Source organism: Theropithecus gelada, chromosome 10 (assembly GCF_003255815.1).
Source record: "Theropithecus gelada isolate Dixy chromosome 10, Tgel_1.0, whole genome shotgun sequence".
Classification (NCBI taxonomy): domain Eukaryota; kingdom Metazoa; phylum Chordata; class Mammalia; order Primates; family Cercopithecidae; genus Theropithecus; species Theropithecus gelada.
The window spans coordinates 35,029,478-35,101,566 of record NC_037678.1 but is presented as its reverse complement, the minus strand read 5'-3'; the positions used below and the strand labels follow the sequence as shown (position 1 = coordinate 35,101,566).

The following is a 72,089-nucleotide window of genomic DNA, read 5'->3' as shown; positions in this document are numbered from 1 at the left end:
TTGGTCTTTGATGATTGTGATGTAAGATGCGGTTTTACATGTGGTGTGGATATCCTTTCTGCTTGTTAGTTTTCCTTCTAACAGTCAGGACCCTGAGCTGCAGGTCTGTTGGCATTTGCTGAATGTCCACTCCAGAACCTGTTTGCCTGGGTATCAGTAGTGGATGCTGCAGAACAGCCAAAATTGCTGAACAGCAGATGTTGCTGCCTGATCACTCCTCTGGAAGCTTCATCTCAGAGGGGTACCTGGCCCTGTGAGGTGTCAGTCTTCCCCTACTGGGGGGTGCCTCCCAGTTAGGCTACTCGGGCATCAAGGACCCACTTGAGGAGGCAGTCTGTCCGTTCTCAGATCTCAAACTCCATGCTGGGAGAACTGCTACTCTCTTCAAAGCTGTCAGACAGGGACATTTAAGTCTGCAAAGGTTTCTGCTGCCTTTTGTTCAGCTATGCCCTGCTCCCAGAGGTGGGGTCTAGAGAGGCAGGCAGGCCTCATTGAGCTGTGGTGGGCTCCACCCAGTTCGAGAGCTGCCAGAGCTTCCGAGCTGCTTTGTTTGCCTACTCAAACCTCAGCAATGGTGGGCGCCCCTCCCTCAGCGTCGCTGTCACCTTGCAGTTTGATCTCAGATTGCTGTGCTAGCAATGAGCCAGGCTCTGAGGGCATGGGACCCTCTGAGCCAGGCGTTGGATATAATCTCATGGTGTGCCATTTGCTAAGACCGTTGGAAAAGCGCAGTATTAGGGTGGGAGTGATCCAATTTTCCAGGTGCCATCTGTCACAGCTTCCCTTGGCTAGGAAAGGGAATTCCCTGACCCATTGCACTTCCTGGGTGAGGCGATGCCTCACCCTGCTTTGGCTTCTGCTCGGTGGGCTGCACCCACTGTCCTGCACCCACTGTCTGACAAGCCCCAGTGAGATGAACCCGGTACTTCAGTTGGAAATGCAGAAGTCACCCGTCTTCTGTGTTGCTCAGGCTGGGAGCTGTAGACTGGAGCTTTTCCTATTCGGCCATCTTGGAACTGCTCTTATGTGTTTTTTTTTTTTTTTTTTTTTTTGAGACGGAGTCTTGCTCTGTGCCCCAGGCTGGAGTGCAGTGGCGCGATCTCGGCTCACTGCAAGCTCCGCCCCCCCGGGTTCACGCCATTCTCCTGCCTCAGCCTCCCAAGTAGCTGGGACTACAGGCGCCCACCACCTCGCCCGGCTAATTTTCTTGTATTTTTAGTAGAGACGGGGTTTCACCGTGTTAGCCAGTATGGTCTCGATCTCCTGACCTCGTGATCCGCCCGTCTCGGCCTCCCAAAGTGCTGGGATTACAGGCTTGAGCCACCGCGCCCGGCTCTTATGTGTTTTAAAGGATAAACTTTTTTTTTTTTTTTTTTTTTTTTTGAGATGGAATTCGCTCTGTCATCTAGGCTGGAGTGCACAAATGTGATCTTGGCTCACCACAAGCTCTGCCTCCTGGGTTCACACCATTCTCCTGCCTCAGCCTCCTGAGTAGCTGGGACTACAAGCACCTGCCACCATGCCCAGCAAATTTTTTGTAGTTTTAGTAGAGACTGGGTTTCACCATGTTAACCAGCATGATCTAGATCTCCTGACCTCATGATCCACCTGCCTTTGCCTCCCAAAGTGCTGGGATTACAGGCATGAGCCACTGCACCTGACCAACGACAAACCATTTTCTAACCTTTGTGATAAAAACCTAAAATTCCCACAACCCAAATATTAATAATACTGTCCACTCCAATTGTTATTGCTTATTAATTTTCTGCTGTGGTCTGAATACTTGTGTTCCTCACCTTCCATATTCATATGTAAAAATTTAATCCACATATGTATTCAGTGTGATACTATTAGTTATGGGACCTTTGAGAAAGTTAAGTCAGGAGGCCTGCATGCTAATGAACAAAATGAGTGCCTCTGTGAAGGAAGTTGAAAGGAATATTCTTGCCCCTTCTGCCATGTGGGAACATAGCTAGACGGTGCCACCTGTAGGAAACAGAACCCTCACCAGACACTGAATTTGTGATGCCTTGATTTTTAACTTTCTAGTCGATAGAACTGTGAGCAATATGTCTCTGTTTTTACATTATCCAGTCTAAGGTATTTTGTCATAACATCCTGAGAAGACTAAGATGCTTTCTTCCGCACTTGGTAGTGTTTTTATTTGTTTATGTCTACAATTGTATATTTCAGGTACTTTTTATGGTATTTATTATGTGCTATACACAGTTTTGTTAGATTCATTCCTAAGTAGTTTATTTTATTTTATCCTCTTAAAAAGTAAACTAAGGCACAAAGAAGTTTGAGTTTATTTAAGAAGCAATTCATAATTTAGAAAACACAAGACAGAAAGAGGTTTATTGTTTGGATGGCAAAGTGTCAGAGGAAAGTGTTTATTGGGTATATGCAAAAGCAGAAAAAAGATTTGATTGGTTGCTGTTACAACATTTCCTGTTTATTACCTTGTTGGAAAATTCCCAGTTGTATAAGTTGGTTGACAACTTCTGATTCATTGAGATTAAGTTCTGCTCTTCTTTAATATAGGCCTCTGTAAGAAATAACTCAAGTTTTGCTTATGTTAGCAAATAACTTTGTTACATAAGGTTGAGGTCACTTATGAGGTCTAACTGGTTTTGTCTACTCAAGATTTTTCAGGTCTCATCTCCATTTTAATTTACTTTACCAATTCTTCTGTAATTTCATCTACTATGTCAAGCGTATGTTGTAAATTATTGTTTTTGTACATATGTAAGTGCTTATTATGTATGCTTCAAATACATGTCCTTGTTTTAAACTAGTTTGTAGTATATGTCCATTCCTCAAAAAGACATTGATGTTCAAATTTCCAGATACTGAGAACATCTTACAATTCATGACAAACAGAATAAAAGGTTTCAGGTAAGGTCAATATTACTAACCTCCTAGTGAAATATAGAGAGATTATAAAATATCACAATGGGTTCAATATAATCTCAAGGGTTCAAAAATGTGGAAGATACATAAAGAATAAAATACATCCAAGTGTTGGGATGTAAGTTTTCAAATGGATTTTTATAAAAATTGTTTACTTGAGTGATCCTTCCACATTAACATACACTTGTATTCATTAACTGAACAAATAACATTAATTCTAAATGATTGTCACTATTTTGGGACTGAATATAAAGTGAGAGAATGCAGGGCAATGAGAATGTGGTTTCTAAAACAGGGGTCCCAGGTGCATGAGGAATATAGACAGTCTGCCCCCTATGGAGGCATAATTTTAAATATGCTGGTCTTGCACTTTTTTGTAGAAAGTAATATAAAGGCTGAATTATCAAAAATTAATGTGATAGATTTTATCAATAACAAGTAGGCAAAATAAAAATAAAAAGAACTATTTTGACAACTTTAGAATCTCACTGATAATGTGAGATTTATTATTCTTTTCCCCCTCCCCCTCTGAGATGGAGTCTTGCTCTGTCACCCAGGCTGTAGTGCAGTGGTGAGATCTCGGCTCGCTGCCACCTCCACCTCCTGAGGTCAAGCAATTCTCCTGCCACAGCCTAGTACCTGGGATTACCAACGCCCACCACCACACCCAGCTAATTTTTGTATTTTTTCTTTTAGTAGAAACGAGGTTTCATCATATTGCCCGGGCTGGTTTTCAACTCCTGACCTCATGATCTACCCACCTTGGCCTCCCAAAGAGCTGGAATTACAGGCATGAACCATGGTGCCTGGCTGAGATCTATTATTATTTTTCAGATATACAAAATATGTTTCTCCATGTTATTAATTTAAATATACTTTTTACATATGCTATTATTAAAAATGTTGTTTTCTCTTCAGCTGGCATTGTAATCTTAGCCAACAGCTTTTTTCTGTTCTTTCCCATTTCCACACGCTGTGTCAAAGGCCTAAGCCTCATGACCTGATCGTCTGTACCTTGGCCTTCATCCATATAGTGATACTCCTTGTTGTAATGAAGTTTTTGTCTCCAGGCATTTTTGAATCAATGAATTTGCAGAATTACTTCAAATATAAGGCTTTTAAGAAACATCATCAGGGAAATGGGGACCATCTCCCTCTGCCCAATCTGCTTCCTGAGTATGCTCCAGGCTGCCCCATCACCCCAGCACCTTAGTGTTGCTGAGACTTAAACACAAACTCAGAAATCATATGACACATTTTTTTATTTTTTCGTCCTTCTGTTTGTCAGTATAAGCTAAACTATAGCTTATTACAACATGACACAGAACAATCTACTAAATGCCAATACTGTTCACTGCCCTCATGAAAAACATCATCAAGGGACTTGTTTATTCTCTGATGTTGTCTTGGGCCCTCTGTTTGGTTGAAGTCATGATGCTTTCGAGTGTACACATGGTGATTTTCTTTTTTGGGTGCCAGAAGTGATTCCTGTACCTTCACAGCACAAACTACCCACCAAGAGCGTCTTCAGAGGAAAGAACCACATAGATCATCTTGTTGCTGGTGTTTCTTTGTGGTCATGAACTGAGTGGACTTAATCATCTCATACTTTTCAACTCTGTTGTGAAGAAATGAGCTGCTTCTTAAGAGTGTTTGGAAGTTTGTGCTCAATGTCTATGTCACTGTTTGTTCTTTGGTAGACCATATTTCTGATGGAAATGGGCATGATGGATAGGTCACGCCCAAGAAAATAGCATCATAAAATGGAAATGGTACATACAAGACCAGGCTAAGCCAAAACCAAAGAGAGTATCACTTTTACGTGAGGATGTTTAAAATTTGCCAGCTCAGGAAATTACCAAGCAAGTTCTGCAGATAGGGAAGGAAACCTCCCCCACTAAATGGGGCAAATTCTTCAAAGATCTAAGCTCAGAGGATCAGACACATGCTTGGTTTACAGATGGATCTGCCAAATATATTGGTGGGACCCGATGCTGAAAGGCTGTGGCTTATAATCTTGTTAAAAAACATAAGCACGCTGATAAAGGGAGGGATGGGAACACCCAGCTGGCAGAACTAGTAAACATCCTCCCAGCTATTCAAGAGGACGCCAGAGGAGTTTATCCCTTGTATACCAACTTTGGTCAGTAGCAAATTGTCTTACTACCTGGATGCCCCAATGGCAATGAAACAAATGGTTAATTGGGAATAAAGAGGTTTGGGGTAAATAATACTGGGAAGATATCTGAATCCTGGTGCACACTGTCATTATCACTGTTTTCTGGGTTGATGCTCATGCATCTTTGCTTTCTTGTGACAGACTATTTAATCAGCAGGCAGATCAACAGGCCAAAATTTCCACCATAACTGCAAACTTAAATGAGGATGAATGGATTACAACACGTTCAAGGTTGCAATGAAAGGCAATATTGCAAGGAATAACCAATCTAGTAATGGTCAGCACATGTGTCTTTGTGTCAGAGGCCAAGAATAAATTTATCAACTGGGTAGCCACTGCTGTAAAAGAAGCCAACAGCAGTTAATATTGGTTATGTGTCGAGTTGCCAGAGGCCACCGGGAATGGGCTACCTTAGAAAATTGTCCCTGCCAACATTTTTGAATGGCTATGTCGCCACCAATGGGGCCATAACAAAAACACTTGCAATCCAACCTGGACTTCCTTTGACCAAACCAAGCAATCTATCTTTGCCCAAGTCAGACGAAAGGTGAACTCCGCCCTCGCCTTGCATCAAAAGCCTTGGTATTCTGCCCAATATGCCTACAATGGTACATACTGGGAACTGCTGTGCTGGTGGTCAGATTCCATATAGCCCCACTTTTTTCTGAAGGCTTGAAGTGGCCTCTTTAACGTTATTCTGGGATTTCTCCTGCCAGGCAATTGTCAACACATACTCCAAATCAACAACATTGTCTGCAATAAAACACAACCTCTTTCCTATTTTAATAGCAGCTTAATACACTATAATTATAGTAAAACCATTGCTGTCCCCTGGAGGGGCCCTCTGGGTACGTGGATCCTATGGGTGGCAATACCTGCTCTCATATTGGATGGGGAGATGCACTTGAGGGTGACCTTTAATTCCGTTCACCATCAGGGAAAATACTCTCCTCCCCAGTAATCTACATGCTTTCAAACATCGCTGCTTACAAATCCGCTGGACTCCCTGGTGGTGGTACCCTACAGTCCTGCTTCAGCAACAAATTAAAATGTTAAGCTTGCGTGTGGAAAGAGCTCTTAATAATAGTAGCACAAAACTTACATTGTTGTCAGATGAATTTGTTCAGCTGCATACTGTTGTGTTGCTAAATTCAATGGTGTTAGATATGCTAATCGCAGCCCAAGTAGGGGTTTACACCTTATTGCATACTGAATGTTATGTGTATATCCCTGACAATTCGCACAATATTACTCTCCTTGCAAAGCCATGGTGGGTGTGGTTTTATTAACTGAGCTTTTAATTCTCCTGTGCTAACCCTGTATATGTAATCTATACCAACTGTGCCTTCCCCGAGTATCTGTAAGGGTATTTTTCTACAACTGAGTATCAAATTGAGGCTGAATGTGGAGGAAAAATTGAATATTAAATTTGAACTCAATTGAACATGGAAAAAAACAATGGTCACCAAGTCCCAGAACAGGTTGTTTGAACCCGTTGAGAGAATTATACGGCATTGCTTGGGAGAAATCTTTATTTCAATCTATTACAATCACAAAAACAAGTTGAACTTTTTGTGTTCCTTGGGCCCTGTCACAAAGCTCCCTCATGACTGGGCCTCATGCCAAACAACTCGTTACAAAAAGAGCTAGGGTTCTAGACTGTATCAAAGCTTCATGAGACCTCTCCTTGTCTGTGCACGGACAGGTGACTGACTCTGGAGCCCAGACTGTTGCTTACCAGTCTGACGATGATTTCTCCATAGTCTGGTGAGTGTAAATATATATATTTTTTCTCTTCTCCCCTTCCCATTGCAATTTGTTTATTATAACATTTGCTTATTATATGATTTGCTTATTATATCTGTATTGCCATATACTTGGGTTAAAGGCTGATTACCCTTGAAGGTATTGTGTGTATCCCTTTTCTTCTCTCCTCGCATGTTTCCTGCACAGAACAATACCCACATTAGAAAATCTGCTCTCCAGATCAGACATAGACTTTCAGCCACAGAGGAATCTAGATGACAGCTTGAAGTCTTGGGACTAACATCTGAGTATACAAATTTGGATACCGACACTCACCTTTTCGTCTCACCAGTCATGACCTGAGATATGATCATATAAGATTCACCAAATTTCCAGCACCTAACAACATGTTCCTTCCTGTTCCCAGATGAGGGCCTCTTCATTTCCTGCTCCTGACCCTTACACACATATGGTGATGGTGAGGGGGTATGAAGCTACCCAGATAGATTTACAAATGAAGACTTGCTTAGATGGGACAGCTCTGGGCTCCTTGGTTTTAGATTTGGTGGCCTTTGCCAGTGGCTTGAAGCATTGAGGTTGAAAAATTGAGAACTGAGCCAACTTCTGCATCTTTAGAAAAGGCTTTCACTCAAACCCTGCTGAAGCAAGAGCCTCAGAAAGTTGGTATACAGCAGAACATCTTTCTCTCTTGAGAGATTATGGCCAGCTGAGCTGTATAGGGGACTGTCTTTAGAATGTGAGTTTTTGATTACCAGAGTCCTTAGTACTGTTAGGGTCTTTCACCAAAGAAATAAGGTCACTTCTTGAAGGTTTTAGTTTTGTTTCAATAAAACCTACCTTCTTTCAATAAGACCTTCTCAAAGGCTTTTCTGAATTGTTGACTGCTCACCTTTCTCTCCCATTTCATCTTATTACCTGTGCACAATTATGCAAATACAGCACCTCCTGCACCAGTCCATGAGGAAATGAAATGCAGCCAGAGCCACAGGTTTGGGGATGCAAAGCTGACTTAAAGTCCTTATGTTTAATTTATTAATTCTGTGATCCCAGGTATGTCACTGTGCCTCTCAGGGGCTCCATAGTCTCACAAGCTGCACAGTGGGGATGATGCTAACATCTACTTCCTAAGGAATGTTTCAGGTGTACGTAAGATAAAACATAAAAATCATGGTTTTATGTCACCTGTAAATAACACACACACTTAGAGATGGAAGCATTAGGAGAATCGGTGGGTGGTAGCGAGGTAGCATGGGCCGCAACTCAAGTAGGCCTGGGGTCTAGCAGTGTGATCTTGGGAAAGTCACTTCCCCACTGGGCCTCAGTTTCATTGTGCTCCCATAAGAGATTGAAATTAATTGTAGATATCGTCCTCTGGCATTGATGTGGTCTAACTGTGTGTCCCCACCCAAACCTCATTTTGTATTTTAACCTCCAAGTGTTAAGGGAAAAACCTGAGGGGAGGTAATTGGATTTTCCTCATGCTGTTTTTATGACAGTGAGTGAGTTCTCACGAGATCTGATGGTTTCATAAGCATCTGATACATCCCCTACTCTCACTCACTTCACTTATTGGTCAACATAATTGGAAGTTTTCTGAGGCCACCACCCCCTCCCGCCCAATCATGTGGAACTGTGAGTCAATTGTACCTTTTTCTTTTTTTTTTTTTTATAAATTACCAAGTCTCAGGTATTACATCACTGCAGTATAAGAATGGACAAATACAGGCATTAAACTTTCTAGTGCCTTCTTATTATATATAGAATTATATCCATGTGCCTTATCTCGCCTCTGTTGGGGAAAGCCCTCACAAAGTCTCTCAGCACTAGGTGGTTAGTGATTCAGTTTTTATTGAGCAAAATAACCTACTGCCTGATGCCAGTAGTATGAAACTTGGGTTTTGAGAAAAATGGCATCTTGTTGTAGGTTGGCGAACAGGGGATAGGAGTCCAGCTCAATCGGTTTTCTTAAACAGGTTTTAAGGTATTGATTAGAAAATGCTTAAGAAGTGGGTTCTGGATTAGTAGGGGATTGCTGGAAGGAAAGTGGTAATATGGAAAGTCATGAGACATGCACAGTCATCTCTTCTTGCTTCCTCACAGGTCACATAAATGTTTAGGGAGAGTTAGTATGAAACATGCAATGGAAATTTGGGCTGTAACATCAGCAAATTCATTCTCCATGGACTTCAGTTGGCCATATTAGTTCCAATCAATTTCAGCCAATTTTAAAAAATCTTAGAAGAAGAACAAAATTAGGTGTTTCAACAAGCTGTTTCTTATCTTTCATTCTAAAAATCCAAGTTTCAGTCTTTTTCTTTTAATGGTTTGGGGGCACAAATTCAGCTTCTGTTGAATGGAATACAGAGTAGTGTATGCCTTTTTTATTATTTCAGGCTGCTATACCAAAGAACCATGAACTAGACATCTTATGGCCAGCAGGACTTAATTTCTCACACTTCTAGAGGTTGGAAATTTGAGATCAGAGTGTCAGCATGATTAAGATCTGGTGATGACTCTTCTGAATTTCAGACTGTACACGTCAAGTTATATTCTCAATTGGCAGAAGGAGACAGACAGCCCTCTGGGGCTTCTTTAATAAAGCCAGTAATCTCGATCATGATGGCCGTAACTTCAGGAGTTAACTACGTCCTATTTCCTTATAGCATTACACTGGGAATTATAATTTTAATACAAATACAAGAGGAGAATTATAGTGACTTTCAAGATTTTTTTTTAAAGCTGTCATTTTTCTCCTACTGGGTTTTTCCTGTTTGCTTCCTCAGTCTTTCAGTTTCTCTTTCTGTCTTTTTGTGTGAATCTGTTTGTCTAATTCTGTCTCTCTATTGTATTCCTCAAATGGAGGAAGCAAGCGTCAATGCTATGAGATGCTCTATGTACGGACACACATAAACAAAGAACTGAGGGAGTGCTCAGGCCAGTAGACAGAAGGAAAGTCACGCTCTCAGTCTACACTTAACCCTGCCAATTTTCACATGAGTGAGCTTAAAGACTGATGCTTTCCCAGTCCAGCTTCAATTGAGACCACAGCCCCAATATCACAAGTGACCTTAAGACAGGGTTAGCCAACTTAACTGTGTCCAGATTCTGGTCCACACAAATTGTGAGATAGTATATATTGTTGAAAGGTGCTAAGTTTCAGGGCAATGTTGTCAGAAAGGAGCAGATATCTAGCCTCATCTCCCAGGCCCCAGAATTCTTCATCCCTCTGCTTATCTCTTCCTCAGGCTGTCTGTAGCCAAATTGATCCCTTTCAAATCTCTGTCAAACTCACACCTGTGAGACTCTTCTACAAGGGTGGCTTCTCCCTGGCACATTCTCATGCAGGGATGCCTCCCTATTGTCATTCTAATCATAGATTAAATGTCACCTCGGTGAGGACTTTGGATCCCCCCATGTAATGATTTTGCAGCTCTTCCTCTCAACATTTTACTTCATATAATAGTCCTTGCTCTTTTTTTTTTTAAACATATGTATACATGTGCCATGTTGGTGTGCTGTACCCATCAACTCATCAGCACCCATCAACTCATCATTTACATCAGGTATAATTCCCAATGTCATCCCAACTCCCTTCCCGCTCCCCACAATAGGCCCCGGTGTGTGATGTTCCCCTTCCCATGTCCAAGTGATCCCATTTTTGAATTCCCACCTATGAGTGAGAACATGTGGTATTCGGTTTTCTGTTCTTGTGAGAGTTTGCTGAGAATGATGGTTTCCAGCTGCATCCATGTCCCTACAAAGGACACAAACTCATCCTTTTTTATGGCTGCATAGTATTCCATGGTGTATATGTGCCACATTTTCTTCATCCAGTCTGTCACTGATGGACATTTGGGTTGATTCCAAGTCTTTGCTATTGTGAATAGTGCCACAATCAACATACGTGTGCATGTGTCTTTATAGCAGCATGATTTATAATCCTTTGGGTATACACTGAGTAATGGGATGGCTGGGTCATATGGTATTTCTAGTTCTAGATCCCTGAGGAATCGCCATGCTGTTTTCCACAATGGTTGAACTAGTTTACAATCCCACCAACAGTGTAAAAGTGTTCCTATTTCTCCACATCCCCTCCAGCACCTGTTGTTTCCTGACTTTTTAATGATTGCCTTTCTAACTGGTGTGAGATGGTATCTCATTGTGGTTTTGATTTGCATTTCTCTGATGGCCAGGGATGATGAGCATTTTTTCATGTGTCTGTTGGCTGTATGAATGTCTTCTTTTGAGAAATGTCTATTCATATCCTTTGCCCACTTTTTGATGAAGTTGTTTGTTTTTTCTTGTAAATTTGTTTGAGTTCTTCGTAGGTTCTGGATATTAGCCCTTTGTCAGATGAGTAGATTGGAAAAATTTTCTCCCATTCTGTAGGTTGCCTGTTCAGTCTGATGGTAGTTTCTTTTGCTGTACAGAAGCTCTTTAGTTTAATTAGATCCCATTTGTCAATTTTGGCTTTTGTTGCCATTGCTTTTGGAGTTTTAGACATGAAGTCCTTGCCCATGCCTATGTCCTGAATGGTATTACCTAGGTTTTCTTCTAGGGATTTTATGATATTAGGTCTAACATTTAAGTCTCTAATCCATCTTGAATTAATTTTTGTATAAGGAGTAAGAAAAGGATACAGTTTCAGCTTTCTAGTCATGGCTAGCCAATTTTCCCAGCACCATTTATTAAATAGGGAATCCTTTCCCAGTTTCTTGTTTTTGTCAGGTGTGTCAAAGACCAGATGGCTGTAGACATGTGGTATTATATCTGAGGGCTCTGTTCTGTTCCATTGGTCTATATCTCTGTTTTGGTACCAGTACCATGTTGTTTTGGTTACTGTAGCCTTGTAGTATAGTTTGAGGTCAGGTAGCATGATACCTCCAGCTTTGTTCTTTTGACTTAGGATTGTCTTGGCAATGTGGGCTCTTTTTTGGTTCCACATGAACTTTAAAGCAGTTGTTTCCAATTCTGTGAAGAAAGTCATTGGTAACTTGATGGGGATGGCATTGAATCTATAAATTACCTTGGGCAGTGTGGCCATTTTCACGATATTGATTCTTCCTATCCATGAGCATGGCATGTTCTTCCATTTGTTTGTGTCCTCATTTATTTCACTGAGCAGTGGTTTGTAGTTCTCCTTGAAGAGGTCCTTCACATCTGTTGTAAGTTGGATTCCTAGGTATGTTATTCTCTTTGAAGCTATTATGAATGGGAGTTCATTCATGATTTGGTTCTCTGTTTGTCTGTTACTGGTATATAAGAATGCTTGTGACTTTTGCACATTGATTTTGTATCCTGAGACTTTGCTGAAGTTGCTTATCAGCTTAAGGAGATTTTGGGCTGAGACGACTGGGTTTTCTAAATATACAATCATGTCATCTGCAAACGGGCAATTTCACTTCCTCTTTTGCTAATTGAATACCCTTTATTTCTTACTCTTGCCTGATTGCCCTGGCCAGAACTTCCAATGCTATGTTGAATAGGAGTGGTGAGAAAGGGCATCCCTGTCTTGTGTCAGTTTTCAAAGGGAATGCTTCCAGTTTTTGCCCATTCAGTATGATATTGGCTGTGGGTTTGTCATAAATAGCTCTTATTATTTTGAGATACGTTCCATCAATACCGAATTTATTGAGAGTTTTTAGCATGAAGGGCTGCTGAATTTTGTCAAAAGCCTTTTCTGTATCTATTCAGATAATCATGTGATTTTTGTCTTTGGTTCTGTTTATATGCTGAATTACGTTTATTGATTTCCGTATGTTGAACCAGCCTCACATCCCAAGAATGAAGGCCACTTGATCATAGTGGATAAGCTTTTTGATGTGCTGCTGGATTCGGTTTGCCAGTATTTTATTGAGGATTTTTGTATCGATGTTCATCAGGGATATTGGTCTAAAATTCTCTTTATGTTGTGTCTCTACCAGGCTTTCATATCAGGATGATGCTGGTCTCATAAAATGAGTTAGGGAGGATTTCCTCTTTTTCTATTGATTGGAATAGTTTCAAAAGGAATGGTACCAACTACTCTTGTACCTCTGGTAGAATTCAGCTGGGAATCCGTCTGGTCCTGGACTACTTTTTTTGGTTGGTAGGCTATTAATTATTGCCTCAATTTCAGAGCCTGCTATTGGTCTATTCAGGGATTCAACTTCTTCCTGGTTTAGTCTTGGAAGAGTGTAAGTGTCCAGGAAATTGTCCATTTCTTCTAGCTTTTCTAGTTTATTTGTGTAGAGCTGTTTATAGTATTCTCTGATGGTAGTTTGTATTTCTGGGGGGTCAGTGGTGATATCCCCTTTATCACTTATTGCTTCTGTTTGATTCTTCTCTCTTTTCTTCTTTATTAGTCTTGCTAGTGGTCTATCAATTTTGTGGATCTTTTCAAAAAACCAGCTCCTGCATTCGTTATTTTTCTGGAGGGTTTTTGTGTCTCTGTCTCCTTCAGTTCTGCTCTGATCTTAGTTATTTCTTGCCTTCTGCTAGCTTTTGAATGTATTTGCTCTTGCTTCCCTAGTTCTTTTAATTGTGATGTTAGGGTGTCAATTTTAGATCTTTCCTGTGTTTTCTTGTGGGCATTTAGTGCTATAAATTTCCCTCTACACACTGCTTTGAATGTGTCCTAGAGATTCTGGTATGTTGTATCTTTGTTCTCATCCGTTTCAAGGAACATCTCTACTTCTGCCTTTATTTCATTATGTACCCAGTAGTCATTCAGGAGCAGGTTGTTCAGTTTTCACATAGTGGAGAGGTTTTGATTGAGTTTCTTAATCCTGAGTTCCAGTTTGATTGCACTGTGATCTGAGAGACAGTTTGTTATAATTTCTCTTCTTTTACATTTGCTGAGGAGTGTTTTACTTCCAACTATGTACTTCCAACACACTTATTTTGGAATAAGTGTGATGTGGTGCTGAGAAGAATGTATACTCTGTTGATTTGGAGTGGAGAGTTCTGTAGAAGTCTATTAGGTCCACTTAGTGCAGAGTTGAGTTCAATTCCTGGATATCCTTGTTAACTTTCTTTCTCATTGATCTGTCTAATGTTGACAGTGGGGTGTTGAGGTCTCTGATTATAATTTCATGGGAGTCTAAGTATCTTTGTAAGTTTCTAACGACTTGCTTTATGAATCTAGGTGCTCCTGTATTGGGTGCCTATATATTTAAGATAGTTAGCTCTTCCTGTTGAACTGATCCCTTTACCATTATGTAATGGTCTTCTTTGTCTCTTTTGATCTTTGATGGTTTAAAGTCTGTTTTATCAAAGACTAGGATTGCAACCCCTGCTTTTTTGTTTTGTTTTGTTTTCCATTTGCTTGGTAGATCTTCCTCCATCCCTTTATTTTGAGCCTATGTTTGTCTCTGCATGTGAGATGGGTCTCCTGAATACAGCAAACTGAGGGGTCTTGACTCTTTATCCAATTTGCCAGTGTCTTTTAATTGGACCATTTAGTCCATTTCCATTTAAGGTTAATATTTTTATGTGTCATCTTGATCCTGTCATTGTAATATTAGCTAGTTATTTTGCTCGTTAGTTGATGCAGTTTCTTCCTAGCATCGATGGTCTTTATATTTTGGCATATTTTTGCAATGGCTGGTACCTGTTGTTCCTTTCAATGTTTAGTGCTTCGTTCAGGATCTCTTGTAGGGCAGGCCTGGTGGTGACAAAATCTCTAAGCATTTGCCCATCTGTAAAGGATTTTATTTCTCCTTCACTTATGACACTTAATTTGGCTGGATATGAAATTCTGGATTGAAATTTCTTTTGTTTAAGAATGTCGAATATTGGCCCCCACTCTCTTCTGGCTTGTAGAGTTTCTGCTGAGAGATCTGCTGTTAGTGTGATGGGCTTCCCTTTGTGGGTAACCCGACCTTTCTCTTTGGCTGCCCTTAACATTTTTTCCTTCATTTCAACTTTGGTGAATCTGACAATTATGTGTCTTGAAGTTGCTCTTCTCAAGGAGTATCTTTGTGGCATTCTCTGTATTTCCTGAATTTGAATGTTGGCCTGCCTTACCAGGTTGGGGAAGTTCTCCTGGATGATATCCTGAAGAGTGTTTTCCAAATTGGTTCCATTTTCCCCCTCACTTTCAGGCACACCAATCAGACATAGATTTGGTCTTTGCACATTGTCCCATATTTCTTGGAGACTTTGTTCATTTCTTTTTCCTCCTTTTTCTCTACACTTCTCTTCTCACTTCATTTCATTCATTTGATCTTCAATCATTGATACTCTTTCTTCCAGTTGACTGAGTCAGTTACTGAAGCTTGTGCACTTGTCATGTCATTCTCGTGTCATGGTTTTCTTCCCTATCAGTTTGTTTATGGCCTTCTCTGCATTGATTATTCTAGTTATCCATTCTTCCATTTTTTTTTAAAGATTTTTGATTTCTTTGCACTGGGTACATAGTTCCTCCTTTAGCTCTGAGAAGTTTGATTGACTGATGCCTTCTTCTCTCAAGTCGTCAAAGTCATTCTCCGTCCAGCTTTGATCCATTTCTGGTGATTTGCTGTGTTCCCTTGGAGGGGGAGATGCACTCTGATTTTTTGAATTTCCAGCTTTTCTGCCCTGCTTTTTCCCCATCTTTGTGGTTTTATCTGCCTTTGGTCTTTGATGATGGTGACATACTGATGGGATTTTGGTGTGGGTGTCCTTTCTGTTTGTTAGTTTTCCTTCTAACAGTCAGGACCCTCAGCTGGAGGTCAGTTGGAGTTTGCTTGAGGTCCACGCCAGACCCTGTTTGCCTGGGTATCACCAGCGGAGGCTGCAGAAGATAGAATATTGCTGAACAGCGAGTGTTGCTGTCTGAATCTTGCTCTGGAAACATCATCTCAGAGGTGTGCCCAGCCGTGTGAGGTGTGAGGTGTCGGTCTGCACCTAGTGAGGGATGTCTCCCAGTTAGGTTACTCAAGGGTCAGGGACCCACTTGAGCATGCAGTCTTTCTGTTCTTGGATCTCAACCTCTTTGCTGGGAGACCCACTGCTCTCTTCAAAGCTGTCAGACAGGTAATTTACATCTGCAGAGGTTTGTGCTGCTTTTTGTTTAGCTATGCCCTGTCCCCAGAGGTGGAATCTACAGAGGCAGGCAGGCCACCTTGAGCTGCAGTGAGCTCCAACCAGTTTGAGCTTCCTGGCAACTTTGTTTACCTACTTAAGCCTCAGCAATTGTGGGCGCCCCTCCCCCAGCCTTGCTGCCACTTTGCAGTTAGATCTCAGACTGCTGTGCTAGCAATGAGAGAGGCTCTGTGGGCATTGACCCTCCAGGCCAGGTGTGGTATATAATCTGCTTGTGTGCCATTTGCTAAGACTCTTGGTAAAGCACAGTATTAGGGTGGGAGTTACCTGATTTTCCAAGTGTTGTGTGTCTCAGTTTCCTTTGGCTAGGAAAAGGGATTCCCTTCCCCCTTGTGCTTCCCAGGTGAGATGATGCCTCGCCCTGCTTCAGCTCTCACTGGTCGGGCTGCACCAGCTGACTAGAACTAATTGTCTGGCACTCCCCAGTGAGATGAACCCAGTACCTCAGTTGAAAACACAGAAATCACCCGTCTTCTGTGTTGCTTGAGCTGCAAGTTGGAGGCTGAAGCTGTTCCTATTTGGCCATCTTGCTCAGGATCTCTCTCTTTTCTTTTATATATACTTGCTTTAGGACTTTTGTTCAGCTGTCTTCACACAGTTCTTCCCTCGGAGGGGCATGCAGGCATGATGTAATCATTTTCTGTACCACATGTTGGGCCCACCATGGTAGCTGGCAAAGGGTGAGTGTAAGGAAAAAAAGACTGGCTAAGAAGACATTGTGGAAATCATTGGTAATAACACGAGGTGTGTGACTCTTACTTGCTCCAGCTGCTCCAGCAAAGCTCAATAGGCACCAGAAACACAACAGGCTGTAATCACAAGGCCATCACTAACACTGCATCCCCATGCAGGAACATCATGGAACAAATCAGGTACCATTGTTTTTGTGTCCTCAGGACACTGGCTTTCTAGGGTTCCAGGGGACAAAGGAGCAGAATCTGAAGGCTGAAAGTACAATGAGTGACCTTGGAATCCTCCATTGCCCTCTCTTTGCCTCCACCCTTTGGGGTGTGATATTTACTTATGAGGCACTCTCCCATTATCCAGGGAAATTATTTAATATCACTTTCAAATGAGGAGCTCAAAAACCCAACAAGAACTGGCATTTTCCTGTGACTTCAGACTCAGAGTCCAGTGCTCTGGCTCATTTTGCTCTATCCCATCTTTATCTACCCAAAATGCCTCTGAAGTGGCCATGCCTCTCTCTGATTTGAAGGGTCTCCAGGGAGTAGAAACATTTTTGCAGAATCTCAGAGGAAAGAATCTTAGTTCACCAATGAAGAACCAAGACAGGCAGACACTTATGAGTATGTGAAACCGTCGAGGTCACCCACTTCAAGCAATCCTATTTATGAGGAAGAAAACAGGCTTTCCTGTAGCCATTGTCTACATTAGGCTGAGGTGGAGCATAGCTCAATTTGGTTCCAGCTGTCCACAGAGGTGGATGGCAGAACCCCATTCCTGTCTTCTTGAAACCGACCTGGAGAGGACCCCAGGTAAAGCAGAACCCTGGATCTGCTCATTCTCTGTGCCCCTGGATAAGTAGCTAGGGAAGTGGATGCCCCTGCCTTATGGCAGAGCTGCCTGCCCAGCTATTCATTTGTAATACATGGCCTTTAATGCATTGAAGTGAATTTATTTTATAACTAATTTGTTGAGCGTTTTTTATCATAAAGGGATATTACTTTTTTTTAAGAAATGAAAGTTTTCTGCATCTATTTAAATGTTATGCTTGGTCCTGGGTCTGTCATTCTGATCGGAAGCTGAGAGCTTCATCCATTCCTAGAGGACAGCATGAGAAAATCAGATCTTACATTCTGTGAACATGATCTGCTTATGATGTCTACTGTGAGCGTCTGACTCCCTAAAGTAAATTGTGGCTCAGGAACTGTCATCTACTTTCTTCACTGAATTATGCCAAGTGTCTGGAAAAGTGCTCTCTCTATATATGTTATATATGTATAATGAATAAATAAACCCTATTTACAACCTTTTTAGTTATGTCTGAGTGTACTTGGGGCCCCTTTCTCAGCATGCAGGGGCACAGAATCTCTCTGTGTGAAAGACAAAGTCCAGCTACCAGGAAGCTCGAGTGCCCTTTACAAATGTAAGAACAGGTTTGTTTTCTATATGCTTTTCCAATCATAGAGGGACATGAATCATTGTGACATGAAAAAGCTTCTGGGGTGAAAGAAGAGAAAAAAATAAATGTGAACAACCAGAACATACTCCAGCAGCCTTTCCACCAAGCCTAACATTAGGGATCCACTTTTCATGTTTTATGCCATTTATTTCTCACAAAACCCATATAAGGTTGTGGGGGAAAGTTAAATATTAAATTTGAATTCAACTGAACATGGACACAAGCAATGGTCACCAAATCCCAGAACAGGTTGCATGAGCTCCTTGAAGCATCCGTCCAGCATTGTTTAGGATAAATCTCTATTTCATCTATTCCTATATGTTAGCTATTGAAAAACAACAGACAATCACAAAAACATGTTTACCGTTTCGTGTTCCTTGAGCCCAGTTGTGAAGGGCCTTCATGACTGGATCTCATGCCAAGACCTCTCCTTGTCTATGCACGGATGGGTGGCTGACTCTGGAGCCCAGTCTGTGGCTTACTGGTCTGGTGACAAATCCTCCATAGTCTGGTGAGTATAAATATGTATATATTGCTTCCCTTCTCCCTTTCCCATTGCAATTTGTTTATTATGGTTTCTCTGCCATTTACGTGAGATAAAGGTTGTTTACCCTTAAAGGTATTGTGGGTGTGTTTTCTTCTCCCAATATGCATCTCCTGTACAGAACAGAGGTTCATTGTACAATTCTCTACAGAGATGCACATTGAGGCTGATAGAGATACACTGATATCCTAAGACACACTTAGTATCTGGCAGAGTCACCACTGTGCCTTGGAGAAGACATATGCTCACCTACTAGACAGCTGGTCCAGGGACTATAGAGTGGTGGGGAAGTCCTGGAAAGAGTTCAGAAAAGTGGTAAAGAAGGAGAGAGTTTGAGACTAGAAGGCTGCTGTCTGGGACTTCATCAGCTTCTCCCTTGTGCCTGTCTTGGAGGGTTGGCATCATTCATACCTCTAGGTTCAGGATAGACTCATTTCCTACTGGGGAGGAGACAAGACCTTCATGACAAGAACATGAAACACCAGAGGATTGGAATGTGGAGCTCAGATTGGGAGAACCCCATCCTTCAGAGACTTAGGCATGTGGAGGACATGGGTGTTTATGGTGAAAAAATTTTAGGCCCCTGATGTCAAATTTAATGTGGAGCTAGATAATAATTAAACCATGAATACATTCAAGGTCTTCACGATATTATATCAGTTGTAAGACAACAGCGCCTACCTGTATTAATAATCTTTATGAACAGCATTATCTCAGAGAATTCTCAAAAAAAAATCTCAGTCTAGAAATGAGAAAACAAGGCTTTGTGATGTCAAATGGCTGCTCAAAAACACACAGGTAAGAATGAGAATCTTCCACAGTGAGGGTGGCATGAAATTCCCTTTAAGCTACCTAAGGCTCTATGTCTGTCCCTGACATAGAGGGAAGGGCATGGGGAAGCCTCACTTTCTTCCTATTTTAGAGACAGGACACAGGACAAGATACCCTAAGACGATAGTTTTGACTTAAAGCAACTTAATTAGGTCTTGTAAAACCTTAAAAGGAGTCTGGAGAAACAACTACAGCAATTCCACACCTGGCAAAGGTGAAAATGCTCGGGGACTCCAAGGTGAGAGAAACCCCTCACAGGGCCAAGGAATTGAGCAGGTATCTCAGAGAACAGAAAGCCCAAATAGATATAAACCAACTGAAAGGTAACTCAAATATAACTGTTGAAAAATTGAAATAGAAACATAGTTTTTTTTTTGCCACATAGATTGACAAAAAATTAAAAGAATGTTAACATCCAAGGGGGTCTGGATCCATAAAAGCAGATAAATTCAGAAACTACTGTTGTACCACATCTTATGCATGTCACTTATGCATAGGCTGTAACAGTTTGCTATGGCTTCCATAGTACAGTACCACAGGCTGAAGTGCTTTAACAGCAAAAATTGAGTTTCTCACAATTCTATAAGCCAGAAATACAACCTCAAGCTACTGGCTGGGTGGTTTCTCTGAGGTCTCCATCCTTGGCTTGTAGATGATCATCTGCCATCTCTGTGTTCACAAGATCTTCTCTTGTGCTTTTCTGTCCTTACTGCCTATTCTAATAAGGGCTCCAAAAGGGCCGTACCTTTCACAGCCCTTTTGGAATATATTCTGGCTTTATCTACTAAAACTTCACATTTTCCTATTCTTTCCCTGAGGAATCACTTTCCTGGGAGACTATAATCTACAAAGGATTAGTAAATGTTGTGAGCTAATTGCATTCCCTTCCTAAAAATTATATGTTCATGTCCTAACACCTAGTGCCTCAGAACCTGATTATATTTGAACATGTAGTCTCTGCAAAGGTAATCAAAGTTAAGTGAATTAATTGGGTTTATCTTAATTCCACATGACTGGAGCCCTTATTGGAATATCAGAGCCACTAAGTGCCTGTTCTTGGAATTGCTTTCAGGACTCATTGAAATTTGTACTAAGCATGGGCTCTGGAAGTCAGGCAGCTTGAATAGGCTGTCAGCCCCACTACTGACCAGACCTGTGAGTGGGGCAGAAACCTCACTGCTCTGTTACTTGAGGCACCACATCACAAATTTAATGCACCCAATCCCCTTTTCACTTTTACCTATCTTTCTCTATAATCACCATGAACTGATCTCTGCTAGCATTTTTATTCAAATGGATAAGCATATGTTATATAGTATATATTATTCTTCCTCATGTTCCTTTTGCTATACTGTATGTTTCCACTCATATGAGGTATTTAGAGTAGTTAAGTTCGTAGAAACACAAAGCAGAAGAGTAGTTCCCAGGGACTAAAGAAAGGGTAATAGGAGGGGGGGTTGTTTACTGGGTACAGAGTTTCAGTTTTGAAAGACTGAAAAAATGTTCCCTATGAACATGGACAATGGTTGCAAAAGATGTGAATGTATTTCATTTCTTTAAACTGCACACAAAAATTACTAAAATGGCTAATTTTACGTATTTTTATATTTTACTAAAATTAAAAAAAATACTTTTTAAAATGAGCAGACTGCAATTATTTGCAACAGGTGGCTGAATATCACAAATGTGATGTTGCATAAAATAAAGTACGTGTGCCAACTCGGGCAACATGGTGAAACCCTGTCTCTGCCAAAAATACAAAACAATTAGCCGGGCATGGTGATGCATGGCTACGGTCCTGGCTACTCAAAAGGCTGAAGTGGAAGGATGTTTTAAGCCTGGTAGGCAGAGGTTGCAGTGAGATCATGCCACTGCACACCAACCTGGGGAAAATAAAGAAGGAAGGAAGGAAGGAAGGAAGGAGGGAAGGAAGGAAGGAAGGAAGGAAGGAAGGAAGGAAGGAAGGAAGGANAAGGAAGGAAGGAAGGAAGGAAGGAAGGAAGGAAGGAAGGAAGGAAGGAAGGAAGGAAGGAGAAAGAAAGAAAGAAAGAAAGAAAGAAAGAAAGAAAGAAAGAAAGAAAAGAAGGAAGGAAGGAAGGAAAAGAGAGAAAAAAGAAAAGAAAGAAAATAGATGTACATGTATACATACTATATAATTTCATTTATATAAAATACAACAATCAAATAAAACTGAGGTTCCTACTTCCACTAATGGTGGAGTAGCTTGTTGAACTGTCACATTGTCAAATGATGGAACTTGAATAAAATATATTATCATAGAAAAAATCTGTGCATAGTACATACATAATATGTGTGTATAAAAACTGAATGAGGATTTCAGCTATGCCCACTGAAGGGGAGATAAGTATTGGCTTGACACTAGCCCAATGAACCCTGTTTATAAAACAAAACTCTTAAAGGTAAAACAACAAAATCCAGACTTTCTATTCTATAATTATCATTTATAGTTTCTAGTACGCAATTTTAAAATTCATAAGACATGTAAGGAAACGTGAAAATGTAATCCATACACAATATCAAAAGCAGGAGGAAGAAATCCCAAGATGTTGTAATCAACAGACAAGAATTTGAAGGCAGTTTTTATGAACATGTTCATGGGGAAAAATAAAATAATCTCATCATAAACAGATGTGGAACTTCAACAGAGAAATAGAAGTTATGTATAACAACAACAAAAGAAACACCTAATAGAAAGATAAGGAAATAAAAAAAAAACTTTTGAGTTTATCCACAGATTTAAAACAGAAGACACAGCAATAGAAATTATCCAGTCTGGAAAAAAAGAAAAAAAAAAAGAAAACAGTACAAAAAGTTTAAAGGAAATGCACAGAGCTTTCGAGACCTGTAGAATGACTGAATCTGAGGAGGAAAAAAAATTAAATAGGGAATAAAAGTAAACAACAACTGATAGCGGAATGCTTCCAAAAACTGTCCAAATACCTAAATATTTGTATCCAAAATGTCAATAAATACAAAACAAAATACAAATAAAACCACAGCAAGGCCATATTGTGGTTTATGAAACTGGCAGGGCCGGGCTTTTGCTTGACTTGCTGTGATTTCTAACTGTTACTATTTATGGATATTATGGAAATAAATAGCAAATAGAATGGAAGATAGGCTATTCTCAGAGTGTTTTTTTCTTTTGTTTTGTTTTGTTGCAAAGATGACTGTTATCAAAGGCAGATGACTTTCCAGCCTTCGAAATTTTTCATTTCTTACTTTGGAAACTCTTTAAATTTGTTTTTTCCAAATCGTGTAGTAATATTGATGCTTCAGAAAGACGTCTCACAGATATTCTACCCTTGTGCATCTTCCTTGCACATAGCAGAGGCTGTGCCTAACGCAGAATAAGAAGCATGTAGCAGTGGAGTACTACTTAGAATTAATCTGAAAAACTAAATGGAAACGTAAATTGAGAATTCTCACTGTTAAGTTTCACGGAAAATTATAAAAAGTGCTTCTAAAAAGGTATTTTAAAAGGAAAATTAAGAGTTTCCAAGGGAGCTTTATTCAGGGCAGAAATGTAGACATTGTATACTACCTCACTACATAAACTTCATAAATGTTTTGAGAAGGACCAAGGGGCTTGGTTCTGTTGGCTTGTATTAAGTATGGCCAAGAGGTCCACACTAGAATATCAAAGTCCTGGGTTTCCTAGCTGTAGAAAGAAGGGGTCAGGTCTGTCCCCTGTGACGTTTTCTCTATTACAGTGGCAGGAGCATCCCTCTGAGAGGTTTGACCCAGGTATGAGCCATACAGCTACCCCGGGGGTCCAAGGAGTGAGAAGAGAAGAAAAGGTGGCTTTGAAAAAGCAAGTACCAGACTACTAGGGACCAGGTATTTTCATTTGTGGCAGTGAACTGATGGTTTCAGATAGAAGGCAGCTTCCCGCAAGGGATCCCGAGAGGCCCTGGGTCCCCACCACCGAAAGGTTGCACCGTGCATGTTCAAAGGGCGTGGCAGGAGACGGGTGACGAGAAGGGGCGGGGCTGAGGAAGGGGCCCTGCAAAGCGCTGGGCGCGCCCAGCTCCCTGAGAGCAAGCGTTATGGCAACACTGGGTAGACTGTGAGAGGCTCCCGGGATCTCTCTTGTCAGAGAGAAATCAAACTTCAGGCACAATTAGTCATGCAACTGACACCTGGGGAGACAGTGTCACAATTACAAGTGAGACCACCTGCCCTGGCCAAGCTGTCTCCTCGCAGGCCGGAGAAGTTTGGGAAGAGATAGGCTCCTCTCAGCAGGGAGGAATTGCACTGGAAACATGGAGCGGGGAGGAGAAGACGAGATTTTCCCCGGAGTGTTGGAGCTGTAGTCTCAGATCCACATCCAGCCTTCTGGTCGCGACAGTCGGACTATAATCCCTGCGTGCGCCGGGCTTATAGCCCTAGAGGAAGGGTCAAGAGGGTGGGTCCCTTGCAAGGCATCCTGGGAGTCATAGTCCTTAAACGGTTTCCAGCACATTGGTCGCAGGGCTACCGAGCTACAATCCCAGCATACATCGGGATGGGGGCGGTGTGTAACGGCTGGAGGGAAGGATAGGGAGGTGCCTCCTTAGCCAGGCATGCTTAGAGTTATGGTCTCTTAACGGTTTCCAGTGATTGGTCCCCGGCCTGTGGACTGTAATCCCAGCATGCACCCAGGCTTCAGGGCGGTGTGTAGCACTGGAGGGAAGTATAGGGAGGTGTGTCCTTAGCCAGGCATGCTTGGAGTTATGGTCTCTTAACAGTTTCCAGTTCATTGGTTACAGGGCTACCAGACTACAATCCTATAGAATAAGACCACCACTTCTCCTGCTGTCTTTCCTGGCTTTCCCCCGTCTCACCTTTTCCCTAGTTTATAAGACAGGAGAAGGGGGAGAAAGCAAAAAGTTGGAAAGAAACAGAAGTAAGATAGTTAGATGACCTTGGCACCACCACCTGGTCCTGGTGGTTAAAATAATAATGATAATATTAACCTCTGACCAACACTACTAGTGTTATCTGTAAATTCCTGACATTGTATGAGAAAGCACTGTAAAACTTTTTGTTCTGTTAGCTGATGCATGTAGTCGCCCCCGTCACGTTTTCCACGCTTGCTTGGTTTATCATGACCCTTTTACATGGATCCCTTAAAGTTGTAAGCCTTTAAAAAGGCCATGTATTTCTTCTTCAGGGAGCTTGGCTCTTAAGACACGAGTCTGCCAATGCTCCCGGCTGAATAAAAAACCTCTTCCTTCTTTAATTCGGTGTCTGAGGAGTTTTGTCTGTGGCTCGTCCTGCTACATTTCTTGGTTCCCTGACTGGGAAGCAAGGTGATTAGCAGATGGTCGAGGCAGCCCCTTAGGCAGCTTATGTCTGCCCTTTAGAGCATCCCTGTGGGGGACTTTGGCCAGCTTGAGCGATGCGGATACTGAGAGCACTCCCGGGTAGGCAATTGCCCTGGTGGAACACCTCGTCAGAGCAGTGCACAACAGGCCCCCGCAGAGGATCAACACAGTGGCTGAACACCAGGAAGGAACGGGCACTTTAAGTCTGGACATCTGAAACTTGGTAAGGCTAGTCTTTTAAACTTGCCCACTCCATTTGAGTGGAAGCGTGGCCTCATCACCCACGGCATGCCTGTACTGGCACTTTGGTTTTTGTTTTTGACTTGACTTGAATTGTTTGATACTTTGGTTTTGGTTTTGACCTGGCTCGGATTTCTGGATACTCTGATTTTGGTTTTGCGTGTGGTGTGAGCGTGGTGTTTTGTCTCGTAGGAAACATGGGTCAGACACAAAGTGAGCCCACTCTGCTAGGAACTATGTTGAAAAATTTTAAGAAGGGATTTAATGGAGACTATGGGGTTACTATGACACCAGGAAAACTTAGAACTTTGTGTGAAATAGATTGGCCAACATTAGAAGTGAGTTGGCCATCAGAAGGAAGCCTGGACAGGTCCCTTGCTTCTAAGGTATGGCACAAGGTAACTGGTAAGTCAGGACACTCAGACCAGTTCCCATACATAGACACTTGGTTACAGCTGGTGCTAGATCCCCCACAGTGGCTAAGAGGGCAGGCAGCAGCAGTGCTAGTAGCAAAGGGACAGATAGCCAAGGAAGGATCCCGCTCCACTCGCCGAGGGGAATCAACTCCTGAAGTTCTGTTCGACCCAACATCAGAAGATCCATTGCAGGAGATGGCACCAGTGATCCCAGTGGTGCCCTCCCCTTACCAGCGAGAGAGGCTCCCCACTCTTGAGCCCACAGTGCTTGTGCCTCTATAAGACAAACATCTCCCTAGGCCACCCAGAGTAGATAAGAGAGGAGATGAAGCCTCAGGAGAAACCCCTCCTTGACAGCTAGTTTGTGACCTAAAACGGGGGTACAAATGCCCCTGAGAGAGCAGCGGTATACTGGGATAGATGAGGATGGTCACATGGTGGAGAGGCGTGTTTTTGTGTACCAGCCCTTCACCTCTGCCGACCTTCTCAACTGGAAAAACAATATCCCGTCCTATACTGAAAAGCCACAAGCTCTAATTGATTTGCTCCAAACTATTATCCAGACCCATAACCCCACTTGGTCTGATTGCTACCAGTTGCTCATGTTCCTCTTTAACACAGATGAAAGGCAGAGAGTGTTCCAAGCAGCAACCAAGTGGCTAGAGGAACATGTACCAGCTGATTGTCAAAACCCCCAAGAGTATATAAGGACCCAGTTACCAGGAACTGACCCCCAGTGGGACCCAAATGAAAGAGAGGGTGTGCAAAGGCTGAACTGATACAGGGAAGCTCTCCTGGAAGGACTAAAGAGGGGAGCCCAGAAGGCCACAAACGTTAACAAGGTCTCTGAGATCATTCAGGGAAAAGAAGAAAGTCCAGCACAATTTTACGAGACTGTGTGAGGCCTATCATATGTATACTCCCTTTGATCCTGATAGCCTTGAAAATCAGCGCATGATTAACATGGCTGTAGTTAGTCAAAGTGCAGAAGACATTAGAAGAAAACTGCAGAAATAGGCTGGGTTTGCAGGGATGAATACATCACAGTTATTAGAAATAGCTAACCAGGTGTTTGTAAACAGGGATGCAGTAAACTGTAAGGAAAATCTTACAAAAAGAATGAACATTCTTACAAAAATCTTACAAAGAGAATGAACGCCAGGCCTGGCAAAATGCCGACCTGTTAGCTGCAGCAATTAGAGGAGTCCCCCCAAAGAGGCAAGGGAAGGGCGGCCCGGGGAAAGAAACTCAGCCTGGCTGTCAGAGTCTGCAGCGTAACCAGTGCGCTTATAGTAAAGAAATGGGACATTGGAAGAATAAATGCCCTCAGCTAAAAGGAAAACAAGGAGACTCAGAGCAGGAGGCCCCAGACAAGGAGGAAGGGGCCCTGCTCAACCTGGCAGAAGGGTTGTTGGACTGAGGGGGACCAGGCTCAAGTGCCCCCAAAGAGCCTATGGTCAGGATGACAGTTGGGGGTAAAGACATTGATTTTCTTGTAGATACAGGTGCTGAACATTCTGTAGTAACCACCCCAGTCGCCCCCTTATCCAAAAAGACTATTGACATAATCGGAGCCACGGGGGTTTCAGCAAAGCAAGCTTTCTGCTTGCCTCGGACTTGTACTGTAGGAGGACATAAAGTGATTCATCAGTTTTTGTACTTGCCTGACTGTCCCTTGCCCTTGTTGGGAAGGGACTTGCTTAGCAAGCTGAGAGCCATTATCTATTTTACAGAGCACAGCTCTTTGCTGCTAAACTTACCTGGAACAGGAGTCATTATGACCCTTATGGTATCCTGAGAGGAGAAATGGAGACTTTTCTTAACTCAGCTGGACCAAGAGATAAGACCAGCTCTGACTAAGCGGTGGCCAAAAGTATGGGTGGAAGACAACCCTCCAGGGTTGGCAGTCAACCAAGCCCCCGTACTTATAGGAGTTAAGTCTGGGGCCCAGCCGGTTAGGCAAAAACAGTACCCGGTCCCCAGAGAAGCTCTTGAAGGTATCCAGGTCCATCTCAAGCGCCTAAGAACCTTTGGAATTACAGTTTCTTGTCAGTCTTCATGGAATACTCCCCTCCTGCCAGTTCCCAAGCCAGGGACCAAGGACTACAGGCCAGTACAGGATTTGCGCTTGGTTAATCAAGCTACAATGACTTTACATCCAACAGTACCTAACCCATATACATTGTTGGGGTTGCTGCCAGCTGAGGACACCTGGTTCACCTGCTTGGACCTGAAAGACACTTTCTTTAGCATCAGATTAGCCCCTGAGAGCCAGAAGCTGTTTGCCTTTCAGTGGGAAGATTCGGAGTCAGGTGTCACTACTCAGTACACTTGGACCCAGCTTCCCCAAGGGTTCAAGAACTCCCCCACCATCTTTGGGGAGGCATTGGCTCGAGACCTCCAGAAGTTTCCCACCAGAGACCTAGGCTGCGTGTTGCTCAAGTACGTTGATGATCTTCTGCTGGGACACCCCACGGCAGTCGGGTGCGCCAAGGGAACGGATGCCCTACTCTGGCACCCGGAGGACTGTGGGTATAAAGTGTCCAAGGAAACAAGCTCAGATCTGCCGACAGCGGGTACATTACCTGGGATTTACTGTCCGACAGGGGGAGCGCAGCCTGGGATCAGAAAGAAAGCAGGTCATTTGCAATCTACCGGAGCCTAAGAGCAGAAGGCAGGTGAGAGAATTCTTAGGAGCTGTGGGGTTTTGCAGACTGTGGATCCCAAACTTTGCAATATTAGCCAAGCCTTTGTACGAGATCACAAAAGGTGGGGGGACCGGGAACCTATGGGAATCCCAACAACAGCAAACTTTTCATGAGTTAAAGGAAAAATTTCTGTCAGCCCCAGCCTTGGGGCTACCCGATCTGACAAAGCCTTTTGCATTGTATGTGTCAGAGAGAGAAAAGATGGCAGTTGGAGTTTTAACCCAAACTGTGGGGCCCTGGCCGAGGCCAGTGGCCTACCTCTCTAAACAACTAGACGGGGTTTCTAAAGGATGGCCCCCGCGTTTGAGGGCCTTGGCAGCAACTGCTCTGCTAGTACAAGAAGCAGATAAGCTGACTCTTGGGCAAAACCTGAACATAAAGGCCCCCCATGCTGTGGTGACTTTAATGAATACTAAAGGACATCATTGGTTAACGAATGCTAGACTCACCAAGTACCAATGTTTGCTCTGTGAGAATTCCCGCATAACCATTGAGGTTTGTAATACCCTGAATCCCGCCACCTTGCTCCCGGTATCAGAGAGCCCTGTCAAGCATGACTGTGTAGAAGTGTTGGACTCAGTTTACTCTAGCAGACCTGACCTCTGAGACCAGCCTTGGGCATCAGTAGACTGGGAACTATACGTGGATGGGAGCAGCTTCATCAACCCACAAGGAGAGAGATGTGCAGGGTATGCAGTGGTAAACCTGGACACTGTTGTTGAAGCCAGATCGTTGCCCCAGGGCACTTCAGCCAAGTAAGCTGAACTCATTGCTTTAATTCGGGCCTTAGAACTCAGTGAAGGTAAGACTGTAAACATTTACACTGATTCTCGATATGCCTTTTTAACCCTTCGAGTGCATGGAGCATTATATAAAGAAAAGGGCCTATTGAACTCTGGGGGAAAGGACATAAAATATCAACAAGAAATCTTGCAATTATTAGAAGCAGTATGAAAACCCCACAAGGCGGCAGTTATGCATTGCAGAGAACACCAGCGAGCTTCCACCTTGGTGGGTTTGGGGAATTCCCGCGCTGACTCAGAGGCTCGAAAAGCAGCATCTGCCCCCTTCCAGGTATCGGTCACAGCCCTCCTTCTCCCTCAAGCACCTGATCTTGTACCTACTTATTCTAAAGAAGAAAAGGACTTTCTCCAGGCAGAGGGAGGACAAGTGATAGAGGAAGGATGGATTCGGTTACCAGATGGGAGAGTAGCTGTGCCACAGCTGATAGGAGCTACAGTTGTACTGGATGTGCATGAAACCACCCATCTAGGTCAGGAGTCACTTGAAAAGTTGTTAGGTCTGTATTTCTACATCTCTCATTTGTCAGCCCTTGCCAAAACGGTGACGCAGCAGTGTGTTACCTGCCGACAGCATAATGCGAGACAAGGTCCAGCCCTTCCGCCCGGCATACAAGCTTATGGAGCAGCCCCCTTTGAAGACCTCCAGGTGGACTTCACAGAGATGCCAAAGTGTGGAGGTAGCAAGTATTTACTAGTTCTTCTGTGTACCTACTCTGGGTGGGTTGAGGCTTATCCAACACGAACTGAGGAACCTCGTGAAGTAACCCGTGTGCTTCTTTGAGATCTTATTCCTAGATTTGGACTGCCCTTAGGGATCGGCTCAGATAATGGGCCGGCGTTTGTGGCTGACTTGGTACAGAAGACAGCAAAGGTATCGGGGATCACATGGAAATTGCATGCTGCCTATGGGCCTCAGAGTTCTGGAAAGGTGGAGCGGATGAATCGGACTATCAAAAATAGTTTAGGGAAAGTATGTCAGGAAACAGGATTAAACTGGATACAGGCTCTCCCTATGGTATTATTTAAAATTAGGTGTACCCCTTCTAAAAGAACAGGATATTCCCCTTATGAAATATTATATCATAGGCCCCTTCCATATTGTGGGGACTTCCAGGCACTCCCTGAGAGTTAGGTGAAATTGAGTTACAGTGACAGTTACAGGCTTTAGGGAAAATTACACAAATAATCTCAGCGTGGGTAAATGAGAGATGCCCTGTTAGTTTATTCTCCCCAGTTCACCCTTTCTCCCCAGGTGATCAAGCGTGGATCAAGGACTGGAACGTAGCCTCTTTGTGCCCACGGTGGAAAGGACCCCAGACCGTTATCTTGACCACTCCCACCGCTGTGAGGGTAGAGGGAATCCCAGCCTGGATCCACCACAGCTATGTAAAACCTGCAGCGCCTGAAACCTGGGGGGCAAGACCAAGCCTGGACAACTCTTGCAGAGTGACCCTGAAGAAGACAACAAGCCCTGCTCCAGTCATACCCAGAAGCTGACTGGTCCACGCATGGCCGAAGCATGAGGAATCTCATCGTGGGATTCATTTTTCTTAAATTTTGGACTTATACAGTAAGGACTTCAATTGACCTTACTCAAACCGGTGACTGTTCCCAGTGTATTTATCAGGTCACTGAGGTAGGACAGCAAATTAAAACAATCTTTCTGTTCTATAGTTATTATGAACGTATGGGAACATTGAAATAAACTTGTTTGTATAATGCCACTCAGTAAAAGGTATGTAGCCTGGGAAATGACCAACCTGATGTGTGTTTTAACCCATCTGAGTCCTCTGCAACCACCGTTTTTGAAATAAGATTAAGAACTGGCCTTTTCCTAGGTGATACAAGTAAAATAATAACTAGAACAGAAGAAAAAGAAATCCTCAAACAAGTAACTTTAAGATTTGATGCTTGTGCAGCCATTAATAGTAACAAGCTAGGAAGAGGATGTGGTTCTCTTAACTGGAAAAGGAGCTACAGAGTAGAAAATAAGTATGTTTGTCATGAGTCAGGGGTTTGTGATAATTGTGCCTTTTGGCCATGTATTATTTGGGTTACTTGGAAAAAGAACAAAAAGGACCCGGTTCAACTTGAGAAGGGGGAAGCCAACCCCTCCTGTGCTGCTGGTCACTGTAACCCAGTGGAACTAATAATCACCAATCTTCTAGACCCCCATTGGAAAAAGGGAGAACGTGTAACCCTGGGGATCGATGGGACAAGGTTAAACCCCCACGTTGCCATTTTAGTCCAAGGGGAGGTCTACAGGCGCTCTCCCAAACCAGTGTTTCAAACCTTTTATGAGGAGCTGAATCTGCCAGCACCAGAATTTCCGAAAAAGACAAAAAAATTGTTTCTCCAATTAGCAGAAAATGTAGCTCATTCCCGTAATGTTACTTCTTGTTATGTATGCGGGGGAACCACTATCGGAGACCGATGGCCTTGGGAAGCCTGAGAGTTGGTGCCCACTGATCCAGCTCCTGATATAATTCCAGTTCAGAAGGCCCAAGCTAGCAACTTCTGGGTCCTAAAAACCTCAATTATTGGACAATACTGTGTAGCTAGAGAAGGAAAAGACTTCATCATCCCTGTAGGAAAGCTTAATTGTATAGAACATAAGTTGTACAACAGCACAACAAAAGCAATTACTTGGTGGGGCCTAAATCACACTGAAAAGAACTCATTTAGTAAATTTTCTAAATTAAAAACTGCCTGGGCTCATCCAGAATCTTATCAGGACTGGACGGCTCCTGCTGGACTATACTGGATATGTGGGCAGAGAGCCTACATTTGGTTACCTAATAAATGGACAGGTAGTTGTGTTATTGGCACTATTAAACCATCCTTTTTCTTATTACCTGTAAAAATGGGTGAGCTCCTAGGTTTCCCTGTCTATGCCTCCCAAGAAAAGAGAGGCATAGTTATAGGAAACTGGAAAGATAATGAGTGGACTCCTGAAAGGATCATACAGTATTATGGGCCTGCCACATGGGCACAAGATGGCTCATGGGGATACTGAACCCCCATTTACATGCTCAATCGGATCATACGGTTGCAGGCCATCTTAGAAATAATTACTAATGAAACTGGCAGAGCTTTGACTGTTTTAGCTTGGCAGGAAACCCAAATGAGAAATGCTATCTATCAGAATAGACTGGCCTTGGACTACTTGCTGGCAGCTGAAGGAGGAGTCTGTGGAAAATTTAACTTAGCCAATTGCTGCCTATAAATAGATGATCAAGGACAGGTGGTTGAAAACATAGTCAGGGACATGACAAAGTTGGCACATGTGCCTGTACAGGTTTGGCATGAGTTTGATCCTGAGTCTTTATTTGGAAAATGGTTTCCAGCTATAGGAGGATTTAAAACCCTCATTGTAGGTGTATTGCTAGTAATAGGAACTTGCTTGATGCTCCCCTGTGTATTACCCTTGCTTTTTCAAATGATAAAAAGTTTTGTTGCTACTTTGGTTCATCAGAAAACTTCAGCACATGCGTATTATATGAATCACTATCGCTCTATCTCACAGAGACTCAGAAAGTGAAGATGAGAGTGAGAACTCCCACTAAAAAAGTGAAAATTCTCAAAGGGGGGAAATATAGAATGAGACCACCACTTCTCCTGCTGTCTTTCCCAGCTTTTCCCCGTCTCACCTTTTCCCTAGTTTATAAGACAAGAGAAGAGGGAGAAAGCAAAAAGTTGGAAAGAAACAGAAGTAAGATAAATAGCTAGATGACCTTGGCACCACCTCCTGGACCTGGTGGTTAAAATAATAATGATAATATTAACCCCTGACCAAAACTACTAATGTTATCTGTAAATTCCAGACGTTGTATGAGAAAGCACTGTAAAACTTTTTGTTCTGTTAGCTGATGCATGTAGCCCCCCTATCACGTTTTCCAGGATTGCTTGATTTATCATGACCCTTTTACATGAATCTCTTAAAGTTGTAAGCCTTTAAAAAGGCCACGTATTTCTTCTTCAGGGAGCTCGGCTCTTAAGACGCGAGTCTGCCGAGGCTCCCGGCTGAATAAAAAACCTCTTCCTTCTTTAATCCGGTGTCTGAGGAGTTTTGTCTGCCGCTCCTCCTGCTACAATCCCAGCATGTGCCCGGTTTGGGGACAGTGGGCTGTCCTAGAGGAAGAGTCCAGACTGTGGGTACCTCGCAAGGCATCCTGGGAGTCATAGTCCTTTAACTATTTCCAGCCCATTGCTCATGGGGCTCCCGGATGCGCTGGGTTTGGGGGTGGTGTGTAGTATCAGAGGGAACGATAGAGAGGCGTGTCCCTAGCCAGGCGTGTCCCTAGCCAGGCGTGCTGGGACTTATGGTCTCTTAACGGTTTCCAGCCCACTGGCCGCGAATCTGCGGACTACAATCTCAGCATGCGCTGTCTGTCCTCCCCGGTGGTGCACAGCCCTGGAGGGAGGGACAGGGCAGTGTGGACTTCGCCCCTTCCTAAGTGATGCCAGCCGCTGATTCTGTGTCACACTCTCGACCAAGGGAGTCTGGAGGAGGACTTGAGGGGCAGGTCTGGGCTGGGCGGTGAGGACGGTGTGACGCTGCGAAGTGCACCTCCTTTACTCAAATCGGAGGGGTCTGGTCCTCACCGCACAGCCCTCTGTACATCTCGGTGTCCTCTCCCATCCATATCCGGGGGTCTTTCCAGAGCATCGCGCGTCTTCCAGTCCAGGGAGCTGCCTGCTGTTCTAAACTCTATGGGAACCGAGACATCCACCTGCTGGGTGGCCCGCCCCTGCACAACTTCAGAACTTTCAGCAGGTGATTCGGACTGTGGCTCCTTCGTGAAAATGTCACCCTCTACGGCACCTTTCTTGTGATACAGAAGTTGACGCGTGAGAGAGGATATTTATTGCGTTACCCAGGACTTGCTAACAGCAGAGGAGAAAACCACAATTCCCACCCATAAGAATCTACCTAAAGATGATGGTTTAGATATTTCACACTTGAAATCACCACCCTCCTCTCAACTGAGTCCTAACTGACAAGTGTCTCAAAACACAGTTGGTGACCTGATCCCTCAGGAATAGGTGGTGCTCCAGCTTTGTGGGAATGACTTTCAAGGTGCGGAGCACTTGGGCAGCATTTGAATTCTATCACGTTTTACTGCTTTGGATGGAAAGTTAATCACCCACAGCTGTTAGGAATATACCTTAATATGCTGGGGCTTATCCGTTAAATTTTTCTGTCTAGATGAAAACCCAGAAGAACTTCTGCTTTCAGGTAACCTCTTAATAATCGACAGCCCTAAGTTCCTTATGTCCTCAGGATGGTTCCTTTGATTCCCAGATGATATCAGCTTTCGTGATGCATCTAATCTGTACAAACCTGGGTATTACTCTGTGTGAAAATAATACCTTGTTCTTATTATATGTTCTTATAATTTTCATTTGTGATTCGTGAGTATGGAACACTCTAAAAAAAAACCCGAAAAACCTCATCATAGCAATTGAATTATGTTACTGTACTTTATGAAGAATTAACCCCTTTCAGGATTAATTACACATGGGTTCGTCAGCACATTTTTAAAGAAAGGAAGAAAAACTGTATGGCAGTTATGAAATTGGAAAAATAAGGAATTATATATAGGAAGACCACAGCACAACACTAGGGCCATTCTCTTATTTTAAATAGACGCTGTGGGGTCGAGTGCCCCCATTCCTACCCTATCCTGCAGTATTCTCATCCTACGCTTTACTGTGTATTTAGGTGGGGGTTTCTGAATTCACTTATCCACAACGTTAGTGGGGATGTTGTAACATGAAGTTATCCATCATCTGTCATCTTAATAATTAATGAAGAGCCTTGGGATCTGTGTTCAGATACACTGCTGCTGAGTGTGCCTGCAAAGACACTGCCCACAGTGGCGGTCTCAGAATGTTGAACCTGATGCCACCACAGCTGCTGTTCACAGATCTCGGTCCTCCTTGTGATTTGAGTCTCCTGCTTAGATTTGTGATTGTGAACCTGCTATGCTCACCCCATTTATAGTGGTATCTTTTGTATTGCCTTTTCTTTTCTTTTTTTTTTTTTTTTTTGAGACGGAGTCTTGCTCTGTTGCCCAGGCTGGAGTACAGTGGCCGGATCTCAGCTCACTGCAAGCTCCGCCTCCCGGATTCAGGCCATTCTCCTGCCTCAGCCTCCCGAGTAGCTGGGACTACAGGCGCCCGCCGCCTCACCCGGCTAGTTTTTTGTATTTTTTAGTAGAGACGGGGTTTCACCATGTTAGCCAGGATGGTCTCGATCTCCTGACCTCGTGATCCGCCCGTCTCGGCCTCCCAAAGTGCTGGGATTACAGGCTTGAGCCACCGCGCCCGGCCTGTATTGCCTTTTCTATTCCATTTGTTTCCTGGGAACTCACTGTGTAACTGCAATTCAGAGAATATGTAGGGATTCCACTCCCACTGCCTAAGTCACTGCACACTGGTGACATTTGTATCATGTTGTCAGACTCCACGCTCTTCCTCTGCAGTGGAATTTGTTGAAGAAGCATAGTTACCTGTAGATCTCCTCAGTCTAATGCTGATGGGATTGATTATGAAGCTGGGCATGTTGTGCTTGGCCTCACTGACATTATTCAAAATATCTTTCCCATATTTTGAAGTCTGATACTACTTTCTTAATGTGAACACTTGGATCTCTGCCTTCACAGTGTGTGGGCTTACCTCCTTTTCTATTTTGTGCATCTCTACTAGCATCTGCAAGGGCACAGGTTTTATTCTTAGTCCATCTTCTACTTCATGATAGGAAATTTGCCAAATAGGTGCTTAGTGGGAAAGAAAACTCACTGGCATTTTTCCTTCTCTCTGTTCCTTCTTACCCTGGCAGGTGTGAGAGTTATCGAGTGAGATGGAGCAGTGGTAGATCATGACCAGCTCTCACCTGGAATATTGGTTATTATAAAAAGATAATCCTCTCACTTTTTGCAAGCATAATTTATTTGCCTTAGAGTTTTTCTGGGCTTTCCCTTACAGGTTTCTACTCATGAAGTGCAAATATTGATGAAGATAATACTACTGCCTTGATGCCAGACAGTAACAATCGCCTTTTTTTTTTGTATCTACAATTATAAATGAAATGCATACTATAAAAAGAAAAGAACACATCATAAATATCTTTATAAAGTAAAAGTCTTGGTTGGTGGCTGGGAGCGGTGGCTCATGTCTGTAATTCCAGCACTTTGTGAGGCGCAGGCGGGTGGATTATGAGACCAGGAATTTGAGACCAGCCTGGCCAACATGGTGAAACCCCGTCTCTACTAAAAAAAAATACAAAAATTAGCTGGGCGTGGTGGCGAGTGCCTGTAGTCACAGCTATCCAGGAGGCTGAGGCAGGAGAATCGCTTGAACTCAGGAGGCAGAGGCTACAGTGAGCTGAGATCATGCCACTGCACTCTAGCCTGGGCAACAGAATGTGACTCCATCTCAAAAACAAAACAAAACAAAAATCCTTGGCTGACTCAGTGGCTCAATCCCAGCACTTTGGGAGCCCAAGGCAGGTGAAATTTTTGAGCCCAGAAGCTCAAGACCAGTCTGGGCAACGTGGTAAAATCCTCTATCTATAAAATATATGAAAATTAGCCAGTTGTGGTGATGTACACCTGTATTCCCAGCTACTAGGGAGGCTGAGGTGGGAAGATTGTTTGAGCCTGGGAGGCCAACTTTGCAGTGAGCTGTAATCATGCCACTGTGCTTCCATCGGGGCAACAAAGTGAGATCCTGCCTCAAAAAATAAAAACATAATAAACTGAAAGTCTCCCCTTTATTCCCTTCTCTTCAAACTCACTTTTTTTTCCTTTGAGAAAAACTATTAAGAGGTTGTTTTTTATTCTTCTGGCTATGTTCCATATACTTATTTTTTTTTCTTTTCTTTTCTTTTTCTTTTTCTTTTTTTCTTTTTTTGAGATGGAGTCTTGCTCTGTCACCCAGGCTGGAGTGCAGTGGTACGATCTCGGCTCACTGCAAGCTCCGCCTCCCGGGTTCACGCCATTCTCCTGCCTCAGCCTCCCGAGTAGCTGGGACTACAGGCTCCCACCACCACGCCTGGCTAATTTTTTGTATTTTTAGTAGAGACCGGTTTTCGCCATGTTATCCAGGATAATCTCGATCTCCTGACCTCGTGACCTGCCCATTCGGCCTCCCAGAGTGCTGGGATTACAGGCATGAGCCCCCGCGCCCAGCCCGTTCTATAAATTTCTAAGTGATACACATAAAGTTTATTTTAAAAATTACATCATACTACATTGTTTTTTAAATTTACTCTTTCTCTAGCTGTATTTTATCTATCTATCTATCTATCTAGCTAGCTATCTATGACAAGGCCTTGCTCTGTCACCCCGACTGGAGTTGAGTAGTTCAATTATGGCTCCTTGCAGACTCAAACTCCAGGTTCAAATGATTCTCTAACTTCAGCTTCTGAAGTATCTGGGAGTACAGGTGCATGCTACTACACCTGACTAATTGTTAGTTCAGTTTTGTTGTTTTAAACAGGGTCTCACTGTGTCACCCAGGCTGGAATGCAATGGCATAATCACAGCTCACTGTAGCTTGACCACTCAGACTCAGGCAATTCTCCTGCCTGAGCCTCCTGGGTAGCTGGGACCATAAATGTATATTAGCTCACTTGGCTATTTTTTATTATTGTTATTTATAGATACAGGATCGCCGAATGCTGCCCAGGTTTGTAGTGAACTCTTGGGCTTAAGCAATCTGCTACCTCAGCCTCCCAAAGTGCTGGGATTACAGGTGTGAGCGACCACAACTTACCCAGCCTTTTAATTTTGTGTAAGAATAGCATCAGCATATTAAAAATATAATGGAAATTATTTATGGTGTCTTTTCAATCCTTATGCATTAAAATTCTCTTATTAGAGCCTTTTATTAATGGTTATTGTGTATTTTCTATAAAATTTTACTGTCATACACTACATGTCAAAGATTCAAGACACCCAAAATTCATGAATGCAAAGTCACAGTAGAATATTGTACTTGTCTAAAAAAAAAATTTTTATAAATGATAGATCAAGTTTGCATACAAGGTAGCCGAGTGTGGTGGCAGGCGCCTATAATCTCAGTGAAGGCTGAGGTAGGAAAATGGCTTGAACCCAGGAGGCAGAGGTTGAAATGAGCCGACATCGTGCCACTGCATCTCAGCCTGGGTGACAGAGTGAAACTGTTTCAAAAAAAAAAAAAAAAAGTTTGCATACAAGATTTTGTGAGGAAATGTTTTTCTTATTTTTCTTTACAATTCCATATTACAGTCTTAATTATCTCAATTATTTAGAATAGGTTCCAGGGCAGCAGTTGATTTTATTTTGGGTTTTACCTATGTATTATAATTTTGGATGTTATAGTTTCCAACTCTGCCCGTACACTTCAAGTCAATGTGGATTTAAAAAAATTTTTTAATAATGCAATCTATTCATAGATTAAACTTCATAAAGTTAAAAGCAGGGGCAGCTCCTATTTTAAAAAGGGATTAGTGGAAGGCAGCATGGTATTTTATTTAAAACCACAAGTTAGGTTTTTCAGATGGATAATAGTTAAGATCGTTAAATCCCATTTCTGCTTCTAAGTTTTACACAAAATAGCACATTAAATCCTCAGTCCTAGGCAATCACCACAGAGATTCCAAATTGCCTCTCAATGTCAAGGTGAACAGCGCAGTTTCTTCTCTTGCAGTAAAGGTATATCATTTGATACACAAGGGAGCGTAGCAGTCAGATACTTACAAGATTGAGTTGTAGAAATAACTTTCATGTTTTCATCCACAATGTGCATCCTCACCTCTATCTCCCATTCAGTAACACTGTCGGTTTCCTCATCTCTCCTTTCTACTTTCTTTAACAGAGGATGCTGATTGCAGACAACACATGACAGAGGCATTTGAAATCAGGAGAGTTTCTTATAATATACATGATTTTAGTTTTAAGTAGAATTTCCTGAAGAGTTTTAGTTACAATACCACATTCAAGAGGATGATGGTGAGACTCATAGTAAACATTTAGCAAAACGTAGCTTATGGGGCAGCCATCTCCTAGAAACACTTCATCGGGGTTTATATATGAAATGTGAAATATCACAGGTTTAATCCTGGCACAGAACCAAAACTGAGTGCATTGCACTTGAACAGCTGATCAATCCCCAGCACAGGTCCGTATCAAGAAACAGAGAACAAAGAATCCGTTTAACTCCAGAAAGGTCTTCATTCACCCAAATTGAAAACCAAATTTCACTCAGGAAACTAATGTTGGGTTTAATTAAAATATAAATCGGTCATATGTTTTCCAAATTAAATTATATATGTGTTTGTCTCTATGAATATGTCTCCAACTTTGCTTATGGCTTATCTTGTGTATTTTTGGCTGATTTTCAACGATTGTCTTATCTTGTGTAGTTGAGTAGTCATTGAAATAGTCTTAATTTCACCATGCGTTTAATTATAAGTCTATACTTCCTTTGTGTGAGAGAAAATCTTTTGTGAACAAAATTTAATTTTTGGAAAGCTTTATAACTATATTTTTTTCTTTTAAAAATTGTAATTGTGGTAAAAACACATAATGTAAAATTTACCCTCAATTATTTTGAAGTGTATATTTCATTAGTGTTAAGTACATTCACATAGTTATGCAAAAGATCTGCAGAACTTCTATGTCTTGCAAAACTAAAATTAAATGCCTTTTAACACAATTGCCCATTTCACCAACCCTTCAGCCCTTGACCATTCTAATTTTTGTTCCTATGTGTTTGTCTACTTACAATACCTGATTATGAATGGAATCATACACTGTCACTTTGTTCCTGGCTTATTTCAATTAACATGATACTCTCAAGAATTGTCATATCATGTGACTTTTTAAAGACTGAATAATATTCCACTTTGTGTATGTGCCACTTGTTATTCATCTGTTCATTGGTCAAGGGACATCTGGGTTGTTCTTGCTTTTTGGCTTGTGTTAATAATGCAGCAATAAATTTGGGTGTGCAAATATCTCTTGCAGATCATGTGTTGCATATTTTAAATACATACTCAGAAGGGAGTTGCTAGATTATATAATAATCTCAGTTTAAATGTTTTGAAGAGCTTTCATACCATTTTAAAAATAGGTTTGAGGTGACAGGTTATTGTGACTTTGCTTTGCATTTTTCTCGAAGAATAATGTCGAGTATCCTTTTAAATGCTAGCCATTTGTATGTCTTTGGAGAAATGTCATTTCAAACATTTGCCATTCTAAATTAAGTTATTAGCTTTTTGTTGCTGTTGAGTTTTAGGAGTTTATATATTTTGAAAATTAACATCTATGAAATATGAGATTTGAAAATATTTTTACTCTTTTTTGTTATATGTATGTATGTATGCACATATATAACCCTATACAAGATAGGGTCTTGCTATGTCTTCATGGCTAGTCTTAAATTTTAGAGCTTAAGTGATTGTTCTGCCTTTGCCTCCTAAAGTTCTAGAATTATAGGCCTGAGCCATCATGCCCAGCTTTCACCCACTTATTAGGTGACATTTGTATGTCACTAAATGTTTGATGTGTAGAATACTTGAAGATTAATGTAGTCTCCTTTTTTTTTTGTTCTTTTCCATGTTGTTTATGCATTTGATGTCATACTTAGGCAAAGAGTTTTAAGACTTATGCCATAAACTTTTCCCCTATGTTTACTTCTAAGAATTTTATTATTTTTTATGTTTAAGTATTGAATCCATTAAAAAAAAATTTCTTTTTATATATGGTACAAAGGAAGCATCCAACTTTATTTTTTTCTCTGTAAATATTCAATTTTGAAAATTCTTTGTTAAAGAGATTCTTGTTTTTCTATTGCGTGGTCATGAAAAGCTTATGGAAGATTATTTTATCATATATGTAAGGGTTTATTTCTGGGATGTCTGTAATTCTGTTTCATCATCTATGTATCTGTTTTCGTGGCAGTAGCATATTGTTTTTATCTTTGTAGCATTGTATCATGATTTTAAATCAGAAAGTGTAATGCCTCTTTGTTCTTTTTAACGGGTGTTTGGCTAGTCACAATTCCTAAACAACTTTTAGAATTACACACAAAAATTCTGCAAAAAAAACCAAAAAACAAAAAACAAAAAACATTGAGATTTTGATAAAATTACATTACATTTTTATATCATCATGAGTAGTACTGACAACTTTTTTTGGGGGGTGGGGGATGGAGTTTTAGTCAGTCACTTAGGCTGAAGGGCAGTGGTGGGAGCTGTGCTCACTGCAAGCTCCACTTCCCAGCTTCAAGCAATTCTCCAGTCTCAGTCACCTGAGTAGCTGGGATTACAGGCATCCACCATCAAGTCTAGCTAAGTTTTGTATTTTTAGTAGAGATGGGGTTTTACTATGTTGGCCAGGCTAGTCTCAAACTTCTGACCTCAAGTGATCCACCCACTTTGGCTTCCCAAAGTCCTGGGATTACAGGCATGAGCCACCGCACCAGCCGTGACATCTTAACAATATTAAATCACCTGATACTTGAGGAAGACTATATGTAAGATTTTGCTTAATTTTCTCTTATTTACGTATTTGCCACTTTTTCTTGCTTTTTATTTCTAGTTTCATATACATTCTGTGGCTTCAGTTTTCTTAAATTTAATAAGACATGTATCCTAACAGAATGTACCATGTATGATTGAGAATATTGCATATTTTTCTGCTTTCCATTGCAGAGTTCTGAAAATGCTATTTAGGTCTATAATGTTCAGGTTTTGCTTTCTTACTGATATTATATCTGACTATTCTAGTCATTATTGAAAGTAGAGTCTTGAAGTTCACAATTGTTGTGTTGCTATATGTTTCTTGCTTCACTTCTGTCAATATTTGTTTTACATAGTTGAAAGACGAGAATCAGTTGAGCCTGGGAGGAGGAGGTTGCATGCAGTGAACTGATTGTGAGATTGTGCCACTGCCCTCCAGCCTGGGAGACAGAAACTCTGTGGAAAAAAAAAAAAGAAAGAAAGAAAGAAAGAAAGAAAGAAAGAAAGAAAGAAAGAAAGCAAGAAAGATGTCAGTGCTATTTATAGTAGCACAAAAATTTAATTTTTATCAAAATCCCAATGGTATATTTTTGCCAATTTTTCAAATTATATAAATATGATTTATAAATTATTGTTATAGATTCCTTGCAAGTTAATCCATCTCATGGTTACATAATACCAATCTGTCTCTTGTTAAAATTTATGACTTAAAATATATTTTAACATAATTATGACCACACCCCTCCAATTGTAGCTACTCTTTGCATAAAATATATTTTCTTTATACTGTTATTTTCAACTTACTTGGGTCCTTAGAGCTAAAGTGACTCTTGGAGAGAGCACATTGCTGAATCTTCTTTGTTCTTAATCCATTAAATCATTTTATTCATTTTCTCTAAGGTATTTAACTTTTTATATATGAAGTAATGACTGCAGTTAATGAAGTTACTATTATTATTTGTAATTGTCTTCTGTGTTTCTTGTAGATGTGTTATTTGTCATTTTTTCTCTTACTGCTTTATTTTTGTTTGTTGGTTTTGTAGTGACATGATTCAATTTCTCATTTGCTTTTGCATACCTTCTACAGGTTTTTTTGTAATATCTTGAGAAATAAAGACTTCATAAAACATCTTAAAGTTATGACAGTATATAACAACTATATTTCAATGGAATACAAAACTGTACCTCTTTATACCCCCACTTTGTTATTAATATCACATATTATGTTTTCTTATTGAGTATCTGTGAACACACATTTACGCAGATTTATGCTTCATTTTTTAAACTCCATAGCAAATTTTGAAAGTTTTCTGTACTATCATTATGACAGTAGAGATTTCTATACCTGTTTATATATTTACCTTTAATAGAGAGCTTTCTATTTTCATTTACTTTTATGATGTTGTGCAGCATCATTTCATTTTTGGCCGTGATAGACTTTCTTTTACATTTCCTTTAGGACTGTTCTAGTGGTTCGTAACACACTCAACTTTTTATTTATTTTGGAAAGGCTTAGTTTTTTGTTTTTTGTTTTTTGTTTTTTTTTTTTGAAGTGAAATTATTCCCATTGAAGGCTTTTGTTTGGCAGTATTTCTTCTTGTTTAGTTACCTTGTCATCTGGGGAGTTCTCAACTGCTTTTTAAAAATAACCTCTTTATTACTTTTCTCCTATATTGTTTTTCTAAGACTCTTTTTATAAATACAATGGTCCACTTGGCAGTGCACAGTAAGTCCCATATTTCATCTTTTTTTCTCTATTCTGTTAAAAAAATTTGTTTTCACGACTCAGTATTGATAAGTACAATGTCATCAATTGTCTATTTTTTTCCACTTTATTAAGTCTGCTTTTGTGATTATTGATGAAATTTTTAATATAGTTATTGTGTTCTTCAGATTCACAATTTCTGTTGGTTTTTAAAAATATTTTTATTGATATCTCATTTTCTTCATGCATCACGTCTTCTAATATTCTTTTTTGGTCTGTGTTCTGTTTTGTTCATTAAACAGTTTTTTCTAATTACATTTGATTGAAAACTGCACCGAATGCTAAATGTCCACCTCTATAATAAACAAATACAGTAACAGTAACTTACGTTAAACAAAAAATACTTCTGATAGCCATTATTTTTCTGATTGGGACAATTTTATAGTTTTTATTTTGTCACAAAAATAGGAATGTACATATGCAAAGGCTCAAAATAGGCTATCTTTTTAAACAAAAAGGCAAATGATTCACAAAAGATTATGAATAGAACATGTAACTAATTGATACAAATCTAATAGGATTTGTTAAAATCAGTCACATCCAATACATCTGAAGTGTTCTTGTATAAAAAAACCACTTGAAGAAAAGAAGACTTTATCAGTGTCTAAAAAAGTGGATTTTTTCATAGACAATCTGACAAGTTGCATTAAAAGTGTTTCCTGTGACATTAGGAAACACCTTTTTTTTTTTTTTTTCTTGCATTATCAGATGCTTTTACTGAACTTACAACCAACTTGCCCACTCAGTATGCAGTTCAGATGTGAGAGACGTTTCTCTGTACAGGAGCCGGTACTGTCTTCAATCCTGTGCATGCAGGTGTCTACCACAGGCAAACAGCTTACTCCACATTTTCTAGTAATGTAATCTTCCTATTAGCAAAAAGCGGCAAGCAGTCCCTGTAGACTGAAGGGACTCAAGTCACAGGATGGGGATTTCCTCTTCATGGTTTTTATTTTGATGTTTGAACTCTTGATGCAACATTCTAAGCAAGGTGTTCAGGACCTGCTGTGGCCAAGGGACTGATAAAGGAAAAAGTTCTATTTATTATTTGTGATTTGATGCACAGGTGAAAAACTTAACACACAATAACAGAAGTTGGTCGTTAATAAATCACACCCTAATCTTTCAGAGCTTCCGTAAGCAAATGATATCTTCCGTTTTCCAGCTCTTGTAGTTTTAACACTGCAACATCAATGATATTTATTTCCAGAATCTGCTAAAAAGACCGTCAGATTCTTTTTCTCTTATTTCATCTATTTGTCACTGTCTCTTTTTCCCAAGTGTATCTGAGTGATAATCTGCCGGCATTCTCTGCAATTTCTCATTGGGGTGTTCTTGATTGTCCCCGTGTTTTGTGGGCTGGTTGGGAGAGGGCGGTTGGGAAGGATGTGCCACTGTTGGGAGGTTGTGTGTCACTGGGATGCCTCCGGGGATGATCCTTCCATGGCTGCAGGAAGTCCTCCTGAAGCCACGCCCACGATGCCTGAATGAATTGCTTGCTGGTCTGCTACTGACCAAAGCGCTGATGTGACAAAGAATTCCTTGTTCACACAGTTTCTTAAGCTTCCTGGCAGGCGACCTGTGATGGCCTGGTGGATCTCGGTGGCAGCTGCCTCCATCATCTCCAGTGACACTTGCTGGCTCTTGCAGGCAGTGTGAGGAGTACAGATGAGATTCGGGGCGTCTTTCAATGGACTCTGAGCAAAGCTAAAGGGCTCCAACACATTCACTTCCAGGGCTGCCCCTTGTATCCTGCCCTCCTTGAGGGACTGTGCGAAGGCCTTCCTGTCTACCAGGCCACCACGGACTGCGTTCACAAGGAATGCTCCCTGCCTCATCTGGTTTATGGTAAAGTCATTGATGAGGTGGTGGTTATATTCGTTGAGATTGCAGTGCAAGGAGACGCAGTCACTCTGACACAGCAAATCCTGCAGGGTGAAGACCCTCTGCATACCCAGGGACCCCTCGATCCCATCCTGCAAGTAGAGGTTGTAAAATATGACGCTGAATCCAAAGGCCTTGGCTGGAACTGCAAATGCCTGCTGCGTGCCACCGAAGCTGATGAGGCCCAGTGTCTCCCAACCAACGCAGGCCGCTCCCGAGGCCACCTCTCGGATCTGCTCCACACTCTGACCCCACGTGCCTTCCCGCAGTGCCTGGTACAGCCAAGTGTTCCTCCAGTACATATTGAGGATGTGGCAGATGGTGGAGTCCGCTGTCTCTTCCATGGCTATAGACGGGATGTTGCACACAGCAATTACGAGCTCACCAGCAGCCTTGATGTCCACGTTGTCCTGTAGCAGGAGGAGCCACAGACAAAACTCCTCAGACACTGGATTAAAGAAGGAAGGGGTTTTTTATTCAGCCTGGAGCCTCAGCAGACTCGCCTCTTAAGAGCTGAGCTTCCCAAAAAAGAAATACTTGGCCTTTTTAAAGGCTTACAACTTTAAGGGGTCCACATGAAAGGGTCGTGATAAATCGAGCAAGTGTGGGAAACGTGACTGGGGCCTACATGCATCAGCTAAGAGAACAAAAAGTTTTACAGTGTTCTGTTTTTTTTTTGTTTTTTGTTTTTTGTTTTTCATACAGTGTCTGGGATTTACAGATAACACAAGTAGTTCATGTCAGGGGTTGATGTTATTATTATTACTTTTTTTAACTCCTAGGGCCGGATGGTGGTGCCAAGGTTGTCTGGCTATTTATGTTACTTTTGTTTCTTTCTCTCTTTTCTCCTGTCTTGTGAACTAAGCAAGGTGGGGGGAGGAGGGCAGTAGGAGTAGTAGTGGTTTCCTTCCTTATCCCCCACTTTGAGAATTTTCAGTAATTAGTGGGAGTTCTCAGTTTTATTTTTACTTTCTGAGTCTTTTTGCGAGACAGAGCGATAGTGTTTTATGTAATACACTTGTGCTGAAGTTTTCTGATGAACTGTGGTAGCTACGATACCTTTTATCATTTGAAGGAACAAGTGTAATACACAGGGGAGCAGCAAGCAAGTTTCTATTACCAGTAATATAATTATAATGAGGGTTTTAAATTTTTATAGCTGGAAACTATTTTCTAAATGAAGACCTAGGATCAAACCTGTGTTAAACCTGTACAGGCACATGTATCAACTTTGTCATGTTCTAAGCAGGTTAGTTTTGTCACTGGGTCTTAAAAGCTTTTTCTTAGTGAGTAACACAGTATTTTTTAATAACAGAAGTTTTTAAGAGCCAGATGCTTGAACTTGGGGCATCTGTTTGGGGAAAGGGTTAAAGTAATCTTGAGGCATTAACTCTTTTGCTTCTCAAGTCCATTGGTCTCTTATATTAGCCTTTTAATAAATATAACATGAAGAAACATCCAGGCTGTCAGCAATGTTTTCAGCCAACTGAGGAAATAGGTTTTTTCTGTTTTTGCTAAAGGAAGAGTTTCTGGTAACTTCTGATTTATATGTTTAAAGAATGACTGTAAGACTAAGAATTGTTGCTAGGCTGGATGGGTCTGGGTTTCCTAAGTAGTACGTGTACAGTGGGGACACCTTACATAGGTGTTTCTTCTAGCATGGTTATGGGGGGGTAACAACAACAAAACAATGTACAGCATATTCATATCCCACAAGGACAAAAGCGGTCCTTACCTGGGAAGAAGATTGAACACCGTGACAGAACAATAGGAAAAGAGTTAGTATTGCAGGAAAACTATTAAGATTTTTAACTACATTTACTTGCTAGATGAGTTCTCAAGCTTCAGCTGTGCGTAGACTGGTCAGCCTCCAGAGTGACCAGAACAGGGCTGTCGTCCTCAGCAGCAGCTTGGTCTCATCTCAGGATCAGCCGGGTTGGATGATCTGTGTCCTGTTGGCCGATCCACTTGTCCTGAGCTGCCGGTGTTAGCTGACTGTGGTGGATCCAAGACGCAACACCTGCAAATTTAACAGCAGTGGAAGTGGACAAGGTTACAGTATAGGGTTCATCCTATATGGGTTGTAGAAAAATTAGGTTTTAGTTTAAACAGAGTCACTAGATTTAAAGCGGTGTCAGGCTTATAGACATTTTCATTTATTTAATTATGAACACTATGGTTATGTTTTTAAACCTGCATTTTATTTCTTAAGGTTAATTTTTTTAGTTTCTGGAGGTCACCTTTAACTTATGATTTGGGGGTAGCCAACCAAACAAAATCTTATAGGGCAAATACCTAGTTTGTTTGGTGAGGGTGCACCTGACTTGGAGGAGGACTATAGGCAAAAACCTGATTTTAGTTTAAATGATCAAATAAGCACTAGCATGTACCAATAGCTTCCAGCATAGGGCAGTTCTGTAAAGTCTATAAGCAAGTTTTCACAAGGTATGGCTCTTTTTCCTGTTTAAATTTCTTAGAGGAGGGGATTTTCTCCCCCCAACCCCCCTTTGTAACTCTATTTAGTGGCTTAGCCTTCAGTGAGAAATTGGAATCCAGATACGGCAGAATCTTACTGCTTTTAACTTCTTTTTTTTTTTTTTTTTGAGACGGAGTCTCGCTGTGTCGCCCAGGGTGGAGTGCAGTGGCCGGATCTCAGCTCACTGCAAGCTCCGCCTCCCGGGTTTTTACGCCATTCTCCTGCCTCAGCCTCCCGAGTAGCTGGGACTACAGGCGCCCGCCACCTCGCCCGGCTAGTTTTTTGTATTTTTTAGTAGAGACGGGGTTTCACCGTGTTAGCCAGGATGGTCTCGAACTTCTGACCTCGTGATCCGCCCGTCTCGGCCTCCCAAAGTGCTGGGATTACAGGCTTGAGCCACCGCGCCCGGCCTGCTTTTAACTTCTAATGTGACCATGGGCTCCTGGGAGCCTAATGAGAAGGTGCATAGTCTGCCCTAGTCTTTACATTCTTCAGCTCCTGTCAGTCTGATCAGATCAGTATTTGGTTCCTCCAAGGTGCGGCAGCCCTTGGCCGATGGCCTCTTTTTCTTGTAGCCTTGGCCATTTCCTTTATTGTCTTTTTGAACATTTACCCTTCTAGTGTCCTTTCTTTTTACATCTCACACATTAATCTCTCTCTAGCCTTGTCCGGCTCTTGAATCCATGCCTAACTTGACTTCTTTCATATCTACATCCACGCCCATGTCCTCTCACATTGCTAATTTCTCTTTTTTTACACAAACTCTTAGTCTTTTTTTTTTTTTTCTGTTGCTCTTTCTCAGTTTTGTTTCTTGATTATAGTTAACATACACCTCGATGGCCACTTTTATAGACTAGGTGGTATTCATGCCTGCAGCTTCTGCTTGATATTACCATGGGCTTACTTTACAAATGAAGTATTCACTATATACTGATTTTCAGCAGCCTCAGGGTTAAATGGGGGGTAAAGCCAGAATGCTTTATAGAGTCTCTTATAAAACTGACTTAGGCTCTTGTCAGCTCCTTGAAGCATTCCTAGAATCTTTTTTATATTACTTGCTTTTTTCTACCAACTGTTAGCCTCTGCAGAAGTGCTTCTCAGTACCTCTGCAAACGCTGAAGCTGAGTTGCATTCTCTGGGTCTTTTTTTCCCTTTTTCCTACAGTTTAACAGGCTTTTTTCTTTATATAATTCACCATGCACTTGGAGGGCTACACAGGACTACCGAGAGTCAGTGTAAATGTTTACACTCTTACCTTTACTGAGTTCTAAGGCCTGAATTAAAGCAATGAGCTCAGCTTAACAACAGCGTCCAGGGTTACCACCTCATATTCTGCACATCTCTCTCCTTGTGGGTTGATGAAGCTGTTCACATCCACGTATACCTCCTAGTGTACTGATGCCCGAGGCTTTTACCAGAGTTCAGGTCTGCTAAAGTAAACTTGAGTCCAACACCTCTACACAGTCATGCTTGACAGGGCTCTAGCTGCCAGGAGCAAGGTGGTGGGTTTAGGGTGTTTCCAGTTTAGTAAATCAATGGTTGAAAAGGGCTGATAGATGAAAGTCTGTTGCCCCCCGCTGATGTGGGCCTGGTCATTACAGTAGACAGGTCCTCGCATCTCCCTGAGAGGCATTTTCATAGCTCGAGCAAGACCAGATCTGAGACTGCCCACTTGACTATCTTAGCTTCCTTCCTTGGCCTCTCAAGGCTCCAATCCTGCCCTTTGAGGTGAAACTTGGGGCGTGTTAGCTCCTGAATCTCATTTCTGAGGGGGGCCTTAGTAAAGTGGGGTAGGCTGGGACATACGGAGAAAGAATTTCCATGATCTCTGGCAGCTCCTGCAAAACTAGCTTCTCTTGCTGTTTCTGGGACTCCCTTTTTAACTCTGTCTGCTGGTGAAGCTGCTCTTACTTTTCCTTTTGGCTTTTTTGCAATAAGCTGTTAAACAGGGCTAAATTTATGCTGGTTTTGTCTATAGTATATTTGACCATGAGTCAATATAAAGGAATTTGATCTAGGTACCCTGGTTGTCCTCCGAGCCCTGTCACCACCTTAAATACATGGCCAATTGTTCCTTGTCTATAGTTCCTTCGGTGGGCCATCCAACACCAAAAGAGGGCAGTTCTAATTCACACAGAGATCTTAACCTCTAAGGGGTTAACTTAACTCTATAACCTCCTGCAAAACCTTTCTTAAGGTTCTGTAACATGCATTTTAATAGAGTAAGTTTTGATGATTTGATGACTTTCCTTTTATTTTTTTGAAATTTATCTTTTTGAAATGTTTTAACACAGTTCCTAACGGAGTAGGCTTACTTTACGTCTGACCTATTTTTCTCGCAAGACAAAACAACATTCACATTACCAGAAGGAAAGGGTAAAAAGTCACTCACTCATCTAATTGACAGTAAATCAAAATCAAAACTAAAACCAAAGTGTTGTTAAAGGCACACCTGTTTGTCAAGCAATTTAAGCCAAACCAAAATCAGAACCAAAACCAAAGTGCCAATAAAGGCATGCCTGTTTATCAAGCAATTCAAGTCAAGTCAAAATCCAAACTAAAACCAAAGTATCAAGCAATTAATTCAAGTCAAGTCAAAAACAAAAACCAAAGTATCAAGCAATTAATTCAAGTCAAGTCAAAAACAAAAACCAAAGTGCCAGTACAGCCACACCATGGGTGATCAGGCCGTGCTTCCACTCAAATGGAGTGGGCAAGTTCCAAACACCAGTCTTACCAAGTTTCAGATGTCCGGACTTAAATTGCCAGTTCCTTCCCGGTGTTCAGCCACTGTGTTGATCCTCCACGGGGGCCTGCTGTGCACTGCTCTGAGGAGAGTTCCACCGGGGCAAATGCCTACCTGGGAGCACTCTCAGGATCCGCATCGCTCAAGCTGGCCAGTGTCCCCCTCAGGGATGCTCTACAGGGCAGGCACAAGCTGCCTAAGGGGCTGCCTCCACCGTGCGTAATCAGCTGCTTCCGGGTCAGGGAACCAAGAAATGTAGCAGGAGGAGCTGCAGACAAAACTACTCAGACACCGGATTAAAGAAGGAAGAGGTTTTATATTTGGCCGGGAGTGTCAGCAGACTCGCGTCTTAAGAGCTGAGCTCCCCAAAAGAGAAATACTTGGCGTTTTTAAAGGCTTACAACTTTAAGGTGTCCACGTGAAAGGGTCGTGATAAATCGAGCAAGCATGGGAAAACGTGGCTGGCGCTTACGTGCATCAGCTAACAGAACAGAAAGTTTTACAGTGTTTTTTTTTTTCATACAGTGTCCGGGATTTACAGATAACATAAGTAGTTTATGTCAGGTGTTGATGTTATCATTATTACTTTTTTTAACTCCTAGGGCCGGGTGGTGGTGCCAAGATTGTCTGGCTATTTATCTTACTTTTGTTTCTTTCTCTCTTTCCTCCTGTCTTGTGAACTAGGCAAGGTCGGGGGAGGAGGGCAGCAGAAGTGGTAGTGGTCTCCTTCCTTAGTCCTAGCCACTGCCCACCCACACGATCACTCTGAGGGCCTTGAATTTTCCAGGCCCTCCCTGCTGAGGGTGATGGTGTGGTACATCATGGTGCCCACAGCTCCATTTAGAACCTTCTCATGAATCTCCTGCCTGGACTGTGCATCACAGAAGGCCACGGTGGCCAGGTCCTTCAGGATGGGCATGTTCACAGTGCAGTCGCAGCCATGCAGCAGCGCCACCACGGGGCGGGGATGCAGGGGGCCTTTCGTGATCTGGGGACGAATTCCTTCACAAAATCTGTCCAATCGCTCTCTCTTGATTTTGTGCTTATCCACAAGGGCCATTCTTTACCAAACTTTGCAACTCTCAGATCAAAAGGCAAAGCAGTCCTCTAAGAACTTACAGGAACTCACAGGAGTCTGCGTTCATGATGCCACTATGAACCCAATATAAATTTGTTCACAAACTCTATAGTTTACACGATGGGCTGTCCGTCTTTTTAAGAGAATACAGCTTCATTGGTTGAAAACCATTTAAGGTGATGAAACCCATTTTCTTGCAACTCAGCCACCATAGCGCAATCAACAAATCTCATCATGACCCCAGTTCTGGAGCGCCCGGAGTCCGCGACCACTGCCGGTGGAGACGGCTTTGGCCCGGTGCAGCCAGGTCCCTGCTCCTGCTCTGAGCTTTGGGCATGGGCTGGGGGTCCACCTGGGTGTCCCGCACGGTCTCGAGGCTCCTCCCTTGCCAGGGCCCCGGGGACTGGAAGAGTGCCGGTCTCATTAAGGAGCTTTGATAATTATTTTGATTTTTTAAATTATATAATGTAACAACAACAACAACAACAAAAGAAAAAACCTACAAATTTTGACCTTTAAAGGTCAACAAAGATTTTTAAAGCTAAATATTTGTAGGTTTATTTTATTTCTTCAATTGGGACATGTTTTCTGCCTTCTCTGTATGCTCCCCAATCTTCTGATGATACTCAGAAATTTATACAACAACTGTGTATTGTAGTATGTACAAACTTTCTTACTACAAGATAATACAGCAATCAGTGAGGCTGTACATTTTGGTGCTTCATTAACAGGGTCTTCGATGTGTCTTCTCTGGGCTTGTGTGTGTATTTTTAAGGTACAGATATTTTTCCCATTGTTTTCCAGACACTGTAGTCCTTTGCTTCCGCAGTTGATTGCAGTGTTTGTTTCTCGGATGCTGTGATAAGCATGCAACTTCTTTTCTCAGGAGTCATCAATTGTCATCCTCACTACTCGATCATTTCCTTTAGCATTCCCTATTGGAGGAGACAGAATCTAGTCATCAGCAGTAGCCCAAAAAAGCCAAACCTTTGAAAATATGTTTCACTGTTCTCATTCTATACTGAGGGAAATACTAAAAGTTGGACATTTTCTCTTAAGCCCAACTGCTGTTTTGGGAAAGAAGAAGTGATGTGGTATATATAAGCCAGACCTGGTTGCTTTGTATGGCAAGTTTTTCCAACCCACCTTATTTTGTGGTTGTTATGGTTCTGTTTTGTTTTAGGCTTTTAGCAGCCTGCAGTCATACATTTATGTTCTGTCTCTAGTAATAAGTGGAAAGGGGGATGAGGAAAGGGCCTTACTGGTTCACTCAGCAGCTGAGTGACACTGGTGTTATCAGTGATGCCGGAGATAGAGACTAGGAACTCGTGGCTGTATTCTCCCTTGGATGCCCCTGTTCTACAGTAAAGGAAATATCTTTGGAATGTAAAAAGACAGAGAATAATAGGTATCACCCCAATAGGAAAGAATGAACAAATAACAAAGATGAGAGGTGCAAAAGCCAAGGGGGAAACTTTAAAAATGTGGTGTTGGAGGTTCCGCTTCATTGAAATTGGTTCTGGAAAATCCTAGATTTACTTCTTTTGCTACCACAGATGGAAATTTTCTACTCTATGCTTACTATGCCCTTCAATATTCTAAGGCTTCCCTTGTGCCTCCACTAATCTTTCAGGGCGTTCACAGTGAGAGCCAAAGTTCTCTTCTTTCTGTTATTCTGGTGAAGGCCTTGTGGTCTGAGTGCTTTTCCATTGTTTTGGGGGATCTGGGGAAATCTGCATATTTTGCGACATTTCCATATTAAGTTATTTTGTAAAAATCTGTGCCTCATGTCAGAAGTTTATGAGAGTAAAAGTGCAGACATTGGGGTTTGGTTCACGTATTTCAGAAACACCAAGGACAAATGTTTCTGCTTCATAACTTTCAGTCCTATGACTTCAAATGTGATCCTGCAAAAAAATCAGAAAAATCTTTTGTCAGAGCCCAAAGCAACTCAGCACATGATAAAGTTGAATCTTCTGTTTCACTTTACTCTTTTTTTCATCTCTGGAAGGTAGGTCAAAAAGTTTTCTTTTCCTTAGTAGGAACTAACTTAGAAATGTGAACTCTCTAGGCCAAGCCCCTCACCTGTGGAATAGTTTATTGTATCTACTCATCTCAAAGAATTTTTTTTTTTTTTTTTTTTTTTTTTTGAGACGGAGTCTCGCTCTGTCACCCAGGCTGGAGTGCAGTGGCCGGATCTCAGCTCACTGCAAGCTCTGCCTCCCGGGTTCACGCCATTCTCCTGCCTCAGCCTCCCGAGTAGCTGGGACTACAGGCGCCTGCCACCTCGCCCGGCTAGTTTTTTGTATTTTTTAGTGGAGACGGGGTTTCACCATGTTAGCCCATGTTGGGATGGTCTCGATCTCCTGACCTCGTGATCCGCCCGTCTCGGCCTCCCAAAGTGCTGGGATTACAGGCTTGAGCCACCGCGCCCGGCCAAAGAATTTTTAAAGACCTCAATGCCATAGAAAAACTTAGAAAATTGCCAAGAATAGAATAAATTCTTAATTGTTACATTATTTCTTAATGAGTTATTTTATTAATTAATTGTATATAAAGCTTAATGGGACTACTATCTGTACATTTTGCCTCTCCTATTTTTATTTGTGCCAAGTTAGTCCATAATTTTAGCTTCAGGGGTTTCAGAATAGCATACTTGAATTTATGTGTTATATAAAAAGTGAATTAGACAGTATGCACATCACATTAAGAAAAGTTTTCGTTTGTGTGTCTACGTTTACTGCATAGAAAAACTTATCATTAGTGTTTCCATTTACTTTCCTCAGCATTTATCTGAATGACAGTATAATCTATTTCTAATTGCTTATTATATAGTAGTGTTCCATAGCACATTTTCCAATATTCATGTTGTTCCCATATTTTAAAATGCAAGGCTTTTCTTTGCTTTTAAAAAAATAAATTATAGGCTGGTGTAGTGGCTCACGCCTGTAATCCCAGCACTTTAAGAGGCTGAGGTCAGTGGATCATGAGGTTAGGAGTTCAAGACCAGCCTGGCCAACATGGTGAAACCCCGTCTCTACTAAAACTAAAAACAAAACAAAACAAAACAAAACAAAAATAGCCAGATGTGGTGGCGGGCGCCTGCAATCCCAGCTCCTTGTGAGGCTGGGGCAGAGAACTGCTTGAACCTCGGAGGCAGAGGTTGCAGTGAGCTGAGTTCTCACCACTGCACTCCAGCTGGGTGACAGAGTGAGAATCTGTCTCAAAAAATAAAATAAAATAAAAAATAAATCATAGCCTTTCCATTTGTATAAAAAGAAGAGTAATAGATTAAGAACATAATAAAAAGTGTCTGTAATATCATTGAAATCTTTTTTAAAAATTATCTTCTAAATGCTCTTTATGGGAGATGATAATGCATTTGTTGTGAAATTTTGTTACTCTAACCATACGCTAATAATTCAAAATCTGCTCTTTATGGGTGCCCAGTTATGATTGAACATTGTAGTTACCTAGAAAGAGTCTTCTTCACTTGTATGCTTTTTTAAATTTGGTATTTCACAGGTTAATGTTTATTTAATTTTGTTTTGTAATATTTTATATTCCTGTATTTCCTTGTTAGGATAGGCTGCCTTACATCATTTAACTGTATTTTTAGATTCTGCCTATATATTATAATTTTGTATGACTATATCCAACTGTGTGCACTTTAAGAGGGTATAGAAAAAAAGTCAAATATGAATCAACCATACATCTATTGCCAACATAATTCTCTGTTCGTCTGCCTGTATAAACATTGCTAACACTTTATTTATTACTTGTGTATTTCTTTTATTAGTTGGTAGTCAATTTTTTTTAAAATCCTCTTTGGGTGAGTAGTTGTGGAAATTGTCCTAATTTTCACATCTATGTATTAATGAATCTCTATTACTTTTGTGTGAAGGAAACACTTCTGTGATTTGAAGGTAATTTTTTTTGACCTCTGAACTTTTTATTGGCCTCCTGTTCCCCAAAGGGACTTTGCTTCTGCTGTCTCAGCACCTCAAAACGGCGGTGTTGTTGGTCTCAGACACCACTTTGCTCTCCACTGTCCTGCGGGTGGTGGTCTTTTGGATGCTTTGCAAGTATTTGCTGCTGTTCAGAGCATCGCCAAGACTGAAGTCCTCCCCGTCTTCTAGCAGGTGGCAGTAGGTGGCAATCTCAGCCTCCAGCTTGACCTTGATGTTCGGCAGGGCCTCGTGCTACTGGACCTGATGCGCCTCTTCCCGGCTCTGTGCCAGCTCTGACTCCAGGTGCAGCATGATCCTGTTGAGCTGCTCCATCTGCATCTACCTTCCTCAGGCTGTTCTCCGAGCTGGCCTTCAGATTTCTCATCGAGTCCAGGTCGATATCCAAGGACTGGCCTATACTTCTCAGCTCCCTGAGCATCATTTCCGCAGCTCCGATCTCAGGGGACTGCATGGTGACCACTGTGGTCCTCTCCTCAATCTGCTGGGACCAGTACTTGTCAAGCTCCTCTCAGTTTTTCTGAGCCATCTCGTCGTATTGGGCCTGGATGCCTACCATGATCTTGCCAAGATCCTGAGACTTGGGGACGTCTACCTCCATGGTCAACCAAGAGCTGGAAATAAGGGCTTGTAGACCTTTAACTTCCCCCTCATGGTGCTTCATGAAGAGCAGCTCTTCCTTGAAGGCCTCGATATCTGTCTCCAGCAGCGGCTGAGTGACACTGATGTTATCAGTGATGTCACTCTCCACAGACTGGCACATCGCCAGCTTTGTCTCACACTTTACAGTCATCAGGAGCAAAATGGTCATTTTCAATCTCAAGGATGATGCAGGCACTGTCCACGGAGTTGGCAAAGATCTGAGTTCTCAGGTCCTCAATGGTCTTGAAGTAATGCCTTCAGTCTCTGACCTGGGGACACTTCTTCTCCGGGTGCTCCCGGATTTTGTTCTCCAGCTTCCGATCCTCAGTTTCCAGGCTCCTCACTCTGTCCAGGTAGGAGGCCAGGCAGTTGTTCAGGCCTTGCATGGTCTCCTTCTCATTCTGGATACCCCTCTTACTCGCCAGACCCCTGGCAATCGCCGCAGCTAGGACCACAGACCCCAAGTTGTCGCGGAAGTTGGTGGAATGGGACACAGAGATCCAGGAGCCCCAGCCCCTAGCGCCTGTATAGAAGCTGGCCGCGCTGCTGACCTGCTGGGCGCTTTAGCTGGGCGACTGGACAGATCCCAGGGACCCGCAGTTGATGGAGAAGGTGCGGAGCGAGTGGGGAAGCTCGCGCTGTCTGGGGAAGAAAGCGAGAGGAAAGGACTCAGGTTTTGCCGAGGACCTGAAGGTAATTATTGAAATGCATTATAACTCTGTCTCCCTTAGGTATTATTGTTGTTTACATTGTTACAAGAAACACATAAAATTGGCATAAACACATAAAATTATTTGCAATTTTACAATAATTTACAGTGATAATAATTATATAGTTTAGACTTATTAAGCATATTGACATTATGCGAGGTATCTCTAGAACATTTTTATCTTACAAAATTAAAACTCAATACACCTGAAACCACTGCCCACTTTCTCCTTTGTTCAGCCCTTTCCAAATGCCATCTTATTCTGTTTCTAAGGGTGTTACTACTTTAGATATTTCATACATGTGGATTCACATAGTATCTGTCTTGTAGCTGGCTTAGTTTATTAACATAATGTCATCAAGATTGTATTTTTATTGTATATAAAAGGTTTTCTGCTTTTCAAAAACTGAGTAATATTCTATTGTTTTTATATTACAAATTGTATTAATTCATTCATTAGTTAAAGGAAGTATGGATTGCTTTAACCTATTGATTTTTGTAAGCGAAGCTACAATAAGTATGTGAGAGTTTATATCATTTTGCGTTGTTTTATTAGTCTAGTTGTCTGTTTTTATGCCAGTAACAAACTATTTTGATTACTGTAGATTTATAACTTGTTTTGAAATCAGGAATTGTAATGCTTCCAACATTTTTCTGTGGTCCCTTGAAATTCTGTATACTTTGGAGAGTCACATTTTCTGTTTCTGTCAAAAATAAAATTAAGAATTTCATAGGGATTGTGTTAAATCTGTAGGCCACTTTGGGCATTATGGACAAGTTTAAAATATTAAGTTTTCTAACTCTTGAACAAAAGCATGTTGAAGAGTAAATTGTTTAATTTTCATGTATTTATGAACTTCATGAATTTTCTTCTGTTATTGATGTCTAGTTTAATACATTTTGGCCAGAAATTATAGCATGCAACATTCAATATTATCTTATACTTTAAGGTCTAGGGTAAATGTGCAGAATGTGCAGGTTTGTTACATAGGTATACATGTGCCATGTTGGTTTGCTACATCCATCAACTCATCATTTACATTAGCTGTTTCTCCTAATGCTATTCCTTCCATAGATTCCCACTCCCAAACAGGCCCCAGTGTTTGACGTTCCCCGCCCTATGTCCATGTGTTCTCATTGTTCAACTCCCACCTATGAGTGAAAACATGCGATGTTTGGTTTTCTGACCTTCTGATAGTTTGTTAAGAATGATGGTTTCCACCTTCATCCATGTCCCTGAAAAGGACATGAACTCATCCTTTTTTTAAGGCTGTGTAGTATTCCATGGTGTATATGCACCACAATTTCTTAATCCAGTTTATCATTGATGAACATTTGGGTTGGTTCCAAGACTTTGTTATTGTGCATAGTGCCGCGATAAACATATGTGTGCATATGTCTTTATAGTAGCACGATTTATAATCCTTTGGTTATATGCCCAGTAATGGGATTGCTGGGTCAAATCGTATTTCTGGTTGTAGATCCTTGAGGAATTGCCACACTGTCTTCCACAATGGTTGAACTAATTTACACTCCCACCCACAGTGTAAAAGCTTTTCTATTTTTCCACATCCTCTCCAGCATCTGTTGTTTCCTGACTTTTTAATGATCCCCATCCTAACCGGCATAAGATGGTATCTCATTGTGGTTTTGATTTGCATTTCTCTGATGACCAATGATGAGCAATTTTTCATATGTCTGTTGGGTACATAAATGTCTTCTTTTGAAAAGTGTCTGTTCATATCCTTTGCCCACTTTTTGATGGGATTGTTTGTTTTTTCTTGTAAATTTGTTTAAGTTCTTTGTAGATTCTGGATATTAACCTTTGGTCAGATAGGTAGATTGCAAAATTTTTCTCCCATCCTGTAGGTTGCCTGTTCACTCTGATGATAGTTTTGTTTGCTGTGCAGAAGCTCTTGAGCTTAATTAGATTTCATTTGTCTATTTTGGCATTTGTTGTCATTGCTTTTTGTGTTTTAATCATGAAGTCTTTGCCCATGGCTATGTCCTGAATGGTCGTTGCCTACGTTTTCTTCTAGGTTTTTATGGTTTTACATCTTACATTTAAGTCTTTAATCCATCTTGAGTTAATTTTTGTATACAGCATAAGGAAGAAATCCAGTTTCCTTTTTCTGCATATGGCTAGCCAGTTTTCCCAGCAACATTTATTGAATAAGGAATCCTTTCCCCATTGATTTTTTTTGTCAGGTTTGTCAAAGATCAGATGGCTGTAGATGTGTGGTGTTATTTCTGAGGCCTCTGTTCCATTCCACTGGTCTATGTATCTGTTTTGGTACCAGTACCATGCTGTTTTGGTTACTGTAGCCTTGTAGTATAGTTTGAAGTCAGGTCGTGTGATGCCTCCAGCTTTGTTCTTTTTGCTTAGGATTGTCTTGGCTATGCAGGCTCTTTTATGGTTCCATATGAACTTCAAAGTAGTTTTTTCCAATTCTGTGAAGAAAGTCAGTGGTAGCTTGATGGGGATAACATTTAATCTATAAATTATCTTGGGCAGTATGGTCATTTTCACGATATTGATTCTTCCTATCCATGAGCATGGAATGTTCTTCCATTTGTTTGTGTCTGCTTTTATTTCACTGGGCAGTGGTTTGTAGCTCTCCTTGAAGAGGTCCTTCATACCCCCTGTAAGTTGGATTCCTAGGTATTTTATTCTCTTTCAAGCAATAGCAAATGGGAGTTCACTCATGATTTGGCTCTCTCTTTGTCTGTTATTTGTGTATAAGAATGCTTGTGATTTTTGCACATTGATTTTGTATCCTGAGACTTTGCTGAAGTTGCTTATCAGCTTTAGGAGATTTTGGGCTGAGACGATGGGGTTTTCTAAATATGCAATCATGCCATCTGCAAACAGGGACAATTTGGCTTCCTTTTTTTCCTAACTGAACACCCTTTATTTCTTTCTCTTGCCTGATTGTCCTGGCCAGGACTTCCAACACTATGTTGAATGGGAGCGGTGAGAGAGAGCAACCTAGTCTTGTGCTAATTTTCAAAGGGAATTCTTTCAGTTTTTGCCCATTCTGTATGATATTGGCTGTGGGTTTGTCATAAATAGCTCTTAGTATTTTGAGATAGGTTCCATCAATACCTAGTTTATTTACAGTTTTTAGCATGAAAGGCTGTTGAATTTTGTCAAAGGCCTTTTCTGCATCTGTTGAGATAATCATGTGGTTTTTGTTGTTGGTTCTGTTTATGTGATGGATTGTGTTTATTGATTTGAGTATGTTGAACCAGCCTTGAATCCCAGGGATTAAGCCGACTTGATTGTGGTGGATAAGCTTTTTGATGTGCTGCTGGATTCGATTTGCCAGTATTTTATTGAGGATGTTTGCATCGATGTTCATCAGGGATATTGGCCTAAAATTATCTCTTTTTTGTTGTGCCAGGCTTTGGTGTCAGGATGACCCTGGCCTCATAAAATGAGTTAGGGAAGACTCCTCTTTTTCTATTGATTGGAATGGTTTCTGAAGGAATGGTACCAGCTCCTCTTTGTACCTCTGGTAGAATTCAGCTGTGAATCCATCTGGTCCTGGACTTTTTTTGGTTGATAGGCTATTAATTATTGCCTCAATTTCAGAATCTGTTATTGATCTATTCAGAGATTCAACTTCTTCCTCGTTTAGCCTTGGAGGGGTGTATGTGTCCAGGAATTTATCCATTTCTTCTCGATTTTCCAGTTTATTTTCTTATAGGTGTTTATAATAGTTTTTTATTGCATCTATTTGATTTTTCTCTCTTTTCTTCTGTATTAGTCCTGCTAGAGAGGTCTATTTTGTTGATGTTTTCAAAAAACCAGCTCCTGGATTCATTGAGTTTTTGAAGGGTTTTCTGTAACATTCAAGTTTTTAAAAATTCTGTTAAAAATTGTTTTTTGGCCGAATAGTTATTTTTAGGACAATGTTTTATGAACTTTTGAGAAGATTGTGAGTTTTGTTGTTGTGTAGAGTGGTCTCTATGCATCTGTTACATCTAACTGCTTTATAGTATTTTCATGTCCTCTGTTTTCTTTTTAATATTCTATCTGGCTTATTATTAATTACAGAACTCGTGTATTAAAATATTGTTTTCTGTATATTGCTGTTTTTTGCTTATGTTCTGTCAAGATATTACTAACATATTTTAAAATCCTTATGTGAGGTGTATATATGTGTTTGTGTATACATAATTAGATATATACACACAATTATATAAATGTACATAATTTTCATAGGCTTCCAGTGAATAAACTATTTTATTATTTTGTCCTTTATTTTCTTTGACAGTTTTAATTTATAGTACATTTTATAAACTAAGACAGTTATTTAAAAAGTATTTTTCATAATATAATTGTGACATAGTCTGTCCTCATTTGGTTATGATTTGCATAAAATTTTTTTGCTGCATCTTGCCACTTTTAGTCTGTTTTTGTTACTATATAGTATGATGGCTTATATCTGTAATCCTAGCATTTTAGGGGATTGAAGTGGGAGGATCACTTGAGCCCAGGAGTTTGCGACCAGCCTGGGAAACAAAGTAATACCACGTCTCTAAAATAAGTAAGTAAATAAATAAATAAATAAATAAATAAATAAATAAACAAGGTCTCCTGTACACAGATGTAGTTAGATTTTCTTTTCTTTTAAATCTCTATACTCAATTTATGACTTTTGGTTGAGAAGTTTAGTTTGTGAGTAGTTACATAATTTCCTGCATTTGAAGGAATTAATTTTTGACAATTTGTGGAGTAAAAGGTAAATATTAAATTTTAACTCAATTGAACATGGACATGAACAATGGTCACCAAGTCCCGGAACAGGTTGTGTGAGACTCTTGAGGCATTCATCCAGTGCTGTTTCGGATAAATCTTTATTTCAATTTATTCCTACATGTTAGCTATTGAAAAACAATAGACAATTACAAGAAACAAGTTGACTTTCTTGTGTTTTTTGAGTCCAGTCATGAAGGACCCTCCTGACTGGACTTCATGTCAAATAACTCATTACAAAAAGAGCTAGGGTTCCAGACTGCACCAAAGCTTCATGAGATATCTCCTCATCTGTGCACGAACAAGTGGCCACCTCTGGAGCCCAGGCTGTTGCTTCCCAGTCTAGTGGTGAATCTTCCATAGTCTGGCGAGTATAAATATATGTATCTCTTTTTCCTTCTCCCCTTGCAATTGCAATTTGCTTGTTGTATCATTTGCTGATTATATCTGCATTGCCATTTACGTGGGATAAAGTTTGTTTACCCTTAAAGGTATTGCATGTGTGTGTCTTTTCTTCTGTTGCACGTTTCCCTCACAGAACATCTTTTGGCGTCACGAACAGGATCCGAAAGTGAAAGCATGCCATTTTTTGGTTGCAGGGACCAGACTGAAAGCTTGGGGACTTCCCATATCCTGGGATAGAAACTCCCCCAGTTCTCTCCCTTGGTCATTGAATGGTCCAAGGGAACTGGCCTTTGTCAAAATGGAAATCTAAGTTAGTGCATTTTGAACTACTGGCTGTGTGTGAGGTGCTACAGGGAATCCCAGTTGGTAAATGGAATGCTGAGGGAATTTCCCAGTATGGATGGTGGTTGGTTACTGCTTATAAGTTAATGTGTCAAGATAGGGACTGGTTGCTACAAGAGAAATGTAAGCCGGAAAATGAAAATGCTAATATGACTTCCAGACTGGCCCTGGCACAATGCTGGGCCTACATTTTGACTGACCAGGATCACAGCTATTAGCCTATTGCTGAAAAAAGCAGCTGTCTGAGTGGCCCAGTCAGGGTAAAACTGAAGAACTAGTCGGGGCTTAGAGTGGGTAAAAACCCAAATCCTATCTCAAAGATGGGAAGTTAACCCTAGTAAAATTCAAGGACCTGCACAAACTGTAAAGTTTCTTGACATCCTATGGAATACAGGGAAACAGTCCATTTTACCAAAGGCTAAGGCTAAAATACTGGAATTTGCAACCTTACCACTGAAAAAGAGGTTCAAAATTTTGTTGGCTTGTTTGGATTCTGGAGACATCATATTCCCCACTTGGGTAACATTTTACAACCTCCACATGCAGTCACTAGAAAATGCTATGACTTTCAGTGGAGAGAGAAAGAGAGCATGGCTTTTCAACAAGCCAAACAAGCAGAGCAATTGGCCCTGGATCTATGGCCCTCACGGGATTGGCCAGTAGAACTGCAAGTAACTGTCCTAGATCAACATGCTAACCTTAGGCAGAAACAAAATGGGAAGAGGGTGCCTCTGGGGTTTTAGACCCAGAAGCTGCCTGAGGCTGGCACAACTTATACTCTCTTTGAGGAGCAGCTGTTGGCCTGCTACTGGACTTTACAGGAAACAGAACACCTTTGTTTTAATCATGATGTTTCTATGAGGCCCAAAATTCCTATTATGACTTGAGTCATGAGCTCTCTCAAAACTCATTGGATAGGGTACACTCAAGAAAGTGAATGGAAATGGTACGTACAATGGAAATGGTACATACAAGACCATGCTAAGCTGGAACAAAAAGGGGTATCATGTTTACTGAAGATGTGAAAAACCTGCCAACTCAGGAAACCACCGAGCAAGTCCTGCAGATATGGAAGGAAACCTCCCCTGCCCAATGAGGCAAATCCTTTAAAGAACTAAGCCCAGAGTATCAGAAACACACTTGGTTTACTGATGGTTCTGCCAAATACATTGGTGGGACCCAATGCTGGGAGGCTGTGGCTTATAATCCTGTTAAAAACATAAACATTTCTGATGAAGGCAGGGGTGGAAGCAGCCAGCTGGCTGAATTAGTAGCCGTCCTCCAAGCTATTCAGGAGGAGGCCAGAGGGATTTGTTACTTGTATACTGACTCTTGTTCAGTAGCAAATGGTCTTACTACCCAGATGCCCGAATGGCAATGAAACAAATGGTTAATTGGGAATAAAGAGGTCTGGAGAAAACACTACTGGGAAAATATCTGAATCCTGGTGCACACTACCATTATCACTGTTTTCCATATTGATGCTCATGCATCTCTGCTTTCTCTTGACAAACTATTCAATCAGCAGGCAGATCGGCAGGCCAAAATTTCCACCATAAATGCAAACTTGAGTGTGGATGAATAGATTACATCACGTTCAAGCCTGGCAATTAGACACATTGTAATGTATGGTGGTATAATTGATAGTGATTACCGGGGACAGTTAAAGTTCACTTTATACAATACCACTCCAGATTCTTTTGCTACAAGACCACAGATGCGGGTTGGTCAATTGTCAGTGGTACCTTACTAACAATTAACCCCTGAGGAAATCTCTGCCTCAACAGAGGCTACACACATAACTGGGAGATTCAGATCCACTAGTACAGGACACTTAAATCCTGGAGCCAAAATATGGATACAGCGTCCATCACATAGGTGACATAGGTCACCCCTATGGCTGGTGACCTTGTAGCTATGGGAGCAGAAAATAAACGGGTAGTACAATTTCCTAAAGACGAAAAACAATATCATGTCCCCCTCCATTTTTGTTACTACAGAGAATAACCTGTCTGCTAGTAATCAGTACCTGGATCATCATGTCTGAGGCCGAGAATGAGTTCATCAACTGGGTAGCCACCGCTGCAACAAAAGCCAACCTCCGTCAATGTTGGCTATGCATCAAATTGCCAGAGGCCACAGGAAATGGACTACCTCGAAGAGCTGTCCCTGCCAACATTTCTGAATGGCTATGTCGCTACCAGTGGGGCCACAACAACAACACTTGCAATCCAACCTGGACTTCCTTTGTGACTTTAATAACGTCTTCATACACTATAATTATAGTATAACCATTGCTGTCCCCTGGGGGGCCCTCTGGGTATGCAGATTCTATAGGTGCCCAGAGATATTTAATAATGCCACCTGTAGATAGGGCTCAGGAAGAAGAGGAGAGTCACTTAACCTAGAAGCTTGGCCCAGCTATGTGTCATAATCACTCTAGTGGGCAGGACCCAGGCATAAGATGAGAGTCACATCACATATTTCGTGGCCCAAAATCTGCACTTGGGACAGGTCCCAGGAAGAAGAAGAAAGTGACATCATCTAAATTCTGGGAATAGAGAGGTGTCACAAGAACCTTTGTGAGGTGAAATCAGGTAGAAGATTCACATCACCTGTGTACTGCTGTCAACGAGGTTACTCTTCTTTCCATGGGCATGACTCAGGCCAAAGTGGAGAATCACATCACCTAAGTGGTGTGCCCAGAGACATGTTATAATCTTTTTTATGGGCAAAGCCCAGGTAAGAGAGAAGAGTCACATCAAATGATGGATGTGCTCAGAGATGTCTCACAATACTGCTTGTGGGCTGAATTCAGGCAGAAGACCCACATCATCTTGCTGAGCAATATGTTATGATGTCATAATACCCTCGTTGGCAAGACCTATGCTGTGCAGAAGAGTTACATCACCTATGTGTTCAACCTAGACAAATGTCACCGTACACCATGTATGCAGGGCCCAGGCAAGAGAAAAGGCCACATCACTTAGTTCTGGCCCCAGTAATATATCAAATATCCCCTAAGAGGAGGTAACAGACAGGAGAGTTACATCACCTAAGTCAGAGGAGCAGAGCGATGTGGCAATGCCCTGTGTGTGTGGGCCCCAAAATAGAGGAGAGTTACATCACCTGAAGACTGTACCCAGCTATAAGTCACTATGACCCCTGTGGGCAGCACCCAGGCATGAGGGGAGAGTACTATCATGTAGGTGCTGTGTCAGGCTGTATTTCACAATCTCCACTACGGATAGGTCTCGGGGAGAAGAGGAGTGTCACATCATCTAGGTGATGGGTCTAGAGATATATCAAAATGACCCCTCTGGAGAGAGACCAGGATGCAGAATCACATGAACTGTGTGCTGGGCCTAGCAGTAACTTATTCTCCCTTCTGTGAACATGGCCAAGGCAGAAGATGTGGGTCACATCTTTAAGGTGATGAACACAGAAATATTTCACAAGGCTCCCTATAGGCAAGACCCAGGCAGGAGATTCCCTTCCCTCAGGTGTTGGGACCAGGAATATGTCACAATGTGGGGCTCAAGCAAAAAACAGAAGAAACATCACCTATTTTCTGGGTTCAGAATTATGTCACAATCTCTCTTATGGGTAAAGCCTTGGTTAAAAAAGAACAGACTAGTCAAATAGTTGACGGGCTCAGAGATATGTCACAGTGCCATATGTTACAAATTACTATAGGCAGGGTTCAGACAGGAGACTCACTTTGGTGTTGGGTCCAGTAATGTGTCACAATGCTTTCTGCTTGCAGGGCAAAGTCAAAAGAGTGATGTCACCTAGGAGTTGGACCAACCAATGTGTCACAGTCTCCTTCCAAACAAATCCTAAAAAACAAAAGATGAGTAACATGAGCTAGGTGCTGGGCAGAGTAATATGTCAAAACCCCTTCTTTAAGCAGGGACTACTCAGGAGAAGAGAGTCACATCATATGGGTGATGGGCACACAGATATTTCACAATGTCCCCTTAGGCAAAGCTCAGGAAGGAGAAGTAGAGCATCTAGGTTTTGGATGCAGCAACATGTCACAATGGCCATTGTGGACAGGGCACAGGCAGAAGAGTCACGTAACCTGGATGTGGGGCCCAGCAATACATCACAATGCCCCTGTGAGTAGCACTAATGCAAGACAGAAAACTTACATTACTTATGTGCAAGACCAAGCGATATGTCCCAATGTCCCCTGTGGGCAGCACCAAGGCAAGAAATAAGAGTCACATCACCTAGGTTCTGGGTTCAGTGATGTATCAGAATCCCATTCGTGAGCTGGGCACAGGAAACAGAGCTAAAACACTCAGGAGCTGGGCAGAGATGTATGTTACAATCCAGCCTGCAGAAAGCTACAGGGATGAGATGAACAATATCACACATGTCCAGATTCCAGGTATGAGAATTTGTATGTTGGGCCTAAGTACACCAGTCCCGATCTCAACAGTGAACTGGATTTATAAATGAGTCTTCTCTGGCTGGCTGTGTCCCTTTAGGAGAGTTACAGTCTCACAGATGTAATGAATTTTGGGTTGAGAGTCACCAACCCACCTGTGGACAAGACCCATATATGAGAGTCAATTTTTTTTCCTTTTTTCCCCCTTGAGACGGAGTCTCACTCTATCACCACACTGGAGTGCAGTGGGGCAATCTCAGCTCAATGTAACCTCTGTCTGCTGGGTTCAAGTGACTCTCCTGCCTCAGTTTCCCAAGTAGCTGAGATTACAGGTACACTCCACCATGCCCAGCTAATTTTTATACTTTTAGTAGAGACAGGGTGGCCAGGTGCAGTGTCTCATGCCTATAATCCCAGCACTTTGGGAGGCTGAGGTGGGTGGATCACCTGAGGTCAGGAGTTCGAGACCAGCCTGACCAATATGGTGAAACCTCGTCTCTACTAAAAATACAAAAATTAGCTGGGTGTGCTGTCATGCGCCTGTAGTCCCAGCTACTCGGGAGGCTGAGACAGGAGAATTGCTTGAACCTGGGAGGCGGAGATTGCAGTGAGCCTAGATTGTGCCACTACACTCCAGCCTGGAAGACAGAACAAGAGTATCTCAAAATAATAATAATAAATAGTAGAGAGACGGGTTTCACCATGTTTGCCAGGATGGTCTTGAACTCCTGACCTCATGATCCGCCCACCTTGGCCTCCCAAAGTGCTGGGATTACAGGCGTGAGCCACCGCGCCCAGCCAGTTGTGTTCATTTTTGAGGATAATAACCTTTATTGTCACCAGAATGTGCATGAGTGTTGCAATCTCACCTGTCTGCTGGGCCCTGTTAGGACACTATGTACCTCCTGAGGGCCTTGTACACTATGAGAGAGACATAATCCACTCTGAGGTCTTCATGCTGACATGAACCTATGACCATACCTGTGGCTATAAGCCCAGGTATGAGAGTCAATCTCTCTCCAGCTGGGTGGATCCAGATAAGAGGATCTTTACTTGGCTATAAACTGGGTTCAGAAATAAGCCACTATCCCAACTGTGACTGGATGTTGACATATGATAGTTACAATTCCAACTGTGGACTGCATTCAGGTATGAGATTTAGGACCTCCCCAATCACCTCTGTTCCTCTGTAAGAATGACAATCCTGATGATTGATGGGTGTGCATACAAAGAACACAATCTCACCTGTGTTCTGAGGCCTGTGATGACACTGTACCATCTGAGTGCTTTACATGATATGCAAGAGTGTTTATTTTCTCTGACCTTCATAGTAAGAGAAGACCCATAATTTTGCACTTTTTTAAAAACCTGGCTATGAGAGAAAGTATCTCTCCTATTGGTTCGTTTAAGGTATGAAAGTCATTTTCACACCTATGTACTAGGCCAAAATATAGGTCACAATCTCACATTTGGGTAGTCAGCAAGCAGGAAAGTCTCATCATCTGGGTCTGTGTCAGGGATATGTCACAGTCTTCCCTGAGGACAGGGACAAAGCAAGAGAGTCACATACCTAGTTATCTTAGTGTAGTCACAGCCTCACAAGCGTTTTGGATCTTGGTCAGGGAATCACAAACCCACTTGTGGACAATATCCACTTATGAGAGCCAGTTTTCCCAGCTTTTGACTGCTTCTGGGCATGAGATTCAGAATCTCAGTTATGGGCTGTGTTCATGTGTGGGAGAATGACAATTTTTACTGATGGCTGGGCTCAGGCAGGAGCCTTTCATCCTGCAGGTTTGAGATAAATGACACACCACAATACCCAAAATATGCTGGGTGCAAGCAAAAGAGGAAACTCATATCAGCTGGTTGCTAGGTCGAGTTATATGTCACTGCCTCCCTTTTTGGCAGGGCTAAGGCAAAAGAGGAGAGTCAGAACTAAAGAAATGTCATAATGTCCCTGTGGGTAGGGCCTATGCATAAGAGTTGCATCACCTAGTCATTGAATCCAGCCATATATTACAATACACAATGTATACAGGGCCCAGGCAAGAAAGGAGAGTAATATCACATAGATACTGGGTCCAGCAATATGTCACAATATACCCTGAGGGAAAGCTCCAGGCAACAGTGTAACATTACCTAAATGAAGTGCCCAGAGAGATGTTTCAATGCCCCTGCTGGGTAGGATTTTGAAAAAGGAGAAGTTACATAACCTAGGGGTTAGGCCTAGCTATGTGTCACATTCATCTCCAAGATGGAGCCCAGACATTAGAGAAAAGTCACATGATGTAGGTACTGGGCAAAGTAATATGTCACAATCCTTACTGTAAGTAGGCCCTAGGAAGAAGTAGAGAGTCACATAGTGTAGATGATGGGCCCAGAGGTATTTAACAATGACTCTTGCAGGTAGGGACCAGGCAGAAGAATCATATCACCCATGTGCTGTGCCCAGTTATAAGTCACACTTCCTTCTGTGGGCATGACCTCAGCAGGGAGAAGAGTCACATCCTCCTAGTATTGGCCCAGGGATATGTCACAATCTCTCTTATGGGCAATGCTCAGGTAAGAGAGGAGAGTCAAATCAAGTAGGTCAAATCAAGTAGGTGATGGACCCAGATGTATGTCACAATGCCTTCTGTGAACTTGATCCAGGCAGAAGATTCACATCAACTTGGTGCTAAGCCCAGCAACATGTCACAATCCCTTCTGTGTAAAGGGAGCAGGCAGGAGAAGAGAATCACATTACCTGACTGATGAGCAGAGAGATATGTCACAATGCCCCTTGTAGGCAGGGACCAGACAGAGGAGTTACATTGCCTGGGTAGTGTACCCAGCAATATACCACGGTGTCCCATATGCACAGTGCACAAGCCAGAGAGTCACATAACCTGGGTGTGAGGCCAAGCTATATATAATAATTCTTTCTGTGGGCTGTGCCAAGGCAGAAGAGGAGACTAACATCACCTGGGTGCAAGGTTTAGCAGTATGTCAAAATGCTCACTGTTGCGGTGCCAAGGAAGGAGAATAGAGTTCCATCCTCAAGGTGCTGGATCCAGCAATATGCTAATATCCCATCTGTGGCCTGGGTCCTTGCAAGAGCGTCAGGTCACTCAGGTGCTAGGCACTGGGATATTTCACAATGAAACCTGCAGAATGGACCAGGAATGAGATTAACAATCCAACAACTGTCTCAGTTGTAGGCATGATATTCAACACATCCTGTATGTTGGGTCTAAGCTCATGGGTAACCAACTCAACACCAGACTGGGTTTGTGCATGAGAGCCTCAATTCCTCTGCAGACTGACCTGTGTTCATGTGAGAGAATGACAATATTTACTGTTGGTGGGGTGTGCATAAAAGTGTCACAATCTCACCTGTGTTGTCAGCCCAGTTATCATGCTCTGTGTACTACCCAATGGCCCTATACAATATGAATGAGAGTTGCAATCAACTTTAAGGCCTTCCTAATGGTAGGGACCCATGATTGTACCTGTAGCATTAAGCCCGGGTATGAGAGTCAACATCATTCCAATTAACTAGGTCAGGATAGGAGAGTCCTCCCTTGCCTATGAGCTGAGTTTAGAAATGAGTCACCATTTCAACTCTGGTTGAATGTTTATATATAAACACAGGCCTAGTGCCAAGGTGATATGTGTCTTTGGCCTAAACATTTTAAGCAGGAGACAATGTGACATGTCTCTGGGCCTATCAACTATTTGATGTGACCTTCCCCTTTTACCTGAGATTTTCCCATAAAAGAGATGTGACATATGTCTAGACTCAGCACCTAGGTGATTTGACTCTCCTTTTTTGACTGAGTCCTGTGTATTTTGGGTATTCTGACATATCCCTGGACCTAACATCTAGAAGATAAGAAGATCCTGCACGGGCCCTGCCTAAAAAGTTTCTTGCGACATATTTCTACATTAGTCACGTTGGAGGTTTGAGTCTTCTCTCTTACCTGAGCTTTTTCCATAAGAGAGATTGTTACATAACTCTGTGGCAAGCACCTAAATGCTGTGACTCTTCTTACTTGCCTGGGTCATGCCCACAGATGAAAGGGTGGCTTATTGCTGTGTCCAGCACACCGGTTATGTGATTATTCTGCCTGATCTCTGCTCACAGGTGCCATTGTGACATATCCCTGGGCCCAGAAACTATTTAATATGACTCTCCTCTATTACCTTAACTTTCTGTATAGGATAAATTGTGACCTATCTCTGGATCCAGCACTAGGTGATGCGACTCTCCTTTTCTGCATGGGCTATGCCCACAGGAAGGAGGCTTATTGCTGTGTTGGCAGCTGATGTGATACCTCTGTTCTTGTCTTCTTATAAGAATTTAAACAGGAGACACAAAGAAAAAAAGTACAGCATAATTTATTGAAAAGAAAAAAAGTAGAAAGTTAAGTGCAGAATACAGTGCACCCTGAGAGAGATATTCCAGGGCGGGCTGCTCATAAGAGGGAGACAGTGTGGATTGTCACTGGAGAAACCCCCTTATGGGAGTTTTACATTATTATTAGTGAGGAGGAGAGAAGAGGAGTTGCTAGTAAGCATGTTCTGAGTGGTCTTCTGGGTGCACTTGTGCAGTAGTTGTACATGCTTGTTCATACGTTGCATATCTCATTAGTGTCTTAGATCTCCACCCAGGAGTGTATTTCTGTTTGTTTGAGACAGTCTCGCTCTGTTGCCCAGGCTGGACTGGAGTGGTGCGATCTCCGCTCACTGCAACCCCCGCATCCCCAGTTCAAGCCATGCTCATGCCTCCGCCTCCTGAGTAGCTGGGATAACAGGCATGTACCACCATACTCGACTGATTTTTGTATTTTTGTCGAGATGGGGTTTCACTTTGTTGGCCAGTCTAGGATTGAGCTTCTGGTTTCAAGTGATCCCTCTTCCTCAGGCTCCCAAAGTGCTGGGAGTACAGGTGTGAGCCACCGTGCCCAGCTGGGGGCTGTTTTTTTTTTTCTATTAAAATAAGCAAAAATTAAGTTGGAGGACGCATAAAATCAAAATGCATATGCTCTGTAGAACAGAAAGTTTCTTAATGAAGATAGCTTTGCTTGAATGAGCCCAATCACAATGCGAATGCTAAGGCTTATTGTGTTGGCTGTACAGTCACCACGGTTTCTGTATCCCAAGATCATGGTCATTTTCTTGACTATGTATTCTGTTTCAATTTCCCTGTAAGAGATTTTAGGGCCATAATCATATTGCAGGTTGAGGGGCTAGAACAGTTTTTCTGGAGCTGTTTCCTGCTGAGTGGGTGTTACTTTTGCTTTGCCTGGGCCCTAAAGTTTCTTCCTGTGTGATCTAACTGGGTGTAAACCATGTCATTCAAGGAACCAGTGGGCAAGATGTTGGCAGCCAAAGTTGGAAAGCCTTGCAAAACCATCATGCAAACATGGGGTTGCAGTAAGCAAGACAGCAAGAAATCAGTTAACATTTTAAACAAAATT

At 41.9% G+C, this 72,089-nt stretch overlaps 1 long non-coding RNA gene and 1 pseudogene across 2 annotated transcripts; one reads left to right on the top strand and one right to left on the bottom strand.

Annotated features, from left to right (window-relative positions):
* Positions 1 to 33,248: 33,248 nt before the first annotated feature.
* Positions 33,249 to 36,086, top strand: LOC112633547. Its single transcript, XR_003121544.1, has 2 exons — positions 33,249 to 33,791; positions 35,931 to 36,086. It is a non-coding gene; the product is annotated as an uncharacterized LOC112633547 (long non-coding RNA).
* Positions 36,087 to 44,476: 8,390 nt separating this feature from the next.
* Positions 44,477 to 51,668, bottom strand: LOC112632426 (annotated as a pseudogene). Its single transcript, XR_003121397.1, has 2 exons — positions 51,064 to 51,668; positions 44,477 to 45,514 (listed from the first exon to the last, which is right to left on the bottom strand). The product of XR_003121397.1 is annotated as a C-terminal-binding protein 2 pseudogene (transcript).
* Positions 51,669 to 72,089: the final 20,421 nt, after the last annotated feature.